The sequence below is a fragment of the Scleropages formosus genome, chromosome 1 (assembly GCF_900964775.1).
Source record: "Scleropages formosus chromosome 1, fSclFor1.1, whole genome shotgun sequence".
Classification (NCBI taxonomy): domain Eukaryota; kingdom Metazoa; phylum Chordata; class Actinopteri; order Osteoglossiformes; family Osteoglossidae; genus Scleropages; species Scleropages formosus.
The window spans coordinates 40,194,171-40,266,259 of NC_041806.1; the positions used below are offsets into that span (position 1 = coordinate 40,194,171).

General features: G+C 44.3%; 1 protein-coding gene and 1 long non-coding RNA gene across 3 annotated transcripts in view; both read left to right on the plus strand.

Annotated features, from left to right (window-relative positions):
- LOC108929280 (uncharacterized) overlaps positions 1–7,950 on the plus strand; it is an 8,658-nt gene extending 708 nt beyond the window's left edge. The window contains exons 2-3 of the long non-coding RNA XR_001965732.2: positions 2,144–2,193; positions 7,886–7,950. This is a non-coding gene — a long non-coding RNA (uncharacterized LOC108929280). The remainder of the gene's footprint in view (positions 1–2,143; positions 2,194–7,885) is intronic.
- A 7,140-nt stretch (positions 7,951–15,090) lies between these two features.
- rnf144ab (ring finger protein 144ab) lies at positions 15,091–38,615 on the plus strand. 2 transcript variants are annotated; one of them, XM_018743457.2, is made up of 8 exons: positions 15,091–15,273; positions 31,641–31,796; positions 32,088–32,192; positions 32,514–32,574; positions 33,475–33,703; positions 35,040–35,187; positions 35,460–35,549; positions 36,614–38,615. In XM_018743457.2, the coding sequence occupies exons 2-8, from the start codon at positions 31,662–31,664 to the stop codon at positions 36,743–36,745; spliced, it is 900 nt and encodes a 299-aa protein (XP_018598973.1). In that variant the 5' UTR covers positions 15,091–15,273; positions 31,641–31,661; the 3' UTR covers positions 36,746–38,615. The 2 variants fall into 2 exon arrangements, with proteins under 2 accessions (XP_018598973.1, XP_018598974.1); XM_018743458.2 differs by lacking the exon at positions 15,091–15,273 and adding an exon at positions 15,343–15,548.
- The last annotated feature ends 33,474 nt before the right edge of the window (positions 38,616–72,089 follow it).

The window sequence follows — 72,089 nt, forward strand, 5'->3', positions numbered from 1 at the left end:
GAGGATAAATAGGTTTAGGACAATGGAGACATTTACACCCTCTCCTCATTGCCCATGATGTCAGCACAGTGCCTGGGCTGACTTGTAGGTCAATACTCAGTATCTTCGCTAGGCTGAACTGCAGGTCATTGTGTTTTTAAAGCACACGTAGCCACCCAAAGACACACTTAAATGTCCCATTAAAAAAAATTTAGTGAATTAAAAAACTCACTTCTTTGACAGCTGGAAATCTAAACCAGCTCTGGCTGAATTTTTTTTTTTTTAAGCAACACACCCAAAGAAAAATATCAGTTTGAAAAGTAGCAGCTGCACAGCTTTGATGTTGGGAGTATTTTTTGTTTTTATTTTTTATTTATTTTTACATTTTATGACCCTTCCTCAATGTATCATCGGCATGCTGTCAACATAGATTCATGCTGTAACATTAAATTTCATTATTAGGCCATTTAAAATGAAACTAATTTGAAGCCTGTGCTGTGAAGGGTGAACCATATTTCACTAAATTCGCTGCAGGCAAAAAAGACATCACCTCCAAAACAGCCTTCATTTACTCATTTGCATAGTTGCATTGTTTTTTTAGTTTTTTACCAAAGAACTGAGAATACATCAATGTCTATATTTCACTTTGATTACATTTAAGAGTCAAAGCAATGATATAGCTTAATGCATATTTTATTTGACTTCAGATCTTCTACTCTAATTTCCTCTTCTCAAACAGACGTAAATGAATGTCATCAGTACATTTAGTGGCAGTGCCAGGTTGCATTTTGTAACTCACAAATGGCATATAAAATGTGCTGAATCAACAGCCTATCTACTTGGCATTGAAATGTAGAGTGGTGAGTATTTAATTAAATTGGCTAAAGGTCATGTATATAATATCTACGGATGGGAAATAATGCAAACTCAGTCCTACCAATACTGGAAATATAGTGACTGGACAAAAGTATATCAAATACACATTGATCAGTGATTGCACCAAGTGTTACACTCTGCATCTGAAGAAAAGTACCATCGTGACGTTACATGAAGACATATCTTTGATTGGACAGTTGATAATTGTGATCTCCGCTGTATCGTACTGAATAAGTAGTAGGAAGGCCTTTTCCCAGCCGACTGAGATCTGGTACGTGGATTGATTGCTCAATTTAAATTCAAATTTATGAATGCGTTGTCACAGTTCCCAGGTATCCTAATAGTTGGGCGAAACACATGGTATGCTGAACTCTATACTTGAACCTTAGGGTCTGTGCCCATCCTACCTGGTGTATACCCTGATATGTTTATTTTGTGTCTTCCATTCCACACATTTGGTCAGCTACATGATGCTTTCATGGCTGCACCGACGTGCACACAAAGTTCACTTCCATTTCCAGTTAATCACCACAGAGTGGCCTGTTTGGCACCCAGAACCCCCTTGTCTTAGAACAGCCAACATGAGTTTCATCCAGGAAGCAGCTGCCGTCCCTGTGCTGAGCAGGAGCTGTCTGATCTGAGGGTCCCGTGGCTGCATTTCAGAGGCCCAGGACTCCTGTAGATGCCCATCTGATTCAGTCATTTCATTTGCTTGTGAATGTCTTTCTTGACACACAGAAGCAGCTTTCAGTCTTGCACTGCAACACCCTGGATCCAGTTGCTGTTTCAGGCCATTCGTAACACCCAGCTGACAGTGTTTGAACACAGCTGCTCTGCTACTTATTTCAGTAACACTGTTTAGTTAAAGTACTACATAAACAGTTTTCTTTCCATGATCATATCAGATTTTTTGTGTATCCAGCAGTGACATTGTCTGCTATGAAACATCTGTTAAGCTGTATATTTCTTATTCAAGAGTTGCTTGCATGCTTTTCCCCAGTCCTCAGTGTGGATTTCACATTTAATCTGATGTTATTGCAGAACTTTGTGTTTAGTTCGGCATGTTGGGGATTTCAGAGTTGTCTCATCATGGGGTTATCATGGGGCTTTGCTTCCAAAGTGCGAAAGACCACATTCTGGCATTAGTTCCTCTCTGTGTATTCCTCTCCACATATGTGTCATGACCCCTTCCAAAAAAGATCTCACCTTTCCATCTTTGTTTATGTGAGAGATTTTCCTGTTGACTAATTCTACCACACAAAATGTAACTTTTGCATTTTTCCTACAGTATTGTCATCACATCACTAAGTATGGAAGCATTTGGACACGAGTTCTCATGTAAGTAATACGGTCTCAGAAATGCTCTGGTGTTCTCTGACTTTCCCAGATCGGTCAAGTTATCCAAGTCTTGACCCACCTTTTTGATTCATTCCTCTAAACTTGAAGCCAGCAGTGGACGGGAAACTTGGAGTCCCCTTGAGTTGGGTGGGTTTCTGTCTTTACCAGTGGTGCGTAGGTTTTAAAGCCAGGTGTTCACCTGCATATGGGGGTGCGGTGGCGCAGTGGGTTGGACCACAGTCCTGCTCTCCAGTGGGTCTGGGGTTTGAGTCCCGCTGGGGGTGCCTTGCGATGGACTGGTGTCCCATCCTGGGTGTGTCCCCCCCCCCCGGCCTTACGCCCTGTGTTACCGGGTAGGCTCCGGTTCCCTGCGACCCTGTGTGGGGGAGTGTGGTGGCGCAGTGGGTTGGACCATAGGCCTGCTCTCTGGTGGGTCTGGGGTTTGAGTCCTGCTTGGGGTGCCTTGTGATGGACTGGCATCCTGTCCTGGGTGTGTCCCCTCCCCTCTGGCCTTACGCCCTGTGTTACCGGGTAGGCTCCTGTGACCCTGTATGGGACAAGTGGTTCTAAAAGTGTGTGTGTTCACCTGCAATTCAGAGTTTACACTGAAAGTGCACTTCTTACTAAAGCACAGTAAGGCATTACTCTGAGTTGGCTGCAGATCAACCCACACCAGCCTGCCACTCAGCAGACAACCCTGACACAGCTCAAAGTGAGGGGTAAACATTGATTGGGACTTGTCAATAAAAGCATTAGTATTTCTTGTTATGTACATCCTGTTATTCGTGTTGGACTTTGTGGTCATTCATTTTGTTTTCTTTAGGTATTGAGGCGCAACGGAGCATTGAATCTCAATGAGTAAGGGTAGAGATGCCAAGCGTCTGTCATGAAAGCCACATCTCTGTGATGGATAGACAATGAATGCAGAGACAATCAAACACAGTCTATACGGAGCCCAGTGGTGTGTGTCATTCAATCAAAGTGCTGGGACTTTGCCCATGTTGGTTCTACGGGCTCTGTCCCTCTCTCTCTCTCACTCACTCCCCATGTTATAATAACAATGACATTCAGGAGGAGGACAAGCATCCAACAAGCAGAGTATTTGCTGATAACTGACCTAGCCTTGAAGTCTGCATACTCATCAGACTCTAGAAAAACATTATTCAGATGATGATGAAAGTGAATGATAGCAGAGTCAACAAATATCACAATAAGACATCATGCCTTTTTTCAGTGCCTCGGTACTGGCTGAGCACAAAGTAAATACTTCCGTTTTCACACACACACACTTTCTGAACCTCTTGTCCCACACGGGGTCGCGGGGAACCGGAGCCTACAAGGCAACACAGGGCATAAGGCCGGAAGGGACGCCAGTCCATCGCAAGGCACCCCAAGCGGGACTCAAACCCCAGACCCAATGGAGAGCAGGACCTGGTCCAACCCACTGCACCACCGCACCCCCCCCCCCCCTTCACTTCCGTTTTGCTCATAACTAAATGGTTACAGACTGGCGTTGAATGGAAAAATGAGAGAATTTTAGTACTTATTTGTTAAGCCTCTCTGCTAATAGATTTCGTGAATGCATAGCATTATTGTCTGATGCAAATTCTGTGACTAAATTAAATTTTCATTTTTAATCACAAGTGGAGTTTATTAATAGGTTTCAGCATATGGTTTGCTCAAAATTGAACACAACTTATCAACACATTAAGAATTTACCACATTAATTTGAAATTTTGTCCTCTTTAGGGTGGGGTTTTACAGCATTAATGATTTGGTGTTCTTGATTAATAGTGAATTAGACAAATATACTACGGTACTGGCTTGGAGATTAAGGAAGAGCATGTTTCATAAGTGTCAGGGACTTGGCTAAAGTGTGTTGTACATAATTCTAGAGTGCTGAAAGGTTTGCACTCTTAGGTTCCTGGGAGGATTTGGGAGAGAGGCTTAGCTTCCGAGGTAAAGCTGGCAGTCTATCCAGACTCATACTAGCTTGAGGGAAAGCAGAGTGTGTCGAGAAAACTGTGCTATCCCAGAAACGATGTGGAAAGATTTCACGAACCCCTAACTTTTCTGAAATCAGTGCCTTTAGTTCAAGCACTGCTCCCATTTTAAGTAATTTAAGTATTTCTTTCTCTGGATAAAGCAGGAAACAATTGGTGGTAATGGACTGGCCATCTGCCCAGCTTCAACTAGTAGTGATGACAACAAAAACACACACTGAAGGCAATTTCAAACACAAGAAATGCATATTGCCTTCGGTGTTGTGCTCGCTACAGCTCGTCTATCCCTTTAATTAGTACAAAAATGCATTCAGCATCAAAATAAATTCAAACCAAGAAACATCTGCCGTTATGCTAAGATTTCCTTTTCACTACAGAATATAAAAGCTTATATGATAATTTTGGGACATTGAGTCGCAATCATTTTTTTTTTTTTTTTAAATCTCTCGCTCCACCTAATGCTACTGTAGGAGTTGCCATAGTGAATTGGCTCCAGGCAACTTTCCCGCATGAAAAGCATTGAACCACAGGACATTTTCTGGCCCAAAGAATCCCCCTGCATTTTTAATGAGAGCCCCTGCTTGCTTCTCCCCTCTGCTCTCCGCGTTCAGACCGGGTTTGCTTAATCACACGGTTTATCCCTCACCTTCCTCTGACAGGTCGGGGAGAACGGGGAGGATCAGGTAGCTCTTCAGGGAGAGAGGAGGCATGGCAGGGAAACGACATTCAATACCAGAACTTTAAACGTCTTTTTTTCTTTCGTGTCTTTTGGGTTTAAAGGAGGGAGATTAAATCAAAGGAGATGAATGCGAGACAACTGTCACATTTGCCGTTTGCCACAGACAGATTTACTGTACCTATTTTGCTCATCGCTACAGCAGGTCTGCCCTTTTATTCTGGGCGACTCAAAGAGCCAATGTGATACCTGGTCTTTATGACTCAGCCCTTTCTAGATGACCTTTGCTCTTTTCATCCGATCAAGCTGGCATATTTAAATTATGATTTATATCCTACTCTCCGCATATGGAAACGTAATGCTGTTAGATGGCTGCCTGATGATTCATAAATGAGCTTGCTTCATTAAATGATGAAGCAAGTCATCAAGGAAAAGTGACAAGGACAGCACAGAATCCTTCCAGGCTGGCCGCTCTGTGCCTGTGTCAGCGTCTGCTACGAAACCCGGGATTTTATATCCACCCTGACCACAGATTTGGAATTACTTGACATTACGAACAAATATTAATTTGCATACACAAGGCACAACGACATGATGATGATGACAATCAACACACATTCTGTTGATGATAAAGGACTGCGCTTGAAAAGGCTTACATTTCATTTTATTCGGTATGCCCAACATACTGCAGTTCTTTTTTAATAATCAGCAACTTTGAAATAATTTCTGTGCTGCACACTGACTGATTTGCCACCATGAGAGTTTGTTTAGTCAAGAAGTGCTTTGTAAACATAACTTGAGTGACTTGGTGTTAACATGGTGGAAACCACATGATTCTTTCATCTTTCCACATCATGTTACAAACAAATGAGATTAATGCCATACTGGCCAATCATACTTGATAAACAGCAATATATTAGTCAAAAGGAGACAAATTAGAACATTAAGACAGCTAGGAAGTTATATTTTAGATCCTTGTCGAGAACAAATAAAAACGACAGTATGTGGTCATGGTTACAAACCAGTTTGCTTACTGAAGACAGAAGCAGGGAGAAATTAGAAACTGATATTCAAGAGCTTTCAGAAAAAAGAAGTATAATGCTATTGTATTCTTTGCAGTCTGGAAGCTGAAGGGTTTTGATACATGATGCTGATCTCCTTCATTGCTCTCTTCGGTGACCTTAGTGCTGAGTGACAGATGTAAGCAGGACCTTTGACCTCATGACTGGTCTCACCACAGGAAGCGATATCTGGCCCGAGGGTGACAAGAGGTTCTCAGGCACTCCTTCTTCTGAACAGGTTCACCCAACTAATTGCAAAATGCACTAGAGGTTTAGCATTTCAGATTGCAATTAAATGACAGCTTCTGTTACAGGAATTATATTGATGCATTTTCAGCTCTTGTAACCATAGTTGGAGTCTTTGTTGCCCACTGCCTTGAAGGAATCCTAAAGGTCAACTTTTAACTTGTTGGGTGGATGATGTGCTTTGAAACCCACCAGTTCTGTAATTTGACCTTCTTGAAGCCCAGGAAAATTCTTATGTCCTGCATGCCTTCTAACTCTCTGCCTACGGTACATGTGTCCACTTTTCATGTGTGTCCATTATTACTTGTGCTACTGACATTCGCTGTCTCCTGAGGTCAGTGTTTCTCCTAGGCTTCAGCTGTGCTTCTTTTCTACAAGTAGTGTGTAAATTCACGAAATCCCGCACTTCATGACATCAATTTATTTATTTTTTTTCTGTGGGGAACTTTATCTATCCTGTCTTTAGAGGAAATCACAAGTGTGTGCAGAATTTTTTTTACGGTGGTGGCAGTAAACAGCAATGCAAAACAGCTTGAAATAGAAACAGATTAAAGGCAGAACGAAAAACCCACAAATACATATTTTTGGAAGATATTTGCATGCTTTTTGTTTTTGTTTTTTGGGGGGCTTTTCTGAAGCTTTTTTTAAAGAGCTGTAACAGGCTTGGGCCTGCAGGGTACAGTGCTGTAGATACTACCTCTTAGATGAGGCACAGGGGGGTGTATTTTAATACCGCTCTCTCAAGGAAGACAATTCAGCGTAGTGGGTGGTTCAATTATTTATAGGAGAGACTATAATATAAAAATTCATTGGTTTCACCTTTCTTTATCAATCAGGTGCCCTTGCTGGAAAGACCAACGGAAACCTGGAATAATTTGCACGTGTATGTCTTGCAGTCACAATTCATTTACAGCAACTTGACTCGAGAAACAGGGAAATCAAAGTTGCAGGTGACAGGCTGGACATTGTCTTGAACCCTGCGGAAAGCTTGGATTTACAATACGTCCAAGACATTGAGCCCTTAGCTTGACGACTACCGTCTGAATGTCCGTGAGCACAAGGGGAGTGGTGGGAGTCAAAGCCCTGCTGGTTAGTGTCAGCAGGGGGGAGCCAGACAGCTGGGCATATGGCAGACTGGGAGGCTGAGCTGTCAGAAAGCCGATGTTTTCCAAGGGACCTGTGAGATGAATATCAAGCAAGCAGATGTCTGTCTCTGCTAAGGCAAAGGCACATGGGGAGAGAACCAAATGGGTGCTGGAATCAGAACTGGAATGTGCACTGGGCCCCGCACTGCGATCTTCATAGGGATTTAGGGTGTATGCATTGTCCATGCAGGCGTCTGTGATCTATGCAGCGTAATATTACAGATGCAGCCTCTCTTCTCCCTTCCATACACCATGTCATGAGTAATGAGTAGGGAGCCATCACCACCCCATGCTGAATTTTTATAATCATATATATATATATATGATTGTAATATATATAGGTTACAGTGGTAATAGAAATGTATACTTATCAAATTTATGATCTGCCACATATGCCACTGTTTGTGAAAACATCCCACTGTTTGTGTGTGCAGCTATAGGCCTGCTCTGTTGCTACCAGCACAAAGAGTAATGTTCTTGGTTTTTGATGAGATAACCCCAATAAGCTTGCTTTATTTATTTCTAATTGAAGGATGCAGCTATTTTTCATTCTTGTTTTAGGTGTCTTGCAGCCTGAACTGGGCTGTGTTTGGAAACGAACCGAGACAAGAAAAAAGAAGAGAAAAGAACTTCCCTCTCTTCATCTGAAAAAAGCAAAATCTGCATATTTGTAACAACTCCAACCTTTTCTCTGAGTAGAGGTCAGTACTAACCAGTGACGCCGGTGAAGTAAAGTATCCATGCGTAACAGTGATATGATTGTTAAATAAATAAAGAGTACAATGAACCACTGAACATGTAACAAAGCACAAAAAAAAGCTGCAGATGGGAACTCCATGGTTTCATCTTGTTTATTGAGAGATTGAGTCAAAACACACCTTGTATGGTAGGAAAAAAACGAACTCTGCACAGGGGACTGCTATGCCATTACGTGGCAGGTTCCTGAAGTTTAGACCTCACGCTCAGCTGTAACAGAATTATTCTTACATTATTACTAACATTATAATGAATTAATCATTTATAATTACATTATTACATTTATGAACAAAACCGAAAGCACAAAAACATGTTCATTATTGTCAGTATTTGGACTGCAAACAATCACCACATAATTTGAGGAACCTCTTCACTGTTAGTTATGATCTAACGCACGTAATTACTACTATTGCCACTGCTTGGCCGCTATTTTTGCTACAGCACACACATTCAAACCTGTTTTTTTTTTCCTGCATTTGGACTGTTTCCAGCAGCAGGGCCCTTTTTAGGACTTGAAATGGAAAAAAAAATCATGGTTACAAGATAACGTCTTTAACAACCTATACCCCTCCTGTATTGAATGCATCTTAAGGTAATTAAAAGGTATATAAAAAAACATATTTATAAGTATAGGCTTCATTGGAACCTTAAAAAGTGTTGTTATTTTGCAGTGGAAAGTGAAACAGGGTTCGTATACAGTTTCTTCATATTGCCTGTCCTTTCCTTGTGAAGTGTGCTTGTTAGGATGCTGTGAACAAATTATTAGTTATATCTGAGCAGTGTTCAGTGGCTGACCCTACCACCGCTAGACAGTAGCTATTTATTACTTTTATATTGTTTTTTGGGAAATGAATGATGTCTTTTCTGGGTCATGGCAGTCTCAGAAGGCTCGATTGCCTTGCTATGGAAGGAGATTCGTGTGTGTGTGTGTGTGTGTGTGTGTGTGTGTTTCAAGTGTCCTGCATGAGCCCATCACCAAGTGGTCCTGATCTGCACTGACACATCTCCTCCGAAGTACCTGTCCAGTGGGCGTTCAAAGCATCAGGCAAAGGGTGCATTATGCGTCATTTAAACATGTAGAAAAGTGAGAAATGATGCTATTTGTCCATGCTTGTATCTCATTGCTGGATGTAGCAAAATTATCCTGAATAGATTTACCAAAGTAATTCCGAAGAGGGTAAGAGGCCCCACCACTGTAACAGCAATGGTAGATTTTCTGAATTGCTGTATTGATTACAACACTGTGTTCGCATAACATCTGTTTAGACTTTGTATTTTGGGGCTCTAAATAAAACTGCGCTCTGAGCGCACAAGGCAGGCGCTGATTGAGTCGGCCAGGCGAATCGGAAGTGATTATGGCGCCTGTGGCTGTTTACAGGAACTAAGTCATGCGGAGACTTAAGAAAGGTGTCTTGGTGGTGCAGCATGCGACACCTCCCACGCGGCACCCAGTCACACAGGTAGCGCATGCAATGCCACCACTACAGCCGTGCAGGAACGACATCAGCGACGGCGTGAATGTTGTGACCTGTCACTTATAGCAGACTCCACCGTGTCTCTCATTCCTGCTTACTGCCAGCTGTTTCTGGGAGGGCTTCCTTATGGTTTTGCTCTGGTTATTCTTGCTGTTTTTATGAATGATTCATTGGCGGCTGTGTAATGCATCCCAGCAATGACTTGGAAAGGACGTTCCCCAACAAACGATCCTCCGTTTTTCCCCTTTTTACCTTTTTTTTTCCCTGTTACCTGTGGCATGTTGAGAACCGCATGTAAGAAAAATGCAGCAGCTGTTTTAACATCAGCAAAGATGGGACCACCGCGGGAAACATTTCGGTGGCCCAGTCAGTCCACCAAGCTCCAGGCATGAGTGCATCAGGATACTAGTGCTTCAGTGGTGCTTTGTGGTTCATTTAAGGGCCATTTTTGTGAGGCATGCAGGGCAACGCTTTAACGAACGAGTGTCCACGTGGTCAAGTGGTGACCATCTATTCCTGGAAATTGTGTGAATATTGCTGTTGGATTATTTTTCATTAGAGTCAAAGGTGACCCACGTACTGAAGTACAGCTACTAAAGCCCAATCCGTGCATCCTCTATAATAATTTGACAAGGCCAGAATATGTGTCATTCGTTTGCTTCTCTGACAGTGCACCAGTGTGTGTTGGAGTGGTGCTGAGAGCATTAATTAATTACATTATCCTTAATGCTTAGGGCCACAGTCAGCTTTAAATTCCCGGAGGAGTCCAATGCTGCTCGAAATTAAACACCGATAGCTGTTAGAAGCACCATCTTTCAGAACTGTGCTTCAAAAGGAAATTTCCAAAAAAGAATCTGCAGCATTTCTTCCCAGTGTTATTCAAATTGTTTGGCCTGGCCCACAGTTTTAAAAAATGATTTTTCCTATGCAACATCCCTACATGGTAATATAATTAATTTGCGGTCATTCGCTTATTTCCTTCCCTTCATTTCCTGTCTCTGGGGTCTGCTGTAGCGGACATATTGTTTACATCTGTCGTTGGCTTATCTGTGACCTTAGCAGAGGCCATGGGATATGGGTGGAGAGCCTGCGTGGTGTCAGTGGACATGCAGGAGTTACTGTACATAACCTAGAATAACCACCTGTCCTCCACACCACACCCTAGTTTCCTTCTGGAGCTTCCCAACATGCCGCAACAAGTCAGAACACGCATCCCCGTCCGTCTGCTCTTGGGCCGGTGGCTGGGGGGGGGGGGTCCAGCCAGATTCTGCTCCGCTCTGCGAATGGGTTGTTTTTTCCCCTTCATTTCCAGTCGCTCTCCGTTGTCGAGGTCGGCCAAGTGCGGCCATTCTCGGCGCGACTCTGCCACCTCGTGGAGCAGCGGCACGCCGGCCTACGAGGGAGAGCGCCGTAAAGGGCGCCTGTAGTAATGGCAGGGGCGGAGGGGGATCGGGGGGGGTGGGAGGGGGATGGGAGGGGGGATGGGAGGGGGTTGCGGGGGCTGGTAGCAGTAGCAGTGCTCAGGCTGCATCGCTTTCCCTCCTCCAGGGCTGTTGTCTATAACTGGACACTGACACTGACCAGACACTTCTAAATTCAGTTTGATACCACATGGCTCTAAGTAGTGAATAAATATACATTTCATACACGTGAAAAGGGGGGGGGTGCGGTGGCGCAGCGGGTTTGGAGAGGGCCTGCTCTCTGGCGGGTCTGGGGTTTGAGTCCCGCTTGGGTGCCTTGCGACGGACTGGCATCCCGTCCTGGGTGTGTCCCCCTCGTCCTCCAGGCCTTGTGCCCTGTGTTGCCGGGTTAGGCTCCGGCTCCCCGCGACCCCGTATGGGACAAGCGGTTTCAGGCAGACTATAGACCTTATTCAATATTATAGTAATAACTGCATGTATGCACCGCTTATTACTTTACCTGTTTCATGAGCTGCCTTAAAGCTCAGCAGTTGTTTTTAAGCACCGTTTCTTCCCCAGCTGCCTCTTCTTTTGTGGCATTTATCCCCCAGTGGGTAATGTTTAAGAAGGACGTGCGAGCGAAACAGCAAAGGGAAACAGACGAGGACTCTCTGAGAATCCCTTGAAGACCGCTGAGAGGAGCTAAAAGTGGACGACATCGGGTACCTTCTGAAAGGACGTCGGTGTCGCATTCCATCAGGACTGAATTCTCACAGAGACGAGCGGTGAGCTTTAGGGTAACACTTTAAACGCCAGCGAGCACGGATGGTCCTGGACAGAGTCGATCAGAAGCGTCCGGCCCAAGGAGCACTAATCCCTTTCCAGAGTCTTTGTGCAGTTCGCTATACGGCATCGGTGGCCCTCAGGGGTCTCTGATGTTCTGCCGTAGGGAACAGCAATACTGAACCTTGGGTAGAAGTTTCCTCACTTTCGCTCACAGTTCACAACACTTCAGAGCATAATTTTATTCAGTCACACTGTGCCGGTGCTCAGCAGTCATATATCCACAATTTTGTTTGACATGTGCTGAACTGACGTTCATTAATTTTGCTCATGCTTTTCTCCAAAGACACTTGTAATGTTAAGCTACTTACAGTGATTTACCCATTTATACATTTTTTTATTTTATTACCAGAGCAAATTGGGGTTAGTAGCTTGCTGAAGGATGCTACAGTCGGAGGTGGGATTCAAACCTGTGACCTGCAAGTCCAGAAGCAGCAGCTGTAACTGCAATGCCACCTACTGCCTAATTTGATATCATTAAAGCACAAATATAGAGTAGAAATCACAAATGAATAGAACAGAAGAGAATTCAAATTTCATTTAAATAAAAGCTTAATTCGATGAGGGAATAGGTATAAATGAATAAATTAAATTTCAGAACAAACGTAATTCTATAGCAAATACTGACTGCAGGTGGCAGTATTGTGCGTACGCGCGCGCGCGCGCGTGTGTGTGTGTGTGTGTGTGTGTGTGTGTGTGTGTGTGTGTGTGTGTGTGTGTGTGTGACTTTTCCATTTGCAAATAGTACTTTTGCATTAGCAAACAGGATTAACTGTTTTGTCATCCTGGACTTTTTTAATCTTTTTCTATCTTACATAAGCAGAACTAGAGCTTGCTTTATAATATGTTATTTATCTGATGTGTCTGTTGGCACTTGGCACTTCATGAATACTGAAATATTGAAGAGCGCTGTGTATGGGAAGGCACCTTGCTCTACAGAGCACTTTGGATTGGAACGATAGGCATTTCCTCACTCCCTTGAGGAGGGTTCACATTAATGACAGGATCCCGAATCTCCGCTCCAAACCCTTGTCCACTTCCTGACACACCTCTCTTTTGGAATACAAGTGTATATTAAAGTGTGTTTAGGGCGCATCAAGCTAAAATTGCTGGGTGTAAAACAGGCCCACAATTATCTACAAGTTAAATAATGTTAAAAACAAATAACTATTTAATAATTATTAGATAAAAGTGGTGATGTTGCTGAACCACATATTGTATGTAGGTGACATTTTCAATACGATGACCTTTACTGCTCCGTTGATGATATAAAATGAGCCGCTCCCATTTATGACTACCAAAAATAGAAGAGAGGCAAACTTAATAAAGTACTTTCTTTTTTACATCAAGAAATGCATAGTAAAAAAAGGCATACCTGCCTGGCATTTTGGACCGATTGCCCCACGCATTAAAGATGAGGAAATACATTGTACTATATGTATACACAAACATATTTCTGACTCATTCATATGCACTATGGAAGTCCATCCCTTTGCATATAAATCACAGCAGTTTTTAATGTAACAAAAAAGCAATTCAATTCCAGGGTTTTTTTCAGAGCCCGAGGTAGGAGTGTCCGGTAAGGTAGAGGTGATGTTCTCCACCCCAGACAGCGAGGAGCTTTCAGACTTCAGCCCTGAGAATGGGAACCTGCTGATAACTGACTTTGCTTTGGGCACCCTGAGTCTGTATGTACAGGTCCTACACGGGGCTGTGTTTCCATATGTCCTCATGTCCACGGGTCTACCCCTACATTTGTGCCGCCTGCGACTCACGGAACTGCTTCGCATCAAGCCAAAATCAATTTTACATTCATATTTACTTGAAGTTATATGATGGTGGGAATTGTGGTAGGCGTAAGTCCTGGAGTGGTTCATTGCACTAAGGAAGGTATTGTAGGTGTGTGTCCTCACTTTGATCAAAATGTGCAGACGACCTGCAGATTGCTGCTCTTGAGACACAAATGTTTTTGTAACTACTGTCATTCTCTGAGATAAGCAATTAACCTGTGCTTAATGGATGCTAAGATTCTCAGAAAAAAACGTTTCTCCCCCCCACCCCCAGCAGTGCACATTACAAGCATACCTTAAACGGTCTGAAGGTCCGCACTGTGTTGCACTGCGATGATTCCATTGAGGTGTCTGCTTGTTCTCAAGCCAGGGTGACTGTTGTTCACAGCAAAATTCAGTTCTAACTCTCATAAAAAGCATTGCTTATTCATGTAGCTCATTTAGCAGTGGCTTTATAGTCAATCTAACTGACAATCAGTGTCAATGAAAAGGTTCAGAACTTCCTGGCCTTTTATCTGCACTGCTCATTAGTATCAAATTGTGCTTTACTTGACACTTTATGCAAAACTGCTTATAGAATGTGACCTATTTACAGAGCACGGTATTTCACTGGAGTAGTTCAGTGTAAGTACCTTGATCAAGGATGCTACAGCAGTGGCAGGGAGTGAGGTTTGAACCTGTAACCTGACAATTACGCTTAGCAGAAGTTTTTCCGAAAAAGCGATGTACAAGTCAAAGCAAGCAAAAGTGCCTTTCACACGACACCATGAGTTACACGGGCAGACACGCACCGACGAGGAGCCTAGAGAATTGATAAGAAATGAAAAGGTGATGTGACAGATGATGTGGCGGATGTTTATGGAACTGTTACGAGATCAGCACAGAGAAGTGGGTCCAAAAGAGATGTGTACAGACCCTTGTTGAATGTAGAAAGGGACTCAGCAGTTGTGAGGGCCAGAGTTGCAAACACATGTCTAGTTACTGCACCGACTGCCTCTACCTGTCAGCTACTAAAATTTATGGCTCGGACAAACTTGGACGATCAAAATAAGCAACGTGGACAACTATGGTTTATCACCACGTTACCCAAAGGAATTGTGTTTTCTCGTTTATTACATTTTACTGCTCATTTATGTTTTCTACTGTAAGACAAAGTGGGCAGGAAAGAGCAGAGCTGTGGGACACATGGACTGCTGACACACTGACTCACTAATAATGAAAGATTTATTTTGCAGGAGGCCGTAAACTGAATGAAAGTGGGAGCGCGGTTCCGACCTCCACCGAGACCCGCCGCCCCGTCGGACCGCCGTCTACCTGAATAAGGCGGCCGCTGCCACGACGCCTCTCCACCAACAGGGGGCGCCCCAACCACCAAACCGCGCGGTTCCCCAGAAAAGCCCGTAAGCTCGAAAGACGCAGGACAAATGGCGTCCCTCCAGCGGGTCGCTCGAACAGCTGATGAGCCGCGGTGCGGTTAGACACCGCACGGCACCCCAGCGCAGCGCAGCGCAGCGCATCGCGCGATTCTGCGATCGTCGTCGCCGGGCTGCGCGCGCCTTCCCATTGCAGAGTCGCAGGCGTCGCGCGCCCGTGAGGAGGACGTCGTCCGGCCCCTTCGAGTGGAACCCGGGACTTGCTTGTCTCCCGCAGCGGAGCGTCGCGCTCGTACCTGCGCGCAAAAAAAGGTGAACGTGTGTGCGATTGCGTACGTGGTCATCGCGTGCTTCCGCGTCTGTTTCCGCGCCACCAGGAGCCTAAGGTCCGACCGGCGCGAGGCAGTCTCGCTCGTCCTGCAGCAGATTTCGCATGACATGGATCATCGCGCGCGTTCTCCCCCATCGTGATGTTGTTGGGCCGTTACGTTATGTGTGTGTGTGTGGCATGATCATGAGCCGAAATTTACAGAGCTAGCGCTGAAACGCGCACGGCACGGACCTCCTCCTGGCTCCGAGAGTAAGCGGTAATACACTGCACTATCTTTACTGTTTTTATTATCATTTATTGTAACCCCGCAGTGCTGCATTTCAGCTATTCTGCAGCACATGATCGAGGGAGATGCATCTTCTTCGAAGTACAGTGTGTGTATATATAGTCTTGTGTGTTTGTGTGTGTGTGCGCGCGCGCTCTGCACCGCAGCCACAGCGACAGTGCGTTGGACACGAGCCGCTAGTTTAGTGATTCGCTGAAGTCTTTCTTCCCTCAGTCGCGGCAGTGCCGTTCGCCCACGTCTTCCCCGACACAAGTTCTTTTAAAGACAACAACTGACAGCTGAACTGTCAAATGGCGCTCATTTATGCGAGCTCAGAGTGCGCGAGCGAGCCCAGGTACACGTGACGGAGCACTGCTCCGAGCTCGCGCTCCTCGTCAGGTCTGCGCTCCCTCGGTCCCTCCCTGTGTGTGTAATAATATATAATGATTCCCGTGTACTTTCATCGTTGCTCTGCGCTTAAGTTTCTCTCCTCCTTTCTTTTTATCATTTTTATTTATTTCTTTTTTATTATCACGCCCTCTTTCACACTGTTGCACCGTGTCCTGGAGTGGACTAGTTGTGGAGCAGCCAACAAGAGCACAAATCCAACCTCTGGCTGGTACCAGTAGATACTGCTGTACTGCCTTTCACAAGGCTTTAGGCGTGTTAAGGTCGCATTCCAGGGCTGAGGATCTCAACAGGGTAAATGTGCCAGAGTTCCAGTGGGGAAAAGAAGTGCAAAAGTTGGCAACACAAATCACTTCATCAGTTGTTTCTGTTCGGTTCAACTGGTAGTGGTCACTGGTTGGGATTCAAAGGCCTCAGTGTGTTTGGTCAAGGGAGTCGCGATGTCTAAAGTTGAAATGATTTTTGCTTTGTGTGTGTGTGAAACAAAAACAACGTGGGGACTGTTTGGCTGCGGACCAGTTTGTTGAAGGGGGAATGGGAGGAAAATGAAAGGCGTCTTCAGCAGTGGATCCCTTGAGATTCGCAGCCCTCTTCTCCACAGCAGCGGTAACTCGCGCTTCCTTGTTTACCAGCATTTGATGTGCTCGCTAACTGCTTTCCGCAACCTTCCCGAGTAAACGCTGGAAAAAACGTCAGCGCTCAATTCTAACACGTGAAGCAAAGTCTTGTAGGTTCTTTTGTATGCTGTTTTAGAGATGTGTTGTCGCTGGAATTGTGCGTCAAAGCCATGCTTGCGTTAGATATGGCAGCTCTTCTGAGAGCCGCAGTGTTTCTTTGTGCTCAAGGAAAGTCTGCTGGGTACCGTTTTATATATTTATTAGCCATATGTTCTTCTCCAAACAAAGCAACTTAGAAGTGTTACGCGGAAGTGAAAACTGCACTAATTTCTCAAACTCCCCTGGCCTTGGCAGCCATAGGTAGTTGCACTTATAACGCCCACTGGTTATCATTAGTTAGCTATACACACATTGTATTGTGTACACTGGCTAATCATTATATAGCCAAAATCTTACTTGAGCCATCAAGGCAAAGGGCATTGTAGATGCAGGACACTAATTAGCGCTTTTAATAACAACGGGATATGATATTAGAAAAACGCACAGATGCTGGCAACGCCGGGTGTGTTTCGGGTTTAGGGGTGTTTTAAGTTTAGAATTCCTAACGACTCAGTTTTAAAAGCGTAATGTGAAACAAAACGTGTTGTGAGTGGAGTCAGCCTTGAATAGGGACAGTGCTTCAGAGATACTGTGATAGTGTAATAAAAATTCTCATTCGGATATTTTCTCCTGTGACAGTGCTGGCACCGTTGTGCTGCGGTGCACAAAATGTGACACAAGTTTTTGATCCTGCAAAAGCACGATATTTTTCAGCCTACAGATAGAGTGAGATTTTGACTTCAGATTCAGAGCATGATTTAGTGTGTTATGTTGCACTTCCTGAGGGATCACCCACAGCACCTAATGGCTGTAAACCAAAGCGGGCCTCAAATACTCTGTCCTTGCTTGTAAGGCTGCGTTTTTCCTCCAAATAAAAATTTCCACTTAGTCATTCCAGTATGAATTTTTGTGAAATATTTCTCGCTTGTTTCTTTGCATTTTGAGCAGTACAGCAGGAAATGCGGTAATCTGTTGTTCTTCCCCGAAGCATAAAGAATCTGGCCCCTTTGTCAGTGCTGTTTTGCATTTCCAGGACATTATGTAGTTTGTGTGTTGAAGTCTAAAGCTTGACTTTCAGGGGGTGTAAATGTGCTGTGTTTTGTTAGACCAAACAGAGTCTCTAGCTTAATTGTTTTTTTTCTTCTTACAATTTTCTTCAGACCTTTTGTATAATTTGCGATTGTATTATTTGTACTGTGTTATGAATGTGATGGGTTTATTCAGCTTCTAAAGAAAACGTAATATGGAGAAGGTTTCATATACAATCACATGAACGGAGCATCATAAGCAGCTGTACCAACATTCAGACCTGTGATCAGACATCTTTAACCAACATGATACTGCAGGCATCCGCATCCTAGCACAGGGCTCCTTAGCACAACTAAAACCGCAAGCAGAGGTTGTATTTCCTTAGTGTTTTGCTTTAACGATGTAATTGATCCACCATGAGCGAAACTTGGAGACATCCCCAAGATCAATTGTCTTTACCCCAACTTCTCAGCCAATGCTACATCGGGTATTTTCATTACGCGGTCTGGGAGACTTGCTTGGGTTATTGATGAAACTGAAGAGAAGATTAATCGTCGCATGTTGAATTTGTACACTATCGAATTTATACAGCGTGTGAGGTTTTCACACGCATTTGCTGTGTCTGTGATTTACCCTGACATGCGTCTGACCCCGCCTTTGTCTCCGTCTGTGTTGCTCTGGTGTACTATGCCCTTTGAAATGCCTGGTACTCAAAATAGAAAATAACCTTTAGCTCAGCCCTAAAAGCATGCGTGACACCCATTTTTGCCCCCTTCTGCTTTTTTGGGTGTAGGGAGGTGTCGCACACACGAGGGCCTTTGGCTGACATTCTGTGCTTTATTTCCCACCGTGTCTCCTTGTACTGGATGTTCAGATGAAGAGAACATGTCGGGCTGCGAGTACTGCGTTGCACCCTTTGACAGCCGCGCATTACTTTCCATGGCCACCTTGTAGGCTCCCTTTGCTCTTCTTGCTGTATGTTCATATGGACTAGCCTTCTTTTCAGCTTCTTTGCCCCTGGCCTGTTTGTGTCCAAAAGCAGTATCTTACTTATTTATTACTCAACAGGGATATTTTATGGTTCTTAGTGCTGTACCTGACCTATGAACCCTACATCATATAATTGCCCAGTCCCTTGGAACACGGAGCCATACAGCTTTGCTTCTTCTACTGGGGCTCCTGCTGGGGCGATGTGCTCTGATGTTTCTGTGGGTTCTTGCAGTCCACAAAACATTTCTGTATCTGCACAATTAAATAATTTAATAACTGTCCGGCATGCTGCTACGTAAAACGTAAGCAGATTAGTTTCGGTGCTAATATGGAATTAAAGAGATCACAAGTTTGGGTTAATGGTGCCTGTGAAATACTGCATTTCACCTAAACAGGCCACTTAGTGCTTTCCCTCGCGGGGCTCGGTGTTGGGTGCGAGTCGATAGTTCCGTTCACACTCCAGGCTGAGCCACGAGAGCTGTAAGCCTAATCTGAAGTCCGACTCCTGTACTTGGGTTCAGAGTTGACGTTCTTTGTATATTCTTGTTTCAAAATCTATATTTTGTAATTTTCTTCAACTGTTGCAAATTGTGCAGGCTTTATTAAACTGAAAAAAGTGAGATGATATTAGACTTTTGACACAAGTTGTGTTACTGTCTTTGTAGGAATGAAAATTATGGGTAAACTGTTGGGTAGCCATTAACATTGACTAGTTTTATAAATGGACTAATACAGAAAGAAATGTCATGCATTCTTAAATATCCCAGTGGGCTCGCATAGGCTATTAAAAAGCTTTAACTTGATGAATATGCACTTTCTACTGAACAAAGCCTTTATAATTAACAGAAAAATGTGTCAAGACTGTGCGATTTATATAACACAGAGACAGGAAAGAGACCAAGTAGCCTAATTGGTTCATATGGTAAATGTAAACACATTTATAGTCCAATACATTACCAGAAATAAGCCTGTTTTGCAATTTATATAGCAGCTTGTTGTAGGCAAAGGTTGGGTGAGTAGCCCGTTCAGTCAAGTTGTGATCAGAAAAACATCCTCCTCTTTGGCGTAGATTGGGCACAGAGACACTGCTGGCCTTAGCTAAACATAGTGTGTCCTTGTGTGTCGTTTTGCTGCGTTTCCAGTATCCCTCATTGAGAGCAGGGCATTAATATTTTGCACCTTGTCAGTTGCATCATTAAAACAGCACAAAGAATAAGAATGTAGTTTTGGATGTTTTCAAGTATTTGTTCATGTGCTCCCTTACTGATGATAATGGATTCATTGATGAATTGTTTATTTATTCATAGTGAGCAGCTGAGAAGACCAGCAGGCATTGGTATTACACACACACACACACACACACACACACACACACACAGTATTGCTAGTATAGCTAGTCTGGCATAACAGGAGCCATTGATTCTTGTCCAGTACATCTGAACCTAAGTCCTGTTGTTGTGCTTTCGAATGTTCAGTGTGCTATTTTTGTACATTTTCGGTGTGAAAAATACAAATAAACAGCATATACACAAGCTGGTTAGTATACTTGGAAAACTTAATAATTAGTTCCTTTTTTATTGGCTGATAGGTTCACTGGTAATGGGGCAGCTGCATACAGTCTGTCTTTGGCTCTGAAGGCTGTAGGTTAGAAATCCACCTCCGTCTGTAGTGCCCTTGAGCAAGGTACTTACCCTGAATTGCTCAGTAAAATTACCCAGCTGTATAACGGGTACAGTATTGTAAGTAGCTTAACATTCTAAGTCACTTTAAAGAAAGGCAGCAGCTGAATGAATAGTGTAAATGCTGATATTCCTACCTTGATGTGTGAATGAGATTTGATGTGTAGGAACAAAGGCTTGGTAAGAAATAGTAGTTTTTGCAACACAGATGGTTCAAATTGGGCGCTGCAGCACCACCTGTGCTGACCAGTCCTGACCCAGCAGCACGCGTGGTGCCACATCTACAGGACTTCTACTTGTTTGTTCTGCTGCAACCTACAGTACTAGCCTGTGGTTGTATGCCTTCACAAAGGTATGTTTTTTTTGGGACAAATGGGAGAAAATAAATTATAGCGGATAAAAAGATTATAAAGGATAAAATAAAAACCCTTTGATCAGAGCTTTTGTCTGGTCCAGGGAATGCTCAGGAGCAGTTAGCAGATTGCTGTGCTTTGGCTCCCAATGCTTTATGAATAATTTAGAAGGAATGTGCCCTGAAGTTTTGTTTGCGACCCTTAATGTAGCTCCCTTTATGGTTGAAGTAATTAACAGCAGGCGGTAAGACTTCCTCCTACACAAAATATACTGTTCTTTTCCTGACCCCTGGGATAGTCCTACAACCAAGGATCATATACCTCACTTATTATAAACAATTCCTATTTACTGTGACAAAGTGTGCTCTTTCACATCTCTTTCAACATGTATGGCAAAAGAAATGTGCAAAGAACAGCACACATCTGCAAAGACACTTCAGCAGATCTTGCTTTTAACTGCTGGAGGGGTGAAAAATGGACATTGTTTATAGCAGGAAAAGGGGATTTGAGTGTGAGCTGTAAGGATTTTTCACACGGTGATATGGAATTGCAGTGATTTAGTGGTCCCTTTTCTTATCCCTAGTTAAGACCACTTCCTTCAAGTGGGCTTCCTACCCGTGGTGCACTGCATGTCTCAGGTGGGAGTGGTCTGCAAGTATGCTAGCAGATGGTAAGGCAGTGATGGCATTACCTCGGGCATCTGGGCCAGCTATTCCTGAATGCAGGGTTCCAACTTTCACAAGGCTTTCTCAAGAGGCCAGAGAGCCAGCTAGGTCTGAAGATTGGTGAGAGTCAAACTGCTGAGTTAAGATGTTTGCCCAAAAACAGAATCTTGTTCCACAAGGTGTTGGTGGAAGGGCTGAGAGTAGATTGAGTCAACTGTTCACTCATCTCAGCTGTACATTTACAGTATGACCAGTTTTGACTTTACCCTTTGCTTTTGAAGCTGCTTTTAGCATGTCAGCAGAGGACCGCTATAGTGAGAGAAGTCTTTTTGGCACTTTTAATTGTCTGATTAATTAGGGCCTGTTATATAGCACATTCCCCTCTAGGTTCCCCGATGGCACTGCTGTAAAATATTCCAGAACACTGAGTTTACAGTTGTAAACTGTGATTACTAGTTTGCAGAAGTTTATATGTAGGCTCCACTGTGTGTGGGAAAAGGGTGGAAGCAGGAAGAGGCCTCCAGAGTTGGCATGAAACCGACGCTAATTCTGCAGCCTGTGGCGCTGATGTGTTTCTGGGCCATGAGCAGCCAAAGAGGTTCTGTTCATGTGAATGTAGCCCTGTTTTTTTTTTTTTCTTTCTTTCTCCTTTTTCCTTCCCTTTAGACAACGTCAGTAATTGTAGTTTCTCCCAGAATTCTTGCTAAGAGCTAAATGAACCCCAGAGAAGGCGCTCAGCGAGAACTGCTCCACCCTTCCCCCACATTTACTCTTGAGTTTTTAGGCTGTCCTCAGAGGGCCTTGCAGTGAATTCTTTCTTTGTCAGAGCGCATGACAAAGCGCAGGTTTTAGGTTCAAATGCTTTGTTTCTGCTGGTTAAAAGGCAAACCTCTTTGCAGTTCTTTCTTTGGCTTTCTGTTTGTTTTATTTTAAGTTTTCGGTTATTACCGCTGGACATCCCCCGAGATACACCCGTTTGGGCTACAAGAATTTGACTTCACAAGGAGCTTAATGCCCTGCTTCGGCACACGAGGCGTTTCTTCACTGTTATGAAGACCGAGCTGGGATTTTGCACGCCTTCCGACAGCTGAGAGGCGAGAGATCCATCTTTGTTTAGCTTGTGCTGCTTCAGATTCTCAGCCTCCATTTCCCCAGTTCCATTTTACTAATGTACTAATTTACTAGTTCCACCAGTTGTTGGTTCATTGAGTGTCTCTTCATTTGCATTGTACTCAATTCCTTTGTCTTTTGTACATTAGATTGAAGCGATATGTTAACACTTAATAGCATTTTGTAGCACTGCCCTTTGCAGCACATTGGGTCCTGACATCTTTGGTTATTCTTAACAACACACTTTGTGTCAGAAACTCTGTTTTTTTGCACTATTCCTGAAAATGCTGTAATACCAGGATGTTGTGTGTAATGAATGATTAAGCTCCTTTTCTGCTTCACTGTGTGAAATTTTTTTAAATTTTTTTTTTCTCCATTTCTGAATGTACTGCAGTATCTGAGCGAAACGCAGACAAGACTTGTTTCAGGCTCAACAAAAAAGGGCGACACACACACACTAATAGATCCTAACTGTCTAAAGTGCATTTTGAAGCAGGATGAAAGAAACGGCATGTAACCTGTGCAAAACAGGGCTGAACTCCTGTCCACGGTTGTCCACCCCAAGAAGAAATTCCACAGAGCACTTGGAATAAACACTAGTGAGAACCTACCAGAATGTTATGCGACTGATAAAAATTACTCAAGTAGAGAAAACCAGTCTTTCGCACATGACACCACGTGGGAACTCATTTACAGTTTCCCCCCATAGCACTGTTATAATTTGTGTGCATGTTTCGTTTGAGCCTTTTTTTAAGTGTACAGTACGGAATAGCTGTGAAAGCCATGCTACACACTACGCAACTACCTTATGTTGTGTTCTGTTAATGTGGTTATTGAAGTAGTTGAGTCCATTTTATTTTGATTTGGTGGTTTTTTTGCCTTTAAGGGAGGACTGTTTCTGGTAACAATGCAAGTCTAATGTTCTCATAGCATCCCATGCTTTTTTTTTTTTTTTTTTAAAATCTGCATGTGTCAACACAACAATTTGCACATCTCTTCCTGCTAGGAAGTGTTTATTAGATACTTGTCGAAGAAAGCTGAAAGCAGTATGTGTACAGGAAAAGCTCATGTTTGATTTGTGCTCGGTTGGTTTAGAATCTGAATATTATATGGAGACTTGATATTTAAAAAGTTGTGTAATGTGCCTAAATATTTTATCCGTGACCTTGCTGAATGTATACTCAACTTCAAATTGCAAGTCTCCCGCCTCTTTTTTTTTTTTTTTTTTTAACTGAAAGTGTCCGAGTTGGAAAGAAGCCACGTGGAGTATTTTGTGCAACGCTGACAGCTAAAGATGTGATCTGTAGCTGTAAATAGTGTGTACAGTGCAGTGTTTTGTATACAGCTTGGTTGCTATGCAGCCTTTTGACTTTCCAGCCACTAGCCAGCTGGAGAGTATGAGTGTTTGAAACATGTCTTCAGTGAGAAGTATTTAGTTTTGCTAAAAATAGTTAAAAATGCTGAGAATATCATTAAAATATACAGTATATATAGAGAATGTATGGAGGAAGTGTATTGTGTTTACATTTACATTTATTCACTTACATGCTTTTTCCAAAGCAACATCTAATTCAGAAAACAAAAGTGCATTTCACCAATAAATGGAGAGATTCAAATGCAGACATTCTCAAAGTACAGTGAGTTTTTCCTAATACCACTGTTAAGTTAAAAGTACACGCAGATAATATAGTGCAAATTTATGGAGCAGATCAGGAGAGAAGTGGGTCTCAAAACATATCCCTTTCAGACCCATCCTGAATGTTGAGAGGGACTCAGCAACTCTGAATGATGGAAGGAGGTGATCATTCCACCACATTGGACTTTTACTGTAGTTAGTGTAAATCAGACTGACATTTATGTCTTGCTTATTATGTGTTATTCTAAGAAGCCCTTGAGTGGTGCCATGACCCGGGCAGGTGGTGAGTCTTTTAGTGGCTCAATTTCCCAGCACATCAGGCTTGACCTTCACAAACAAGGGCAGAACCAGCCAGTACTGGTCAGGTCTCCAAGGACCCTGAGAGGGCTAGAAGGCAGCTGGTGTGCCCACATCACCTGTAACCTCTCAGGTCTCCAGACAAAAAGCCTGAAATAACCTTTTCTAAATCCTGTTGAGCTTTTCATTTGGGTTGGTGTATGTGGATTCATTACAAATGTAGCTTCTTGAAAATTTGTTTGTGTCTGAAGCATTTCACATAATTCTCTCTGTCCTCATAGGGACAATGTAAACTCTACACAGACTGAGCTGCATTGAAACCTACACCCAAACACACGGAGGCAGCAGTACTACCTGTTATGCCACCATGCCGCCGCCACCCCTGCCAGATGACCCTAACCCCAGAGGTGTCACTGACTGACTGATCTTTTCAGGGGTTCCTCCTTAGTTTATGTAAATTTCTCAAAGCAGGATCTTGCCAAGAGACTGAGGACGTGCCTCACATTGCATCCAAAAACTGAAGTTGAACAGTCACTTTTGCCTAATGTGCGGTGATGTTCCCCATTGTCCTGAGCTGATTACAAGAGCTGTTGCGCTAATTTGTACCCACTGTCTTACCTGCCTGAAACCCATCTTTTCTCTCGTTTCCATGGCGATCTGCCCGTTTCAGGGACCACGTGTAAGGATACCTCATTCCACACCTCCTTTCTGTACCGGATCCAGTTTTTCTCTGCTGCCGTCGTATGACGGGAGCTGGACTCCCTTCGCAGCCCAACACCTGTGATCACATTTGCTCTGCAGAGATCAGAATCACGTCAGTGTGCACAATGCTTCTTTTCATGCAGTAAGCGAAGGACTAAGACAGAATGCAAACACTTCCTGTCTCTGCACCCACACTTTGGAAGAGAAGGCCAGGTAGCTCATGAATTGCTATCTTAAAAATGGAGCACATAGAAACACATTAATTTTTCTGAACTTAGTGGTGAGTGTGCTGTCTGGCTGTGAAATGCATAATTTTGTTTTCTGCCATTTCCAGTAAACAACCTGAACCATAACCCAGTGGCTGGTTGTAGCATATATTATTGTAGAATTATGATGATAGGACTCTAGGAAACAAACTAGGCTCTGAAGGCTCTGAAGATGATAGCGGGGAAAAACTAGATCAGGTGACGTGTTCAAAAAGTGATGTGTTTTTTAACCTTTAGTCATTTAGCTGACATGCCAAAGGGACTTAAGCTGTTTGCAATGATTTACCTATTTATGCTGATTCCCCCCCCCCCTTGGGCGATTCCAGGCAATTGCATTACTCAATTATGTATTATAGCAGGAGGTGGAATTCAAACCTGCAACCCCAGAGGTGTTGGCTCTAACCATTGCACTACTTGCTGCTGTGCCTGTTTTTTGGTGGGAGTTTGTGCTCTACACAGCGGGTCATATGTACACCCTTGATCGGCCAAATCCTGTTTGTGTTACGTTTGCTGGATTCTACTGCAGGTCATCGGTCTTCAGCGTTCATTTGAAGTTTTTCCTTTCTCTTCCACTGATATTTGATATGGTGTTTTCTCAAAAATCTAAAGGATTTTCTAAGCTTTTGTGTTTCGAAGCCAGATTTGCTCCCTTGAGATAGAGCATTTGACTGCAGAGCACTCTTGTCACTTTGCCTTTTTTATTCTTTAGATGTATTGCTCATTTTAGTTCAGATTCAAAGCATTCATTCCTCATGCACTAAAAAAGTCAAAACTGGAGGTATTACATCTGCGTAAACGTACATATAGACTTGGATAAAACACTGTCGCATAGTATCTTTTTACAGTTTTTCCAGGCTGTTCTGAAATCTGAATTGGGATGATATGAGATTTAGGGTGATCGTATCGCCCTTTTGTTTATATGCTTTTCAGGCGATGGTTTTGGTGAAGACTCGTGCGAAAACAAGGGAGGCACCTGCAGTACTCTGTCTGTGGGGGGCCACAGAGGGACACCACCTCTACTGTCCACTGTCCGTATCGTCCTCTATGTCGGCTCATGCTCAAAAAATGTCCAGTGTTGAAATCGTCGATGGTAACCAAAGCGTTATCACCACCGTCACAAACTAAAATGTTTCTGTTGTGAAAGTGACCTAGTGTATCCTCCTCTCTCAACTCCTCCACCCTGTTTCCATTTCTCCATGGGCCTCTGGAACTGTCAGTGTGCTGTGAGGAAGGCTGACTTCATCCTGGCCTACGCCTCCTACTAGACCTCCGGTAGCTCCGTGAAGTTGGCCCCCCCTACAAACAGCACAAATGAAGATGATTCGTTAGTGCTACGTTTGTGCCGTAAGAATTCGAATTTGCGCCGTCGCTGCTTTTGAGATATTAACATTTTTATTTTTTTCCCGGAAGTGATGTCACTCAAATCCCCTCCCCCCCAATGACGGAGACACTCGAATTCTGGCTCTTTTGTCTGTGCTTCGTTTGTGCCGTTTAAACCATCTAATTTTGTTCTGGAGATATTAAAGGTTGTTTACGTGGCACGTGACGTCACTCCAGCCCTCTACAAGCCGCAGAAACTTGAATTTGGGCTCGTTCGTTTGTGCTACGTTTGTGCCGATTTGTGTCGTTCAAACCGCGGTTCCATCTCTGTTACTTCTGGAGATAATGGACGTTGTTTACAGCCTCCATACGTTGCATATTGCCTCTGGGAAAAGATGAGTAGGCCTGCTCATCTCTTCCCAGAGGCAGTATTCAGTTGTCTCTCTCTGCATCTTCCTTCCTGAGCCTTCCTCCTTCGATTTCCATTCTCTCAATTCCTGGCCCAACAGCTGTCTTAGTGCTTCTTCTCTATAACCCTCCTGGTTCCTTCCTCGGTGACTACAATATCTTGTTGATTTCCCTCCCAGGGGGCAACACTACACTGATTCTCCCCGGTGACTTCAATTTGCACATTGAGGTCCATAGATGATGTCACCAATGCCTTCCTTTCAACGCCATCCTCTTCTCTCTCACCTCATCCTACTCAGTCTTTCCACCTGCAGTGCTTCCCTTGATTCTTTCGTTGCCTCTCCTAGGTTCTCCCAGCTCTCTTTTGCATTTACAGGCATAACTTCACAAACCGCAGCTTGCCTTTCGATTATCTCTGCTTGGATGACTGATCACACAAGCAACTCAATCTCCCTAAAAACAGAGATCCGTCGCCTCCCTATTGCCCATCCACCTGTTTGATGCTCTATTAAACTGGGCAACTTACTCATTTCATCTGCTTCCTCAGTTGAGTATGAGCTCCCTCTTTTACTCAGATCCAAACTGAATCCCTCTCAACGTTTGAGAAGAGGCTGAAAATACATCTCCTTTGGACACACTTCCTGGTTTCCTATCTGCTCCAAAAACTTTCGCTGCAGTAGGTTTTAAAAAAAATAAATTCTCCCTATGAGTTCTTTGTACAGCTGTTTGTGTAATGTATGCTGGCAAGAACAGTGCTATTGGACTAATTGACTGTTGTGATTCGTGCGTCTACATCACTCTCTCTCCCCTTGTTGCCATTTCTTATATAAAGAGCAAAGGCACACTGCTGAATTAGATGAGAGAAAAAGGAGGGTGAGTAAGCTAAGCATTGAACCTAAAACTGGTTCTTCCAGAGAGCTGCTGGATGCCTGGCCTGTTTTCAGCCCTGTGGGACGGGTGCCTTCTAAGAGGCAGACATGACTGATCGCTTTAATTTGCAGTTAACCTACTTGGCTACTATGTGGAGCTCATGACTTTATGTGGTGGGGCAGCACTGTTAGTATAACAGTTGTTACATTCTCAGGCAGAACTGGTGCGATTTCAGGGTCCTTGTTGGAATCCCACTTCGGCTCTAGTACCGCAGATCTAGATGTTTACCCTGAATTGATAATGTAAGAACACTCTGCTGTATAAGTGACTAAATAATTGTAAAAGTCACTTGGGTAACATTGTAAGTTGGCTTGGATGAAGATGCCAGCTAATAATAATAATAATAATAGTACCTGCTTGTCACGAATACCAGTGATAAATAGAAATGTTACAATGATGCTCGCCACAGTTACAAAGCATGATCAGCAAGACGTGCATCACCATGTTTAAATTCGATGTCACAGGCTGGAATTGAAAGGGTTCTGACCAATTTTTTTAGATTATATATTTTTTCTTATTAGTTTATTTGCATGCGGTCTACTCCAGGGTAATATGAACAGAATATAGTGTTTTAACTTTACCTATTTCAGAAAGCCAGATGTTTACTGAAGCCACAGGGATTAACTGCTGTACCTCATTGTTCCTTCTGGAGTATGAATTTGCAGCCTTCAGGACAGAAGCCAATGTTTTGAAGAGCACGTTACGGGTTGCTGTTAGTAAGCTGCAGTAGGGGTTCAGGATGCACACACACGCACACACACCGCCCCCCCCCCCCCCCCCCCCCCCCCCCCCCCCCCCCCCCCCCCCCCCCCCCCCCCCCCCCCCCCCCCCCCCCCCCCCCCCCCCCCCCCCCCCCCCCCCCCCCCCCCCCCCCCCCCCCCCCCCCCCCGGGTGTCAGGGTCACCTTAATGACCTCTATTTTGCTTTCCATCCAGGATGTAAAATTGTGTTCCCTTTTCAATGGACTGATTTCCTCCCCCCCGCCTTTATTTTCAGATGCATTCATCAATTTGTGCAGTAGTCCCACACACTATTCTGGATGTAGATCTGGAAACATTTGCATAAAGAACATATTTGTTTATGGCTGTGTCAGAAGAATACCAGTAAAAGAGCCCTGTAATGTTAGTGTTATTTCCTGTCCCATAGGCTGTGTCTATCAGTGAGGAACTGAACCGTCCCTTCTACAAAGGATCCATGGATGTTATTTATGTCGAGCTTTCTTCCGGGCGTACTCGTTTCCGATTTTTCTGTAGAAAATTGTAAATTTGAATACAAATGTGCACATTGTTCATTGTTCAGTACATGTCCCACTCCACAGTGGCAAATCTGATTCTTTTGAGATGTCTCAATCAATTTGTGTCCGATTTTATTTTGCCTTTGTGACTGAGGCAATACCAGCTAGGGTGTCTGACTGACCTGTGTATTGATCGAAAGTGACGTTCTGAAATTACATGCCATTCACACTTAGTTCAGTCAAATCCAGTTCTCCTCTTCTTCAACTGTGATCGACTGGAAAGGACCTTCCAGATTGACTTGTCTGATTTGTGCGGTACTGTAAAGATGTGATGCATAAATACTTTTTCCAGTTTTTCTTCACGTTTAGTGTTCTAGTGGCAGGCAAAACTAAGTGGCAAGTGTGTAAGTGAAAATATGGGTCTCTTGCCGAAGGAGTCCGGCTCAAATTATACGCTGGGCCCTTGAGTTATGTATTGTCAGAGATACAAACATTTTCCCGTTTTATTTGTTTTTAGTAGCATTTTATTCGCTTATTTTGTTAAATCTCTGTTGTGGAGCAAGCACAGCTCGTGTGTAACGTGGCCATCCGGTATATGTCAGAACGCACCCAAACAGAATAGAAATATGAGATTGCATAAATTCAGCTAATTTTCATAGTGTTTATAGCTTATAGCTGGCATTTTGAGTGTTGATGATCCATAGGAAGAAGATAAAAGGTGTACACGTTTATGGGATAGGTCAACAGTCAGCAATAGGTAGACAGCTGCCATCATTTCAGTCATCACACACACACACACACACACACACACACACACACAGAGTAGCTCAAAAAATATTCTAAGGCAATAAAAATATGTGTTTAAAATGCAAATTCATTATTTTTTTAACGTATTGCAGCTTTTTGCAAGACTTTTTCAGTACTCAACCCATGAACAAGTCATGGTACATGACTTTATAGAAGTGAACAAACTGAGTTAGCAACAGACCTCTAGTGCCAGTTCATTAGGTTAGGCAACGCTGTAATGCACAAAACTGTGGAACGTGCCACCTTCTTACTTGGTGCCTGAGCTCAGAGTAATTGCTGTAAATCCTGTCGCCCCCGAGGTGTTTGTCGGTCACTGACTGCGGTTTGAAATGTGCTCTCGGGTCATGTTTAGGTGTCACGCTCGGGGACGCTCAACACGCCTGCCGTGCTCAACGGCAGATGGATTCCTGCTCGCTGAGTGAATGACAAAGATGATTCTAAATTGAGAAGCTCGGTTGCAGGTCTCTTCACTAATCGATGGTTTTTATTGCTCTCGCTATGTGCCAGCTATGGAGAAACGAATGTAAAAAATGAGAGGGGTTAGGGTGACGCTCTTCTCAGAAGCTGTTGGCCCAGACTTTTGTATCACTGACTCAATCGCTCTGTAACCAGAGATATTAATAAGGTTTGCCTCTCGGCCCTACATTAATAGTTCATCAGTTTCTCGAAATCCAGCGGCGTCTCTGGTTCTCCTCGTCATTGAGAATTACACCCTTCAGAAACGCAGTTCGATACTCTAGCAGCCTGTTCACCACAGAGCCTTTTTTCATGCAGCCTGTAATTATCGTACGTACAGCGGAGCGCCGAGAAGGATACAGGCTACACCACCCACTCAGTACGATGGAAACTTCATCAAAGAGCAGCAGGTGGTGCAGCGCTTACAGTGCTTACCTTGCAAATGAAGGACCTGGGTTCGAGCCCCCTCCCACCCAAATGCGGTACCCTTGATACAATACAATGCCATGTATTTTTCTATAGCATGGTATCCTGCAGAAAGATTCAGAGTGCATTCGCAAGGTTGTAGATAAAGCAAATAAAAAAACATGTAACACAGATTTGCATCTGAGATATATAAAAGTAAAATGTAGCAGTAATTAATAGTCAAAAGTTAAATGTAAATAGATAGAATAATGAAGTATCATGGAATAATGAATAATAGAAAAAAATAAACTACATAGCTTATGATTCTATTATTATGCTGAAGCTGGCAGTGGAGGAGAAGACAACAAAAACTACAGATTAAAGTCAAAATGGAGAAACTAAACCTCTGGGGTCCCGTGCTCATCTGGCATGCAAGTTGGTGTGACCCAGTTCATCTGGCCGGGGATCAGTCTGCTTAGAACGGTTTAGAGCACCTGATTTTCCAGCGCTTACCCAGAATTACACCAGAAGTTACCCAGCTCTATAAATTGGTAAAAAATGAAAATCTTAGCACGGAAACTCAACAGTGTAAAGCACCTATGACAAAGGTGTGTCAGTTAAGTAACGGTTACTACTATTAACTTTTCACTGAGCGGTGTTTGACGTTCACAGGACCCCCGTCTCCAAGGAACCATGACCGCCGCCCGGTATCGGCCCACCTGGGACCTGGCCCTGGACCCGCTGGTGTCCTGCAAGCTGTGCCTCGGAGAGTTCCCCATGGAGCGGATGACCACCATCAGCCAGTGCCAGTGTGTGTTCTGCACTCTGGTGAGGACTGTGCCTACGGGTGTCATGTACAGTCCCTTCAGAAAGGCCACTTTAGCATAACGGGCTGAGGTCTTTTGGCTCACAGGCACAGGGAGAGCTGTCGGATGACGTCCGTCACCATCCCGCTTCGCAAAGGAACTTATCTTATACTCAGTCATGCAGCTAATGTAGTCTGGGAGTTATCTTCACCGGTGCCATGGGAGACGCACTATAAGACTGTGTGTGTGTGTGTGTGTGTGTGTGAGTAATATATATACTGTATATATAATTTTTTTTCTTTCATCTTTTCAGTGCCTGAAACAGTACGTGGAACTTTTGATCAAAGAGGGCCTTGAAACTGCGATCAGCTGTCCGGACTCTGCTTGTCCAAAACGTGGACACCTGCTGGAAACGGAGGTCTCTCCCACTTTCCCGACTCTCCTTCAGCAGTCGTTTCGTTTTGAGAAAAGGGTTTTTGTCCGCTGCTTCTCCAAAGCGGTCAGCGTAGTTTAGCTGGCTGGATCAGCTTCGTTAAGCATCATTTTCATTCAGCTTCTCGTGTTTTCTCGCTTCTTTATTTTTTCCCCGCAATTATTGTTTAGGAAATTAAGGATATTTGCAAATGGTACAGAGTGGAATTAGTTTTGACTCGCAGCTCGGAGCAGCCATCACCCATTTCTGTTCCCTGTTCGCGCTCCGCTAACTCGTATGCTCTGTGCCCTGGTTTCCCCGCCGCAGATCGAATGCATGGTTCCCGCTGAAACGATGCAGAGGTACAGGAAGTTGCAGTTCGAGAGAGGTGAGCACCGTGCCAGTGGCCTACCGCAGTTTCCATGACAACAGTCATCAGTGTCACGGGGTGACGCGACCCAAAATTGTAGGTTCCGCGTGGGCGTACACACGCTCGCGGATGTGACCGAGGCGCTCTTCTGTGAGCGGCAGCAAGGCGGGTGACCAAACGCGCGGTGGTGCCAAGCGTCCGCTGCGGTGTCCCCACTTAGTCTGCCTCTGTGCCATCTCACCTTCTCACCGCCAAGGGGTGGGATTCGCACCCGCCCTCCCTACCTTTTAGCGTAATCCGATTCAGATTTCCTTCCACTCATCCCTCTATTAACCGCATCTGTGCATGTGGGTTAAACAGATCAATTTTACAGAGATGCAGAACTCGCACTGGTAGTAAAGCTCCATACAAGATATGCAGTGTAGCCAGCATTATTATGGTTATTATAATCGTTTTATTATGACATTTTTTAATCTGCCTAGCTAGATAGATTACACTAGCGAGTAGAAAGCCAAATGATGATGTTTCCCCAGGGGAGAGACTGTGCATCTGTGTGTTAGAGGGATAGTCTGCAGGATGATACGGTCCAGCGTGCCACAGGCACTAAAGACAGGTCTGAGTGAAGTCTGTTTTTATATGGATGGGGTGGGTCTGTCGTCCGCGCGCTCAGGACTGGCTACAGGTTCCAGGCTCGTCTCGGGTGGCGCTGCAGGATGCTCTTAGCACCATCAGGGAAGCATTTCTCCATTTGGCTCCATGACAGTAAATTGCATTATGTTGCTGGTCTGTAGGCAAAAACCGTTCAGCGTGGATGATGCCTTTGGAGGGGGCAGGGAGTTTGAGTCTGCGTGTAGGGCAGTGGACAGAATGCGTGCGCCGCCACCGGTGACAGCGGTGCCTCCTATTCCCATGTCGCAGAGGTGCTGCTGGACCCGTGCCGGACCTGGTGCCCTTCCTCGTCCTGTCAGGCCGTGTGCCAGCTGGCTGAGGCGGACCCAGGGTCGGAGTCTGGGGAGCCAAAGGCACGCCCCGTGCTGTGCCACGCCTGCAGCTTGGAGTTCTGCTCCGCCTGCCGTGTCGGCTGGCACCCGGGCCAGGCCTGCCGTGAGAGCCTGCCCACCGCCACATTCCTGCCTGGGGAGAGCAGGTGTGGCCCACATCCTCATCTCCGCTCTTGTAAAATATCCAGCTGTGTCAATAAGTAAAAACTGAAGTGGACAAAAGTGTCAGCTGAGCTGAGATGGCTGGAGAGTTCCTGTGGTGTGAGGAAGGCTCTGTGGAGTCCTGCGCTGTGGGGCGCTCGAGGAAAACGGGGTTTCGCTTGGACAAAGCTGCGGTGAAATGTCCACACCCAGGCTCCATAAGGCCCCTTTAACCTCTTTCTATTTGGACATGTCACAACACTGTGATTAGCACCAGAAATGTAGGGATTGCTAACATTTCCTCTCTTTACGGTTACGTGTATTTTAGGCAGAGTTTAGGAAGCATTTGCGAACAATGGGTGTGTTTTTGTCAAATTAGAGAGTTCTGAAAACGTTTGTTCCTGATGTAATGCACAGATAGTTTTTTTGCTGAGATGTACAGAAGGAGTGCGTTCCACTCATGTATGGATGAGTGACCCAGTGTAAGTAGTGTATCTAGCAGTGTAAGTCACCGCGGTGAATAAGGTGTGTGGGCTGGAAACAATACATAGTATCCATTTTAATTCGCTTTGGAGAAAAGCGTCTGCTAAATGAATAAATGTAAATGTTTCGTAACGTGCTTATTTTATTAAATTTAGCATAGCTGAATATCTCCACAATGGCTCCACTGATCAGGAACAGTAAAGTCGGGCATTTTGTGAAGGCAGTGAAATTTGCTCGTCCTTAAGCGTCGCCTTCGTTCGTTCGTTTCCCGAGGTGTTCGCGGTGGTTTAAACGCAACTTGTATTTACACATCCAGCCCATAGATGGCAGTAAAGTGCAACAAGACAAAATAGAGCGTAGAACCACCTCGTTCAGGCGGCGTCCGCCGTGTCGTCAGCCCCTGTTGGTGATGGGAGACGAAATGACAAACACCACAGATGTTTAAGGGACTCCGTCCACAGTCGGGATTGCGGAGGAGTTTATGGAGATAGTGTCTGTCGTTTCAGTTATGTCATGTTTTTATTCACGTATCTCAGATATAATAGATCCATTAATATAACCCTCCTACAAAGCATTGCGTATTTGTTATAACCGTATCCAAGGTTTTTACACGATTTCTCCTGTGGATAAATCAAGGAACATCCCTTTTATTACCATTAGACTTTTTCATGGGGACTTAGTGGTAAAGGAGAATATGGATCTGCGCAACTTTGGCGCTGCTTGTGAGCCAAGGAGCCAGCATACACGTCACTTAGTGTAATGGTTCTCTCTTGATAGCCGCAGCATTGCCCGGCGATAATGGCAGGGTGTGTCCGCATGGCTGTAATAGGGAATGACTGTCTTGTGGCCTCCCGCCAGCCCCTTCTACAAGAGCGAGGAGGAGGACGCCCCTATCAAGCGCTGCCCCAGATGCAAAGTGTACATCGAGCGGGACGAGGGCTGCGCCCAGATGATGTGCAAGAGCTGCAAGCACGCCTTCTGCTGGTACTGCCTGGAGTCGCTGGACGTGAGTGGACACCCCGTCCCGCCGTCGTGCCGTTGATGATACTACACGTTTATCGTATCTTGCGTATCAGCTCGTGGAGATGGAGCTTTTATGTCGTAGCATGTTGGTACCATCTGAATAGACGGGTTCTTCTCAAACTGTACCAGGTGTTTTGTGAGTTTTGATGGAGCATCTTGACGGGTTTCTCGGTGGCGGAATCGGGTAACGTGAGGTATGCGTTGTCGGTGCTTTCTGTCCCCGCACAGCCTGTGATTCGCTGTCCTTTTCCTTAGGACGACTTCCTCTTGATACACTACGACAAAGGGCCCTGCCGCAACAAACTGGGCCACTCCAGGGCCTCAGTCATCTGGCACCGGACACAGGTGGGTCTCGGGGGGGGGGGGGGGGACTTCTGATCAGAGCTGTTGTCCTTTGTCTCAACAAGGGCAGAGGCTCTCTCCACCGTCTCAGCAGATGTCCTGTCTTCATTGTGCCGCTGTGTGTAATACTCCGTAAGCACACCGGCGATTCGCTCTCAGGGCGGGTTTTGGAGAGGCATCACAATCCCAGGTATCGAGGCAACCCCCAGCACACTGACGCAAAGTAGTGTGTGTCTTCACATGTCCACAGTCCCATGTCATGTCGCTCTCTCTTCTTGCTTCTCCATTAGCAGCATTACAAAAACCTGCAGCAGAAAAGACAATCGGACAGTAGAGCAGAAAAACCACAGTAGCTTGTCTCCTGCTTGGCGCCATACGGTGATGTTCCCAGAGGAGATCTGATGGGGCAGCAGGTATCTTGGTGGAACAGGCTGAGCCAAGCACTCCACGTACAGCCATGCAGGGCTGATCTGGGTGTTTGCTGCCCCCTTCTGGCGATTCCTCATCGCTCTGATGTTATACAGAGGAACTGACATTATTCTGGCAATAATTTTTGCTGCCTTGATATGCGTGTTAAAGCTGTGTGTGTATGTGTGTTTGTAAGGGCAAGATAGTGTCACCCATATACTCAAATTACATTTGAGGGTTTGAGTCATGCTGCTGCACCCAGCTGGCACTGCTGTCCACTTGTCGTCACTTTTTAGTCATGGGACATGATGTAATTGGTTCAGGCTTCACTGGGCAGTGTTAGGGATCAGATAGCCCCTTGGGTTTTCACTTATCCTCACATGTCAAGTGTGTGGAATGATGAAATGGGACGCTTTGGAAGCACAGCCTTGTTTGTTCTTTTGCTGTGGGGTCTGTGGTTGGGTTACATGGGGACAGATCTCACTGTGGATGGTGGGGCTGAGTGACCTCAGTGACCTTTGCAGGGAATACATGGTATGTGGGTTTTGCCTCTGGCTCATTGCTAAGGCACTGTCCTTCCATGATGTATTGCACCTCCTTCTGTTTCCTCCTGTCGGTGCATGTCACTGATTCCCATCCACTCTGTTCCTCCCATCTAGGTGGTGGGCATCTTCGCAGGGTTCGGCCTCCTGCTGTTAGTGGCGTCACCCTTCCTGCTGCTCGCCACACCCTTCATCCTGTGCTGCAAGTGCAAGTGCTGCAAGAGGGATGACGACCCTCTGCCCACCTAAGGGCCAGGAAGGCGGGGGCCTCTGAAGAGGCCGCAAGCCTGCTCTGTCACCCTCACTTCTCCCTCCCTCCAGCCCAGTGCATTTTGTTTTTGTGGAGGGCTGGTGCTGTTTGGAGCGTCTCGCCCCAGGGTTGCGCAGACGCGGCCTTCTGTCTGAGGGGACGGTGGCTAATGGGGAATGCTCTGTGTGTGTGTGTGTGTGTGTGTGTGTGTGTGTGTGTGTGTGTGAGAGATGAAGTCACCATCACCATGGATGGGGTTTGGCATGAGAAGCCAGCAGGAGAGGGGACACAGAGTTTGCTCTGAGACATCTTCTCTGAGCTCCTTTCTCTGGAACGGGTTTCTTCATCCCTTGACGGGATCGGCCCTTGTCTTTTACCACATTCCCAGGTGAAGTAGCTTTCTTCTTTTCTCCCTCCCCTCGTGTAGCTGTGCTCTTTGCACAAGGGGACGCAATCGCCATCACCAAGGGCGTTTCGTGGCACGGAGGCCTGCGTAAAGGGGACCTCGACGGGACGTGTCGCACTTCAGCGCGTCTTCACTTGCTCTCATCTTCACTGCTTTTATTTCTCTCCACCATCAAGGTGGAAGCAAGGCTGAAGAATGTTTACTGTACCGGGATCAGCAAATTTCTCTTTCGTTGAGCCAAACCTTTGGAATCACAGACTTTTTTGTTATTGTAAAAAAAAAAAATAAGGAAAAAAAAAGTGTTCACTTTTGTAACACTTTATAAATGACAAGATCTTGAAACTTGAAATAAATGCAAAAAGAGTCCCGTTTGCCTTTGTCACAAGCACTTTTTGTCAGTTCACATAGTTTCCTCTCATGAGAAGCTGCTCTCAGAAGGTTATGAAGTACAGGACCTTCCAGAAACATCTTTTAAAACGCACAACAAATAATGTTTTTGCTTGTCTGTCTCCCAACTGGTGTCATTTTCCAGCTGTTGAGGCCCAGTGTGAATGTGGTATAAATTGGCTGTTCTGTAATGTATCTCTATGAAACATCGCTGTAGTTATTGTTTATTTCAGGCCATGTGAATATGCCAGCTGACGGCACATACGGGGTTTATCAGGAAGCGCTGAGCCGCTTTTGGTTAAATACATCTGATCGGGTGATGCTTGTAACCTCCTCAGTGTACCGCAGTGAGGCGACAGCAGGTTTTCGGAGAGTGCGCGCACAGTTTTGTATGTTCACGTAGCATCGCACTTTATTGTATCTTCGGTCTGTGGGCGATCTCGCATGCAACGTGTCTGGGCACCGTGGCGGCCTGCGCTTGACGGATCGGCCCGTCGTAGCACTCGGAGTTTTTTCTCCCACACGTCAGTCATGTTGTAGCACTTCGAACCGCTGCTTCGTTCTCAGCGTGACAGTAGCCGTAAATAAATACTAACGTGATCTGTTAAAGAGCTACAAACCGAGCCTAGAATTAACCTTCAACTACCCGTAATCCGACCAAGGTGCTTCTAGTCAGTCCTCAATATTTGGTGTTTTCTAGGTACCGAGTAAAACACGTTCACATCGCATCTTAACGGTCCTTTCTTTTAGTGCTCGAGTTCTTTTTTGGAAATTCTTTTCGAATGCAGTTTTCCTGCATTTGTGTTGCATCGCACATCTTGTGCGTGAGAGCAGCTCTGTGCACACATCTCATTGTGTTCATTTAGACAAGTAACGCTTGTGGCATTGTTTCCATCCTGGATTTCAGTAATATTAAACGTACATCAGACACCGGTCGCTCTTTTCTTGGCTTTTCCTTGTCAACCGCAAAATGTGTCAGCTTTAGTGCGGTTCCTCTTTGTCTCCTCGGACAGTTATATTACATTAAATTACATTTATTCATTTAGCAGACGCTTTTGTCCAAAGCGACGTACATCTCGGCAAAAGTACAATTTATGGATTACATTAAGAGAAAGAGACATGGCTGCAGACATGTGACTCAAGTAAACCTAGTTTGTTACCTACCACTTGCTGCATCGAGATTCATTGTTCAAGTAGGTGCATAAAACACAGAATAAGACAAATCCTGATACCCTCCTACCAATTTTTTTTTTTTTTTTTTTCCTTATAAGTTACACAAACAATCACATACAATGCCGGAGTAGTGGCTGTATAAAGTTACCTCTACACTTTGTAAAGCCTGTGGGTATTTTTCCGTAGAACAAATGCTGGTGTACTTTGAGTGGTTCCATTCGGGCCCCGTGTCCACAGTTTAGTTTACAGCTGATGGGGAAAACAGGGTGTCGAGGGTGCCGTGTGATGACCTGACAGCGCCCTCGACAGGCCTCCAAACTGAATACTGAAACTGGATTTCCTTCAGAATTTGCCAGAATGTGGACTCATCATATCTGAACCGTTTAAGCCGTGTCAGAGCTCTTCTGTACATGTTTGCACGTCTGGTATACCTTTTTTTTATTACTATTATTTATTTTTTTCTTCCCATCTGATCAATTTCAGTCAGTATATTACCAGCCTTTCTTGCACACATTAATTAATGCTGCCTGACTGTTTTCCCCACTACGGATGTTTTTGGGAACAAAATGTATCTCCCTTCTGCCTATGAATAGTGGAACATATGCAAAAGGAGCGAACCTACAAAGCAGCTGTTTAACCACCATTATTGGGAATTTTTGCTGTACACTTCATATCAAAAGTAGTTACTCACCTTTTCACAATGTCCAATCTGTCATCATTAAGAACATTTGTATTTCTGTGTAAACGGACTCTAGTAATAGCTGTTTTAAAAGGGAAAAGAAAGGGAATCTTCTTACTGTGCTCCTCTATTTTATTACAAATAAGTAATTACATGGGCTACTGTTCCATTTGACTACATTCGCTTATACCTGTTCACTCCTTACAATCACACATAATTATATGTTTAGTTTAACTGCACAAGGCTGTACTATTTTTAATCTGTTGCATTTGTTGGACTATGGTTCTGATATTTGCCTTAAACTCTTACCCTTTCTTTTTCTCTGTTTATGTATTGTTAAGAGAAGTCCAGATTTATATATTTGTATGTTTACCTGTGAAAGCAACATTCCACGTAAGCATGTGTACATGAAGATGAACCCCGAGAAGTGCAAGTATTGCGTACATTCACAGACTTCAGCTGTAAGAACCTCCCTCAGAAGACATGTATTCACATCCATGTTTGGCCCTGCACTCAATAAAAGAAAGTGCACGTGTCCCAGGTTGTGGTGATTGCTCTCTGCCGCACTCATGAGTCACATAAGAAGAGGTTGTTAAAAATGGATTTTTCTGTTTTTATGGTACCAGCTGCAGAAGAAGCTTGTGAAAATATTTTTTGTGGTTAATTCTGCTGGCTGGTGTTCAGGTAGGTGCAGCAGCAAAAGATATCTGCGAATTTGATATAAATATATTTGTGTGGCTCTTCCGCGGTTTTGCTGCACAACATGATCTTACATGATATCTAAGTGTAATCACATGGACAAAATAGCCCTTTGCCCATTCTGTACACATTGCTGGGACTAACCACTGTTTGTCAAACACACCTTTTTGCCAGAACAAGAGGACGGTCCCAAAACGGCTGTATCAATACACAAGAAGTGGATCATTTATAGCTGGGGCAGAATAAGGGCTGTGTGGAAAATGCACTTACACTTATTTGACCCTTTTCTCCATGCAGCTTACGGTGTTGAATCTACTTACAGTTACTTTACCCATTTATACAGCTGATTAATTTTACAAGAGCAATTTTAGGGTAAGTACCTTGCACAAGACTCCTACCCCTAGGGGTGGGATTTAAACCTGCAACCGTTGGAGTCAAAGGCAGCAGCTCTAAGTGCTATGCTACCAGCTGTCCTGTTGGAAACACTAATAGTTTTTTTTTTTTTTTTTTTTTTTTTTTTTTTTTTTTGTCTCCACCATTAAAGCCCACCACCCTGGTTAAAGAGGTCAAACCAGCCTTTGGGAGACACTGTGCTTGTGGAACATGGTGTAAGGAGTCCATTGTAGGCAGCCATGTGTCCCCCAACTCTCCAGTGTTGGCACTGGTGGAATGACTGTCTAACTTCATGATCAGAAGATCATGGTATGGTCTGGTCTGGTCTGGTCAAAACAGGTCTGAAATCATTCACATGTAGCCATTATTGGTTGCAGTTTTTTTTTCTATTGCAGTACAAATGTGTTCATGTGATGTGCAAACCAAAGATGAGTTCAAGATTATTAAACAGCCGTTAATGATTAGCCTTCCTTAGCCTGTTATTACCGATTTACTGATTTCTAAGAAGTGTATGGACGTTTTGTGAACGTCACCATGAGGTTTTTGCTTTCTTAGGTCTGCAGGACTTTTATTCATTTCTTGTCCCCCCCATCATGAAACCTAGATGTTCAGGTCCAGATACATGATGTCATCACCTCTGGCCGTTTGTTTACTGCTCTCTTAACTGGACAACTAAGGTCCTGCTTTGTGGAAACACGCTCCCTTCCCATCTCTCAGCAGCGCTTATCCATATCATCCACCTTGTGCCAGTTTTCCGAGCTGCGAATGTCTTACGAGCTGCCGGTGCTAAGTTCACCGCTCCCTTTAAATATGGAAATTGCCTGTGAAAGGACACAGATGGTGGCAACCTAGGTGGTGTGTGTCAACCAACTCATTAAAAAACATGTCACCATGTCCCACCCTTAGAATGGCCTGCTGGCCAAATGTCACATGTGAACTTCACATTATATCCCTTCCGTAAAAGAGACCGGGGCTGCAAGTGTGTGTTTGCCATCACTGTTATGTGGGAAGGTGGTGACGTTCCTTTCATATAAAATAAATGAATTGAGCTAAATCAGTTCTGTTCACTGTAAATGAAGCGTAATCAGATAATTATTGATGCAAATGAATAGCAGCTAATGCCATCTGAGCTTACTGGCTTTTGCTTAAGCCTGTGAAGTATGGTTAGTGGATTCCTTTCGTTTGCGATAAACCTCGCCGTGAGGCCTTTGAGGCCAAGGTGCCATGAACAGAGGGGTGCGTCTGAAACTGTTGCTTTCATGTTTGGCCGTTGGACTTGAATCTCTTGTTGAGGGAGTTCCACAAGAGCACAAAGACTGTTTGTATGGGTGAGAGAACACAAAGGGCGTAAACAGTTACATGCAGGCAAGTCGTGCTCGGCAACGGCAGGCCTCCTTTATTACTGGTGCTCGGAACGAGGGAAACCGGATTCTCCCCCATTGCATTGTGGGTAATTGCATTGTGTGTTGGTTGCGCACAGATGCGTTGCTGTGTGTGAGTCAGGAGATCAGCCCAAGTGGCAGTGAAGCGTGCGCCCAGGGCCATTCATAATGAATGAGAGGTCTGGCAGCCCTTGTGGCCATCGCCCCCGCCCAAACCCTAACCGCCAACAGTCACCAAGCCCTGGACCCCATGTTTTTGCCTGTACAGACTCCTGTGCACCCATCGTCTGCTCCGTGCTTCAGAAAGCAATGACTTTTTTAAAATTATTATGTACAGTTAATTAGTCTGTCAAACAACAGATTTTGTTCAAATGTCTAAAATTAATTCCCTGCTTTAAAAGGTCATTTGTTCCACACAAACCGTTCATCTTGTGAATTGTCATAAATCTAATATGTAATTATCATTAGTTTTAGTGGTACAAATTTTTACATTTTCCTGAGCCAAAAACCCGACACCCATTTATACTAAAATCTCATGTTCAGAATGAAACTGAAGGTTTCTTCAATAGTTAATGTTAGTTATTGTAACAGCACAAGGCAGTTCTGCTTCATTAATTACCCTGTTAATGAATTATTCACACATCATCTGATGCCGCTTGTCCCATACAGGGTCACGGGGAGCCGGAGTCTAACCCAGCAACACAGGGCATAAGGCTGAAGGGGGAGGGGACACACCCAGGACGGGACGCCAGTCCATCACAAGGCACCCCAGGCAGGACTCGAACCCCAGACCCACCGGAGAGCAAGATCTGGTCCAACTCACTGCACCCCCCTTAATGAATTACTATTAATTCCAATACTGTGTATGTCACCCAGCTCTTTCACATCTATTACAAACCGTACACTTCAACGTTGAGAATGAAAACATACATAAAATGCAGCGTTAATGTATTAATTCCACGTTCAGTGCAAAGAAAACAAAAGGAATGAATAAAAACACTGCAAAGGACTTCACAATCACCAAATAAGATGTCATCTGGATGGTCCGAACACTGGCCATCATTACTGAGATTATAGCAAGTGAGAGGAGCACACAAGGGCTAAAGCTGCTGGAGAAGTTTCTGCAGAAAGCCTAACTGTAAGTGCGAAGGACACCACATGGTGGCGCTGCTCTCTGGTCTGGGCTGCCCAGTGGGCAGTGGGACTCCAATTGGGTTCAATCCCAGCTTGGTGTGTGCAGTTTGCATCTTCTCCCCATGTTTGCATGTGTTTTTCTCCAGGAACTCTGGTTTCCTCCCACAGTCCAAAGATGTGTTTTTCAGGTGGATTGATGACTCTATGGCCCACAGCATGTGAACGTGTGTATATGTGTATTGCATTGCTGTGTGGTATAGATCGGTGAGTCACTATAGTGCAGTGTATCGAGCACTGTGAGTCACCTTCCATAAAAGCGAGTTAAATACCACATAATCTTTGGAAGCCGCAACAGGGGTATTAAATGAACCTCTTGATAAAGAAGGAATCTCTTAAATTGAATGAGTAAAACTTGGAATGGGTAAAATGTGACTGTACTGCTATTGTAAATGTTAAATATTTCATGTTTCAACACAAAAGGTGCTGAAATTGTTGCCTTGACATATTTTAGTCATCCTTTCATTATCACTGAGTGCTTAGTCATAAAAGCAGGGTCACAGTGGTCTGGAGCCTATTGCAGAAGCACATGACCTAAGGCAAGTCACACCCTGGAAGGGGATGCTGATGCACTGCAGAGCAATCACACACACACACACACACACACACACACACACACAATGGGCAACTTAGAGTGACCGATTGAAGCGAAGCACGCATATTTGTGCTGTGAGAAGAAACCCACAGGGGAGAACATGCAAACTCCACACAGAGTGAGTCAAATCTAACTGCACATTCAAGACCACCACCCAGGAGCTGCGAGACACCAGGGCTACCCCCAGTGCCGCCAGGCTGCCCTCCCCTTAAACCATATCATTGATTCCTGAAAAGGGCCCGTCGCCACGTCGCCACTCCACCGGTCACTTTGTGCTGCCCAGGGCACCGCGGCGATGGGAGCCGTGCATCAGAGGGCAGCACGAAAAACGCCCTCCTCCGGATGGTCACGGAATCACACGGGTGAAAGCTTTTCCCCAAGCGTCAGCATCGCTAATGGAGACGCTGGAAGTCGGAGCAACACGTACGGCGGGTGTTTGCACGGGAAGTGGAGGAGGAAGATAATGGGCAGGCCAGGTGTTCGCGGCTCCACACTGCGCCTTTCACAGCACACTGCTGCCTGCAGAGATCCACCTCTCCTCCTGTCTCCCCCTTCCCAAGGCGCACCTCGCCTCATACCAGTGTACCCAGGGAAACTTCCGGATGGAGCCTTACTGCTGGTGTTCTGCTGCTGAAAGCAGGAGGAGAGACGGAAAGACGCCCATCAGAACTGGCTTTGGAGAGGCCAGGTGGTGGGTTGCGTGAACAATGACGGCTCTCCCTCCTCTCGCTCGGGGTATTCATCCCTTTGCTTCCTGACGTTCACTTCAGCAGCGTAACTGGGAGCACGTTTCATTTGCATCTGCAAGCAGGATGGGGGGAAAGGACTTGGGGAACGCGGACTGTTCACAAAAAAAAGTGCCAAAAGAGCTCTCTCTTCACACGCACCTCAGGGTGGGGTCCAAAATCGCCGATGACAATTGTCAGCCACTGCCTGAAGGGGGCGCTGCGACATTGTTGATGACTCGTCAACGAGCACAAGCGTCTTCAATGAGGCTCGGCTCTGCTCTGCACGCTCACACTGGCCCGTGTGTCTCTTTACTGGGCGTCACGGAGAAGGAGCGAAACGAGTGCGAGCTTCAGCGGCGTCTCTCACGGCGGTGCCTCTCTTCCTCTTCCTCCTCCTCCTCCTCCTCTTCCGGCCTCGAGTCGGTCCTTCCGCCTGCATTTGTTGCCGTGACTGTGAATACGATCGTCTGCGAACGAGAAGTGCCCCGTTCGCGCCGCCGTAGGTGTTCGCGCCGCCGTAGGTGTTCGCGCGCGCGCCAGTACGAAGAAAACGCCCACGTGCGCTCGGCACGCTCGAGACTCACAGCCGCCTCAGCTCTTATCTCCAGGTTTTCTTTTTCTGTAAATAAATAAATAAATAAAAAATCACTGGCTCAGTAGTCGTTGTGTGTATTCTCTGCCACTTTGTTCGTTGTGTTTCTTTCCTCGTTTATTGTAATGTGCGTAGGTAGGGTATTCTTTAAGTTACTCTTGACCCAAGTGATCGGGTAAAATCAGAGTGTAGACTAGAGTGCAGTACACGTACAGCACGTGCAGTGTGTGCCTTACACATGTTAACAGTTATCAGTTTCACTCACAACACAAAGTTATGAGGCCGCTTATAAATTATATTTATGATGAATGATGTTTTCCTATACTAGTATAGGCTCTGGATTTTTTATTTTATATAACTATCGTTTAGCTGATTTCTTGAGGTTTGTAGCCTAAACCATATTACTTACAATTTTTGGCCCATTACTCATACAACTGAGGAACTTTTACTGCAGTACATTAGCCTAGCTAAGTACCTTGTTCAAGAGCCTAGATCCTTGGAGTGAAGCAGCTGCTCTGACCATGATGCTTTCTGTTACCTGGCTTTGGGATGTACGACGTCTAGGCGATTCCTAGAATATTTATCAAAGCAATGGATTTAATTTAAAAAAAAAAAAAAAAAAAAAAGACATTTCTACAGCAAAAATGACAGGAGGAAAACGAAAATTAAGATTGAAGTTGATACAGCTGTTGACTACTACATTCTGTTGTTTGGTTCCAGTTCGTCTCTTGGTTTCCTGCCCAGTACGGTGTATCCTCAAACTAAGTCAACTTTATTGTCATTCTGCCTATATGTGAGTTACGCAAAAAGGAGAATGAAACTCCTGTTCTCTTTGGACCTCCGTGCCACATAAAACAAAGAGTGCAGTTTGTTAAAAAAAATAAGAAAAAAGATAAATGCAACATATAAACACAAAAAAACGCTATATTGAACATGTAATTTACACCGTAAAGTAGAACAATTAAACATTAGTCGCAGGAGACTAGACTGAAAACACTAGATACTAGCTAGAGGAGTGGTAATAAATTAAATAACTATAGTTATTTGCTAAAAGTGACATGTGCTTTGTTCAAGTAACTAGTGTAGACTTTATCCTGGGGATGCGATCGATGTGTGGACCTCTGGTTAGTCTCTGCTTCAAGACCTGCTGGGACCTGTGGCGCCTCAGAGCAGCATATTCCCAGCATCCCCAAGCATCCTCCCGGGACTCCTTACTGACTGACCTCGGTTTTCATGTGAGAAGCAGGACGAGCTCTTCCGGAGCTCAGCAGGGACAGAGATGAAGGACAATGTTGACACATGTGAGCCGCCCTCATCTATTCATTCATTCTTCAGTTGTCCAAATCTATATAGATTGCTTTCCGAAGGTGTCCTTGTTCAGATGTGGGGATCAAATATTTTATGTCAGCAAATAAAATATTCATTCGAAGGCAGAAATAGGGGGATGGTGCTTGAACAGTGATTTGAGAGTCGACGATTTGACCTTCACAAAATGTCCACGTGACCAAGTAGAAAAGTTGCTGAACCGGCACATGATATCAAAGAAGGAGCAGATGTCTGCTTGATAGAAATAAGTCAATACAAGTAAGTGAATAAATAAAGAATGTAATGAATATCAGTAAATAAATAACTAGATAAAGAATCTAATAAGTTCTAAGTACTTATGACCAGGAAATGAAAGCTGGCTTTTATTTACTGTCACGTTGAAACCGTTGCACTTAGATGGTAAATGAAAGATCCTTGCTTGTTCGCAGGGTACCGGATGCTGTTTGTATTTGTGAAACTGCTGACGGGCCGTCCCGCCTCATGCGGTTCTCACCACTGGACGGGGGAACCACCGCCACCATCCCCCGGCCCCATTGTCATCAACTGCATGTGTGCACCACTGCCAGGACACCTGTAGAAAACAGTCCAGTGGTCCAGTGTGTCCGCTCTGCGTTGTTTACTGCTTGAACCGGTGTGTCCTGGTTGGCCTGCCTACCAACAATTATTGCTGGTCATTATTTGTTGGCCAGTGGGCTGTCATTCATAATTTTGAGCATCAAACCCATTTTAGTCCTATGGACTCTGATCTGGTTTATTGTTATTGTGTTACCCTGGGCTCAAAGAAGGAATGAAACCACTGAAAAATATGTATATTCTTATTTACCTTAGGAAAGCCAATGGCGTCATTTTGTGTAAGGAGTTTCCACCTCTGGTTCTGATGTACTTTGCAAACACCTGCCTTGCAGCAAGAGGCGCACGGTTTGCGGTTGTCTTTTGTATGAGCTCAGCCGGAAGATGATTGCTCGTGTGACTTCTCGAGGGAAGCACGTGGGCGTCCCCGCCACCGGATTTCACGACACGCTAGGCCTCCGTTACCATGGGACAGATCGTTGTGCATTACTGCTGCGTTGCTGTAATGATCCTGTGGGCCTTGTAGCATCAGAATCTGGCAGAGCTCCCCTCCCCCCCGCTGATCCCGGCACTGCCGCCTTCACGTTTCTGCCTGGGAAATGACTGATAGTGCAGCGGAACAACACAACTGTCATCAGAGCGTTTCAGCACTTGATGATGTGGCGTCCACCATGTCTGATCGTGCTCAAGTGGAACACCAGGCAATGTCTTTCTAATGATACAGCTGGCAACATGATGTACTTAGATTTTACCATCTACTCAAAACCCTAAGTGGCGGCATGACTCTTAATTACTATTGAAGCGATCACGTGTACCTTTCAGTTTTCAGATTGTTTTTTGTGGAGATGATGAGGTGCATTTTGGCGGAAGGGTTGTTCACAAACTTTTTGACAGCAGCAAAGTGGTCCGGCACCAAAACAGGTTTGGGAAGTTCTGAGCGAGAGACCCTGACACCAGAGCGTAGTGGAATCTCTGCAGAATTTCCATTGAGCTGCAGATTCCCACTCCTCGTGGCTGCCTTCTGTCCTGTCAGCGCGTCGTGTCTTAAAGGGCTGCTCCACTGCAGACAGCCATCTGGCACGTGTTCCAGCGTGACCCAAGAAAAAGGAACTAGGTCTCAGCGGGGTCTTCTGCACCTCCACAGCATTGCAAACCTCACGCCACAAACCAGCTTTGACCATGGATCCCCTCAGGGCACACCGGGACACAACAAGTTAAGTAAAGACAAAAAAACAGCATAAATCATGTGAAAGTCACCTACTTTCTACATCTGCTACATCTGGCTGAACTCAAGATACCTGGTGAGGCCATGTCAGTGCACTGCTGAGCGGCTTCAGAGAACGGAGGAAAATTCAACTGGTCCAACATGTCTAATGAAACTCAGTCTCAGTCGTTGAAAGTTAATCGTTTCAAATGCCATGTATATGGGATTTTCTTCTTGTTGATACCTTTTTATTCATGTTTATAGACCTCCTAGATTCAACTGTAAATGGATTATTTTTTTTTTAAATTAATATTTTATATATTTTGATATATTCTTTGAAGAGCTGCATTAAGAGAATAAAAAAAAGAATTTGGTTATTTAGATTTTTATTTATTTATTTATTTAATTATTTAGATTTCTTTCACTCAGTTTGGCTATGAAAAGCTTTGTTTGTTCCATGTACATTCATGTCTCTTTCTTGGGGATGAAGGTCACATCAGTGTGTCTTTCTGATCAGGATGAAGGTCACATTGCTAGGTTATTCAGCTGTCAACTGTGCTTCAAAGCTGATTCAGTGGAAGATTTGAGAGAGTTCTGAAAAGCTTTCCCATAGATTGAATTTGAAAAGGGGTATTATCCCCGTGCAATAAATTGTGGAAACGTTTTTATCAAGTGTATAAAGGGTAGTATTACACACGTCATCCCAGGCTTTGTACAGGCAGCCGTATACTGAAGAAAAGCCTTAAAATAATTCCGTTTCACACGTAAAAATTTAGTCCGTCAAAAGAAAAAAAGATGAAAATAGTTTAAGGTATTTAAAAAAGGAATCATTTCAGAATGCTCCCGTCAATCTTCGATGACGGGAAAAAGTGTAGAGTACAGTCAACTGCGGGGTTTCCACTCTTATGAGAAAATGTTTCGTACGCTACAGGAAATAGAGAAGCAGAGCTGAATCCCCTAAGCAGGAGCGTGTTCAACAGACAACTCAGAGGTGGAAAATTTGCCAGAAAACAGGGGGGCAACAGATTTTTTTTTCTTAATTAGTGTGTCTTCTCATTTATAAACAGAAAATACAGACTCTCGATGCAAATGAAACATGTTTTCCCCTGCAGGGTGGATTGTGAACGTGGGTGCGGAGAGGCTGTCATTACTGAAATGTCGCTGGAAACCCGTTCCACCTTCTCGCAGGCTTTCGCAGTTGCACACGTTCAGCCCGCAGTAAACATCACCGCTGGTCACCTGGTGGATGCGTGCAAAGCTCTGGGGTTTAACTGGGCTCCTGTCAGAGGCTCCAGAGCAGCAAAACCATTAGCTTCACCCTACAGTTAAAAGTAGGAAATGGTCTTTTGACAGAGCTTTACATTGCGGAGCGCTGCCGGGACCAGGCTAAGGGTTTTGGCACCAGATTCCGACAGATTCCGAAGCGAACCAAGGACTTGAGGATGTCTGCAGAATTTTTCATATGCACAAACTTGTCGTTTTTATTCATGGTCATTGCACCTACGCTAATTTCACATTTGCATGAAAAAGAGGAAAACGTTTCCTCACTGAGATCCGCCAAGATACCTTCAGCATCAGCTCTCACACAAACCGAGAAGTTACACGTTATGAGTCACACCAAAAGGTCCTACGGCACAGCAAAGTTATGACGAGGAAACAGAAAAGGTAAAAGAGAATTACAAACTGACAGGATCCGCCATAAGAAGGATCATAGCATTCGAAAGAAAGGTATCCATTCTCAACCCAAATGAACCCAGTGGCCACAAATACACATTTTCATTTGTATATACTGAATTATGTTATTTTTTTAATGCCTGGGACAAGTTCTGCATGCTTAGTTCAGGCTTAAAAAATGTGTTTGTTTTATAAGTACATATATGATTTTTCGTTTTGTATTGCCTGTGATTTTAAAAAGAATGTGCAAACAGCGGGAAGAGAGAGACTGCAATAGGCTGCCGTGTGGGAAAGCATAAAAGTGTACCGGTTTGTTTCAACAGCATGCAAAGGCTTCAGGTGTGGATTTTCCAACTTAACAAAATTTCATTAATCGAAAAAGATGTTTCAAAAGAGATGAACTTTTGTACGGCAAAACAGTGCAAAGTAAAAACCATTTCTGACAAAAATAAGGCTTAAATGTAAAAGGAAGTGGCTTTAAGGAGAAAAAAAAGTTTTGATAACCGTGGTGAGAGCAGGAACCTATTCTCCCACGCTCGTTCTGTCTCTCTTTTGTGCCACTGTAATGCTTTTTTTGTGATTTTTTCTTCTTCAAGACGCGGTTTTACGCAAGCAGAGAAGATCAGAAACAACAAGACTGTGCTGTAGCATGTCTAGAAACACATGGCCTAGACCTTCTTAAAGTAAACATGGTAATGCTGATTAGTTGCTGGCTTTTGAGGTTTGTCATGAGGAAGTGTCGAGAGTACCAAGCGGAAGGCCGCTCATCTCTGATGGGAGCACAGTTAATCTCGGTGGTTTAGAAATTTTTGCCCAGAGACCAGAACACAGGAGAGCGTAAAGGATGAACATGACCGTGACCTGGGAAACGTGTCTGAGTACTAAATCTGTCCTATCCCCATGACCAGTTTAATTTATATAACCAGAATTAATCCTCACTGACTCCACACAGTTATGTGGTGGAAATTAAATTACCAAGAATCCCCCAGATGTGTCGCACTGAATTCTGCATTACTTAAAATTGCTTTTGTTTCTTGCTATCAGGTACCTTTGTGAAGTACCTAGAATGCCTTTAGTATGTGTGCTGAGTTCTGTATCAGTCAAACTGCTTTCTTGAGTCCGATTCCGTGCTACATATAATTCTCTCAACACGCTGTCGTGTCTCTGACCTTCCTCAAAATGTGCCTCGTGAATATTTCTGAAGCCTCAAAGGCACACGTGTCTACACAGTGCACTGTGTGTACGCATGTGTTCATTTATGGCTTTAAAACAATAACCTACTTTCCTTGCTCAGTCCAACCTCATATTGTTGAGCAAACCAAATAAAAGAACCAGAAAGTTAAGGCAGGAGATCCCGTTTGATGCTGACCTTAAAATGAGCAACAACATGGAGAGCAACATCTGGTTCATCGGCTGGATGCCACGCATGGGCGAACAAGGGGACGCGAAGAGACAGGTTGGCAGCTGCGTTTGACAGCAACAGTTAATTTTCCAACATAATCAATTTATGTGCAACTCCACAATAACCATCTGTGTTTGTGTGTGTGTGTGTGTGTGTGTGTGTGTGTGTGAGTCTGTTTGAGCGCATGAGATGTTCTCCAGGAAAGATTTCAGGCCTGCCTGAACTGTGTAGCAACATGGGAAATGGACTTCCGAGGTCCCGAAGCAAGACGTCATGGAACTTTGTGACCACAGTCACAGCTGTGACCGATGACATCATCTCTGCTTGGATGAAATAGTGCAACCAAGGCAGGCCTTCATAAATGTTGGCTTCATCAACATATGCCATTCTTGTCAGTCTCAGAGTGGTGCGTACAGTTGATGATATCAAATTACAGCTCTTCTACTATATACTACATATATATGGTGCACTTGAAGGGGTTGACAAAGTGGATATGATTGGGGGCTCATTTGAACAAGGCAGGATTCAACAAACTCTCAGGGTTGGTTTACTTGTGCAGGGTCTCGTACCGGGATGATCAGGCTACATTTATTTACATTTACATTTATTCGCTTAGCAGACGCTTTTCTCCAAAGCGACTTACAACGAACACTATGTAGTGTTACTAGTCCGCACACCTTATTCACCAAGGTGACTTACACTGCTAGATACACTACTTATAATGGGTCACTCATCCATATACTCGCTCTGCGCTACTGACACAACTCTGTGCACTTCTGGACGCTGTGTCCAACTGTGTGACACTCCAAGACTCCCCAGCTCACTCTTGGGATCCTCTCCAGCACCACCTCCACTTCCAACATGGGATACAGTGTCACTCATATAAATGTAAATCACTTTGCACTACAGTATATGCTGGGTGCATTTACACATAGCGATGCTGAAAAATCATGATATTTCTGGTTGAATATTATCAATAATGATCAGTCAACACTGAAACTGTTCCTACTCTGCAACTACAGTCTACCTAACTATGTGGCACGAGTGTCCGCAAGGGTAATATCAGATTCACAGAGAAACTGCATGTATAATTCCTCATATCACTGCAGTGAAATTTCTGTGTGCACACCTTTTTCTTCACTTCCGTCAACACTTGTTCCACTGAACATGAAAATCCTTTGATATTGTTCTGCATATAAATTCTCCAAAGGTGTGTTTCACGTTGGAGTTGGGGGTAAGCTCCAAGGTTAGCTGAGATAGAGACTCTCAGGAGCTATCTCCTCGACCATCTCAATCTTTTCCCCAAAAAGAGGCCTTAAATGCGTGTCTCTCGACTGCAGCGGAAACACTTGTTACTGGAACTGGTGGAAATGCTGTGCACCGGGGTCCAAGACTCTGAAGAACGAAAATGCACATTGACATGTTTCGTTACCAAAAGATCAATATGATGCACCTGAGCAAGAGGAGAAAATATTTTTGATATCTGTGTTGTTTGGACATAAATATGAAAAGTGGGTCTGGCTGCTGGAAAGTGCTCCATTAAATTGTGATGGAGTTTCTTTGATTTTTGCATTTGGGAAGAGAAGAAAGCAACCAGGACATCAGCCGTGTTGGTTTCCAGGAGCCCAGGTGAATCTGTGAAGAGCACAGGACTGCCAAAATAGACATTTCACCATGGGGTGGTGACCCAGTAGCCATGGAAACATGGTAACACCTGGGGTGCGTCTCTTCCATGGTGAGCCAAGGCTCGAGCCATGGAATAGCTGCGAAGGCAGATGACCGGCCAAAATACCTTCAGGGCCACTCGGTCAGTGAAGACCACTGCAAGTTTTAAACATAACCAAGTGGACTAGCAAGACGATTTTTCAGCACTTTTGTATTTAAAAAAACAAATAATTAAGGTAAACATGCTAACGGGGGCCCGTGGGTAGCAGAGTGGATGGAGCTATCACCTTGCACTTGAAGGGTCTGCATTGAAATCCCTGTTCCTGCAAAAATACCCTTAAGTGCCCTACTTAGCCTCAACTGATACAGTAAAAATTACACAGGTATATAAACAGCTTAGTCATGGTAAATAGATTAGTGTAAAAACTTGACAATATAAGCTGCGTTTAAGAAAAGTTTTAAACAATTGATCTTCCTTTTGGAAATAGAATTCCGCCGTTTTTGGGCGGTCTAACTTTTCATATTTTTGTTGGTGATGGGATAGGAATCATTAATTTAATTAATGTCCACATTTGTAGGTCTGCATCGAGGCACAGACGGCACATTCATCTCAGCAAAACGTAAGCTGACATGGCATCTATCACATTTGAACGGAAGCTTCTGGCCTCTCTGGAGCCTGCTCTAAGGCTTTGCCCCACCTCGTCCACACACCAGTGTCTCAGTGTCTGAAGAGACACTCCAAAGAGACCAGGAGGAAGTACTGAGCAATGCCACCTCGTCTACCTTCATGTCAGAAAAGACATGAGCATCGCCATGTTATGTTCTCCCAGACACATCACACCAGAAACTTTTTGCCTATCCTGACAAATGTATTTGACGTGCATCGCTTCCGAGTCAGAGGCAAGTGTACGTATTTAAAACGTGATCTGCAAAAGAAAGCAGCCGAAATGACGGAGCATTGAAAGTGGAGTTGTTTCATGTGTAAATGGTGTTGTATAACTTGATAACCCACAGTCTTTGCCTGTTATTCCTCATAATGGTAACTAAAGAAAGCACATGTGGTAACACACGGTCATCAAAGCTCTCATTAACTAGGCGGGATCTTGTCCTACCATTTTGTTCTTCCACTCCGATGCAGTCACTTCTCTTGTACTGGGCTTCCCACATGGCTTCCCCGCACATCCCACAAGCCGTGGAGAGTAGAGAACAGGCGCTCATTTGAGCCTTGCTGCTGTCAGCCGCAGCTGCCTTGGCGGTTCTGTTTCCGCAGCTCCCGGAGGAGGCAGGTGGGCCTCGGCACTGGCCAACACCGCTCTCCCCTGCAGGCACCGAAGATGGCCAGGAGTGCCGCACCTGGCAGGTGCAGCGGGATCTCCATGGTAACGGCCCAGGTGGCTACAGGCGCCCCCGAAGCCCCTGCTGAGACGTGGCTTCCAGGTGGATGTCCGCTCTGCGCGCGGTGCACCTGAAATTGAACCGGGCTCGTTTCTCTTGATCATTATCGTCATTATTATTGTTTTCGTCCTCAGAACACCTGGAGAAGAGTTTTTGTCTCTGTTTCCGGCCGTTAGCCGAGTCAGCACTTGGCCTAATGAAATTAAATGAAAGCAAAGCAAGACAAAAGGTAAACATCCAAACAAGAAGCCTGCCTGAAAACAGCTGATGCTATATGTGCGTGCGTGCGTGTGTGTATGCGTGTGAGACTGTTATTTTTCTTTTCTTGAAGTGACGGAGCAGCGTCAGCCGTGGGGCCAGAGGTACAGATTGCTATTTCGTGGTGCCAGCTTGCACTCATCTCTCCAGCCAGGTCTGGCTGAGGCTGAGCTGGTGGTTCGAATGGCTCGGTGGCAGCTGCAGGCTGGTGCAGAAGCCCCCCTTCCAGGTCCCACTGCTCCTTTCCTCTGCCGAATCCATCTCTGGCAGATGGCATGGTGCTGCAGGCACTCCCCCCTCCCCCCATAATCGGCCCTGGCTGTCGATGGCAACGTCTGGCGGCCTCCCTGGTCATGGCCTCCGAAGTCCTCTTCCAATACAGCAGCAAGAGCGTTTCCTCCTTGCCCCTCTCTTTGTCTCCTCCAAAGATGGACAGCAAGGAAAGCCATCCTTTTAATTCAGCCGAAATATTTAAACTTTAATTGAAGTTATGCTGTAAGTCAGAAGTGATTTGAAAAATTATGCAGGAAATAGATGGCATAGACATGTTTCCCCAATGTTCAAGCAAGCCTAACATATATAAATAACTTATCTAACCTCATCTGGTGCCACTGATAATATCTTTCTGCTCCTTCGACACTTCTCGCGTTATGTCCCAGTTTCTGTCCAATACTGCTTACATTCCAAATAATTTCTTTATGAATAAAGCACCTTAAGTAGCATGGCCATGGTCAAGAGTTTAAGATTTGATAAATCCATTGCCGGGTCTGTTTCTTTAATCAGTATTGAATGTGATGCTCAAAGATACTGTGTACCATCGTATTTTCCATTACATATTCTGATTCAGAAAGGCACTGTGTTTGGGTAATTCTGCGGCAATTTCTGTTAGTTGCAAGGACATAAATGAGCTTATTTATGCTTTTCAGCACTGGTGTCTTTCTGCCGCCCTACACATACTAACGGTTCTCAGCTGATGTTCTTCCTCGGGACATAGGGATAGGGCAAGGAGCTCCAAATACACACGAGAGGCATTTTTAAAAACTGCAAAAAGAACAAATTAGCAGCAAAGAGTCCATCTGCCACACATGCAAGAAGATATACCCTCCCATTCAATTGTTTTAATTGGCTTTTTGCAGCAGCACATACAGCGACCAGTGGAAGCCGCAAGCACAAGAAGAACATCCGCACAAAAAAAACTCGCAATGTCCGCCGGCAACAGCAGTACAGCAGCAGGTCCTCCAGGAACAGCGCAGCATATGCAGGTGGCGGAGCCCGCGAGCCTCTCATTCTGCAGGTTGCAAATGCACAGAAGTTTCCCGACCACAGATTTCACCATGCAAATAGTGCACCTGCGGTCACCCAGGGCGCAGAACCTCGCCCAACAACGCGGCGTTGATGCTGAAGCTGTAATTACTGAACCAAAAGATGCCCTCGTAGGAATATGCACTCAAGACGGACTTTGTTTTTTGTTTTAGTTTTTTTTTTTTAAATGCTTTGTTAACTGAGGGGTTCATTTTAAGTGTTTTTTCACTGTATTTTCTCTCACTTGTGAATGTAGTTAAGGCAGAATTTGAAAACAGTTTCAATACAACAACAACACACCGTCAATTTTCTGGTATAATTTGATTATTGTAGCTGAAAATGCTCTGCATCCAACATCTGCAATGTCTCTTTTCTCTGCCAGATTTTTTAGATCATTATAATGTCACTGTATGTTTTTTTGTGATGGTGATGGATATTTTTTCACTTTGATGATAGGATGCTGTATTTATTAGATAAATAGCCAATTTTCCTTTTGTGTTCAGTAAAAAAAATCCTTTAAAATACAATGTCCTGCTTTCAGGGCATTCAGGATACCACAGTGAAACTGAACTGGGCCTGCACATTTGGATCCGAACCAGTGGCATTTAATTTGTCTATATGAATATGTAATTAGCCCTGCTGCTGCACATGGCCTTTGTGGCATTTGACAGCAGTGTGGAGACTCCTGACAGATTGTCCCGGTCCAGGTCCCAAGTCTGTACAAAACGCTTTCAAATGTTTCACAGCGTTCCAATAATATTGACGCAAATTTCTGTAAACTACAAATGTACCTCAAACTTCTCCTCAACGTTGTTGATGCAAAATATCTCAGAAGTAAGCTCGGTTCAAATACTGCGGCTGCTAACATGTTTTGCGTTAGGTCTGTTTTTCAAACAGTTTTAGAAGCGCACAAAAAATTTTTTATTTTTTTTTCCAAATAATGTTTTCGGAACTTTTCCACAAACTTTTGGATGTCTAATTTGATTATATTATATGAGCTGGCAGCCACTTCTCAGAGAAGCTCCTCTGTGTTCTCCAGTCCTGTGCCTGTGCCCCCCGGCGAGGCAGGCGTGGGCGACTGAGGTGACCTTGTTGCCGGCTCGATGTGGCGGGGGTAGGCTGGTGGGAGGTCGGTGTCCGCGGGGAAGGGGCAGTGGGCTGTGAACAGATGCTGCCTCTCTACCTCTTGCCCCCATCCGAGCAGGACATTCCCCAGGCTTAGCGCAGGCAGCTGGAAATGTGGCATCTGGGACCCTGACAATCACTGGTGGCAGCTCAACCCGGCCTGAACTGCTGTACCGTGTTTTGTCCCATCCTCCCTGCCCAGTCGCGCTGGTCCCTCGCTGGTCCCTCGCTGGTCCCTCAGTGAGCTGCACAGGCAAAAGGCCAGTTAAGGCAAGCAGAAGACTAAGTTCCTGAACGCCACTGTTGCCGTCACCCTGGAATGAGACCAGGGGTCACAAAGAGCATACCCGCCCGGGTGTCTCCAGGTTGCGCACGGGTCCAGCCCCATGTCCTGCTGGTGAGCAGTGTGCAGCAGAGTAAATTGCCACTGCTGTGTGCAGCCTTTGTTAATGAGTGGTGAGCAGTGAGTACCTTCTTACGCTGGCTCACTGTGTCATTTCAGCGTTAATTTTCACATGTTGCATGTCTTATTTAAGACTGTCCATTAACTTAGCTAATGCCTTTGTCTTCTTCTTCTTCTTCTTCTTCTTCTTCTTCTTCTTCTTCTTCTTCTTATGTCTTCCACCCCTCCTGGGACATAGGCCACCAACAAGGGCTCTCCAGGTGTTCCTAAGAGCTGAGATGTCATGAAGTTTCCTCGTTGGTGTTTCTGTAACTGACAAGGTTTTTACGGTGTGGGGTAGCTAGCCCCACGCTCAACCCTCCTCTTTTCTCAGCCGGGCTTGGGACCGTCCATGGCGGAGTTAACGCCTTTGTTTAATGAGACTAGATCCATTTGTTCATTTGGTTGGTTATTTTTTTATGAGAGCGGTTCAGGTTAAGTATCTAGTTCAAGAGTACTGCAGCAGGAGGCGGGATTCAAACCCACGTCCTTCACTGGAAGGAATTGGCTCAAAGCACCACATCAGCAACTGCCCTGAACCTGAAACAAAAAGGGCAAAAGAAAAACTCCAAATGTAAAATATATGTGAAGGATGCTGACAGATTATGTCAGAACAATGACGCATGATTTAGCCGGTTGTTAGCATTGTCCAGTCCACTTTTTTAAAAAGAATCGTAAATTCACGGAGGCCGCAGGTCGTGTCGATTTGGATTTGAGCAGTTCTCACATAAGGGGGCGCTAGTTAGCTTTCTGCAGACCTTCCTCTGGTGTTTTTGTTGACAGAAAGGCCCGCTGAGGCCAAAGTCGTCCCCCCGCAGCGCAGACTCGACCCCCATGGCGAGGACTGGCTACTGCTGGCGCACATCTCACAAGGGGCAGGGTGGCGAGGCGGACGTTTCACAGCCGCTGCGACCGCGGCTTCCTCGCACTTCTGGGGGACGAAATTGCAGCTGAGGTGACAAGGCCTTCATTTCACTGGGTGACTGCTTGTTTATTAGTTTTGTGTATATTTATTTATAAATCGATTCCTAAATGTGCCTGCGATGGCTTCTGAAAGCGATTTCATACGAATGTCTGACACGCATTCGCTCACAGGTCCCCCCGCAAAGAGCACCCGAGATACCTGTCTGCTGGACGGCCTCCGGGGCCGCGGGAGGGCTGGGGAGACGTGGTCGTGGTTGCGGCCTTGGCAAGGTGCGTTTCACGCTCCAGTGCTGTTGCACGCTAGTCCCAAAGTACTTGACTTTAGCAGTTTTCCACAGAAATCAGGACCAATAGGTGTAGGCATAGCATAATGCTTACAGCTATTGCAGTGAACTCAGAGAAAAGGTTTGAATCCCCCTCCTGCAGTAGTATCCTTGAGCAAGGAACTTACCCTGAATTGCTAGAATAAAAGTTACCCTGCTATACAAATGGGTAAATCAGTGTAACTAGCTGAACGTTTTGAGTCCCTTCCACTGAAAAGCATCAGTTAAATAGAAAAAACAAACACATAGTTCAACTTAATGTCATCCAGCAACACCGTTTTCGTACTAATTAGCAGCATTGCCGATGCCCTTAATAAGGACAACTTTCTTGTGTTCTAATTTACGTTTGACCTATTTCAGTGGCTACGTAATTCACAAAAGCTAAATTGCATTGTGAATTTAACACAGAGTTAGCTGAGTTTTGTTTTCTCACTTAAAATGCCTTTAAAATTAATTTTCCTGCCTGCAGGACATTCAAGAATTGGAAGAATATTGGGGTGAAACTGAACTGGGCCTGCACAGTCTCATCTAAAGAAATGGTATTGAAAATGCTGCATGTCTTGCTGGTGCATATGGTTTTAGTGGTGCTATAATTTACGTATTACCTTTTACATTTCAGTGGCTGGGAAATTCACAAAAGCTAAATCACATGTACTTAAACTATGACCTGAGCCCAAGACATTGTGGGATTGTGGGATTGTGGGATTGTGGGATTGAGAGATTGCAGTACTGTGGGTCTTTGGGACAGTGGGACTGTGGGACTGTGAGACTGTGGGCCAGCCTGGTGTGAGGAATCGCTGGCCATGGGTTCCAGCCTGACGTTCCACAAACTCCACATTAGAGCCCACAGCGCGGGTAGAAAGCCAGCAGAGACCTTTTCCTACCACTTATGGCCACCATGTTGGCCTTTACTTCTCCTTTTCAAATCAAAAACTTTTTCAACTAGATCACGTTCTGCACAGGGTGCTGGAAATAGGTTTGAGGACAAAGGTCTTCATTATGTCTTTAATTGTAGGCCTATAGCTTTTTTCACCCCACCAAACACAGATCTGTCCTTGCTTTGTGGTTCGATAACGAAACAACGTACAAGCAATACTAATGTAACTGTTCTCCTCCACCGAAACAGTCGGCAGCAATTTAAATAATTTAGCTCATTTATTAGAATATAAATCTTTGCCACGGTATGGTTCAAGTAAATCTTAAATGAGTAAATATATCTGTATATGCTTTATATATATGTGCAATATATGTGCACGCACACGTAGACACACATTTTACACATGCCTTTTGCACGTGTGATGATTTGTGGATTATTGGCTCTGTATTCAGTTAGCACAGTACTGAACTGTTGGAAATTTGTGAGAGTACACCACAGCACCCCTCTTCAGGAGCAAACACAATGTGTGAATTAAAATGATTTTTTTTTTTTTTAAATTTCTTCCCTAGTTTCTGCAGTCCACATATCCACAATGTCTCATAGACCTTTGAGGGACCCTAATAAGTTACCTGCCACCAGAACAGGACATGTAGACGTTTCAGACATTCTTGTCAACATTATCCATGCATGACCCTGCGCAACTGGTTCTTTTACTTTCTCTTTTCAAGTCTGCAGGACCAATGCTGAAAGTATCTTCTCTCTTTGAAAATTTGAAACCAAAATTTGGCAGGGGAATTCTCACACAAGCCCTATGCAATTAACCCAGGCGCAGAGCTGCGCTTCATCTGTTCTACTAGTACAAGAAACCCACGTAGCCTTTCCTCCGGGTCTCAGCTCCGCACTGCGAGCCTCCTCCGCCCCATCTCCACTTCCGCTCCCTGGTTGTGATGTCCAAACGGTGGGTAAACAACCTCAACCAGATGGCCACGCAGTCCCTCCAGTGGTCTCCTGGCCAAAGATAAACATAATATCATCCTCACTGGCACCAAGCTGCCGTCCGGTTGGTCTCCCAGTAAACACACAAGTTGTCTGGAAACTAATATCTTATTTATATACTCTATGTACTCATCGATTTATGAGTTGTTCTTGCTTGCAAGTTGGGAAATATACAAAGAAAGTGTTAATTCCGCACAAGTGCATAAAAGAGTACTTTAGAAATTACCAATAAAATAAAGGTTAGGTCTAAAGTTCTTATTTTAGGTGAATTTTGTAGTAGTTCTAAGTTTCACTGAAGTGATGCGATATAGATATAGATGAGTTAGAATGACACAATAACAGCTTCATAAGAGGATCGAATGCTTTCGCAAGTTAGTAAATTTGCAAATGTACTCCATTTTAGTCATGTAATGTGACCAAAAAACCTGTTCGAACCTTGGTAAGAATGAGTAGCCAAATTTTTTTATAGAAATGGAGAGCAGCTGATCCAGCCGTTGCGTAGGCCCCGTACAATGGAAAACGAAGCGGACCCTCTCTTCCGATGCCGGGTCCATTATGGTGAGCAGCCCGGGGTCTAATTGAACAGTGATGGGCTCACATTAATTTCCTGCTCACACCTGCTTCCGTTATTTGGTTTCTCGCCTGCCCAGGGAAGCCATGTGCTTCCAGGCTTCTGCATCTGACGACGGGGGACTGTGGACAGCGGGGCCGCGCGAGACGGACGCCAATCGGCTGCAGACAGGAAGCGCTGATAACTGGCCCACGGGGCAATCTGAAAAGATACCTTTCAGGTGGCAGGAAATTGGTTTTGGTGTCCCTCTGCACACATAAAATTTCTGAAAATCACGTGAACTCTGCATCTGGATCTGTGAATAGGCTGTTACATGTATTGAAAGTCCTATTTGCTTGTAGGCTTTGTTTTTGTTAGTGGATATGTGTGTGTTCAGCATCAGTTCAGGCCAAGATTTCTCATAGATAGCAGTAATGGGTGGAGAAGCAATGTGCAGGGCAAAAGGAGTGAACCTACTTTATAGGATTATGGCTATGTTCAGCAGAGCTGGTTCAGCTGCTGTATGTTGAGTGAAGACTGTTCTGTCAGGACGCTCATGCTGCTACTGACTGTAATCAGACTTTGTCTGACACTTAGTCCCCCCTGAACACACACACACAGCTTGTGGCGAGCCGGAGCATAACCCGGCAACACAGGACGCAAGGCTGGGGGACGCACCCAGGACGGGACACCAGTCCAAGCAGGACTTGAACCCCAAACCCACTGCGCCACCGCGTCCCCTTCTTCCCCCTGAACTTGATCCTTAACTCTTCCATCTAGGCCTCTTGTCCAGTATTGACTCTCGTTGATTGCCATTAAGAGCACGGGTTTGCGTGTTTCAATAAGATGAATAAGATCCCAAGACAAGAACTGCAGAGAGGTGATTCTTTTCAAGGTGCAAATGTGGTGGGGACTAATTGCTGAAGGAGGATCCTCTGATCCATTTCCAAACCTCCCTGGATAAGGACTCATTTAAGCTCTGCCTTGCAGATATCTTCTTTCTCTGTGGGAACCGTGCCACTCGTGGCTGTGTGTGTGTGTGTGTGTGTGTGTGTGGGTGTGTGTGCGCGTGTTTTTACAGAGCCTTCACCTCTGAAGTGAGTAGCTGTTTAAACAGTGTCTGTATAGTCATTCTATATACCTAGCACCACTTGCGTGGAACACAGTGTTCTTCTCCATTCCTCACACCACAGGATACGGAAAGAGGAGCCACGGCCTGTGGTAGTATTTGCATAGGCACCTGTTTGTTGACCTACACCCACCACATCCCAGGTACAGCCGTTATACATTACCGACTGGTGCGTATTTATTCAGCTGGGCTTGTGTCGGAACTCATCGGGTAACGTATGGAGCTTACACACACATAACAGTGGTCTGCTGCTCCTGCAAGCTGCTGTACCACAATAGTGCACGTAGAGAACAATCTGCTGTTGTCAGTATATATGTTTGTTTTGTCTTAATGAAGAAAAACGGATCACTAGGTTCAATATGCTATTTCATTTACATATACATTTACATTTATTTATTTAGCAGACACTTTTGTCCAAAGTGACATACATCTCAGCAAAAGTACAATTTATGCATTACATTAAGAGAAAGAGCCATGGCTGCAGACATGTGATTCTCAAGTAAACCTAGTTTGTTACCTACCACTTGCTGCACCGAGGTTCGTCGTTCAAGTAGCTGCATAAAACACAGGATAGAGAAATTTCACACTCAAAAAATATCGTATTTCAACTCCACTGACCTGTACTTCACGGCTTGGTACTAGTGCTGTGACCTTAAGGCTGTCTTATCACCATTTTTGACCGCTCCCAATGTTTTGCATACCAAGAAGGCATCTCCACGGTCCATCATTTTTCCCTTTACACTGAGCAGGTGATATATCAAATGCTGGGACTGGAAGCGATAATTGGATGGTGCTGCAAAACCAGAAGCAGTAATTGGATGGTACTGCAGGACAAGAGGTGGTAATTGAATGGTGCTGTTGGACCAGAAGTTCTATCTGGATGATGCTGCAGGGCCAGAAGCAGTAATTGTATGATGCTGCAGGACCAGCAGTAACAGGACGGAGATGCAGGACCAGAGGCAGTATTTGGTCTGCAGTGCAGGTCCGGAAGTTGTAATTGGTCTGTTCGGCTGAATCGGCTGTTCGGCTGAATCAGAGGTGGTAATTGTCTGTTGTCTGTACTGTCGTACAATAGGTGGGAACTAGACACTGCTGCAATATCTTGCAAGGCGAGGTGACAGGTCAGAGCTCCATTAACCCTGCCCGTTTCCCCTGCTGTGGTCTCACTTTGCAGGGGTTGTGGTTCAGCCTGTAGGAGCTGTCTGGGCTTCTTAAAGGGGGGTAATGAGTGTGACAAAAACATAACAGTGTAGTCACAGTTCATTTTAACCACTACATAAATAACAAAGCAGCAGCAGAAGAGCAGTGCTGGTACTTAGAGGCACTTTTCCAATTTGATGATTTCCACTAGAAGGGCAAGAAAATTGATTATCCCCCACCGCAGTTGTGGCTTGGTCAAATCGATTGCATCTCATATCAGGCAGATTTGCCCTATTTAGACTTCCAGCAGGGCTCAGAGATGAAGAAGCTACTTGTTTGTCAGTCATCAAATGCTTTCTATCTCAGCTATGTGTGTGACTGCAGTGACAATGGAAGATACACTAGACTGAGGTTCTCAGCTGCCCAGCACCACAACATGGGTTCGGGCATGTACACGTCATCCTTCGCCCTGTGTTCCTGCCTAGTTACCCTAGTTCCTTCCATCTCCTCGCTCCAAGTTCTGACGTCCCGACCTCGACCACGGCTCCGTCCTTCGGCCACAACTTCAGATCATCCCTTAGTACGACGTTCACACGTCGATTCATTGACACGCCCTTCCCCGACCACAAATATTGCCTCGCCCTTTGGAAAAGTAATAAAACAATCCCTTGCTTGGGTCCTGCCTCTGGTCTCCTGCACTCATGTCCCTGACAGATCTAATTTTAAAAAGATAAAAAGCAAATTAGGAACAACATGTATGCTTGATTTCCTTTCAATTCGAATAGCAAAAGGGCAGGTGAAGTTAGTCTTCCTCCTTCACATAGTTCCTTGGATATTTGCAGTCTGATGGCACACTCTAATGACAGCGATCAGAAATCACCATCATGGCCTTTGCAATCAGAAAGATCTCCTGGCTCAGGAAAAGGGAACGAAGCGTATTGACTCTACTCATTAAGAAGGACAGGCAGACTCCAGCTGCTGCTGGTTGTTGCTACTGACTTTTTCCATCAAATCACTGTACGGTTCTTCTAGGTATGATTGAAAAGGGGGAGTTCGTCCTGTAAAAGAGGCTGGATGTTATTTACCGTGCTTCAGTTAAGGATCTGGTTTTGAATAGGATATTTTCATGCAAATCAAAGAGGACTTCCTAACAGCCAAGTGACTTTACAGTTATGACCTTCTGAATACAGTCAGTTTGTGAACACAAGTGCATCTAAGGGTTGATACGTAAATCATCACCAGGCATCTGCACTTACTGTGTGAAGTCCCTTCACTGAGGCTACTGAACTGTACTGCAAAAAAATGTGGATAATGTATTTGGTTCTTACATAATAATGCAGATGTCATTTCAGTAATTCCCCATTGCTCACCTTTGGTTTGAATGGTACCACTTTGGATGTTTTCACACAGCAAGAGTTAGCGTATAATAGTTCCCTGCAGTAAACTGGTGTCTTATTCAGGGTTTGTCCACCCTCATACCCTGTGCTTCCTGGGACAAGGATCACCATGACCCTGAAATGAGTAAGCAGTTTTTGGAAGATGGATGGATGGATGGATGGATGGATGGATGGAGAATACACTGCATAATAGGTTACAGGAAGACACCGTTAAAAGCCCGTAATGTACGCATCTAAGGTGGAGTTCATCCATGTGTCTCAGGTCCAGTATCAGCGAGCCTCTTTGTCAGTAACTACTTCAATAGTAGCTCTGGAGCATCACTGTTAGTTTTTTGCTATTGTTTTTAGAATGTTTAGCATTTTAACTGCAGTCAAAGTATCAATAACCAGCCAGCTCAGCTTTGCTGCAAAACAGATACGAGAGTTTTGATATATTCTCCAAGGGGTGTTAGCTGATCTAGGTGGTGGAGAAAAAAATTTTGAATTATTTCAATTTATTTTAATTATCAGCTTTTCCCTCAGACTGTTTTTTATCGCTCAAAACAGGAACTTTGCTCAGGGTGAGGGGCTTTGCTTTTAATGAAAACCAACCAAGCAGCAGGAAATAACATTTAAAATAATTCTTCCATCTGGTTTCACTGTTGTCATTTTCTGTTATTGTTCTGCGTTCTTCAGTGTTCCCTGCTCCAGCAATGACCTACAATCCACCGAAGGTGAGCTAAGGCTGTGTCAGCTATGCTTTATAAGCACCTTTGCCAAAGATCGTGTTACAGAAATATCAACTGGACCGTTACGGTCAACATCACCCCTCTGTTGTTGAAGAGCGCAAAGAAAGTCACATTCAAGGCACAGGACCAGTTCTGGGGAGAGAGAGGCAAGGAGCATTGGCACTGCCACTGCAAGAGTGTCTACAAACAATTGACAGAGTAACAGAAAACTGGATTTCTGTGGTTCTAGAGCAGCTGTACCGAACACAAACTAATCATGTTAATTGTAATCAGAACTGAATTAATTTCCATACTTAATAGTGACCCAAAGAAGAGCTGCCCATTGTTCCAGTTAGCGAGGCCCACTGTGGCAGTCTTTGTCTGTACAGACTATAATGACAAGAGAACATAGAGGAACAGATGTGTTAAGGCTTTCAGTGCACCCAACTTCCAGGGGTGGGTCACATGTAGGGGTCCAAAGTTGAAAGAGGCAGTGTAATGGTGTTGCACAGTCACGTTTGTCTGGTGTGTGTGTGTGTGTGTGTGTGTGTGTGTGTGTGTGTGTGTGTGTGTGAGGTACTGGACAGCGGCATGAGGCCAGTTAAGCATGAGGCATCACACCTGGAGTACCCGGCAGTGAGGCTGGCTCCATAAAGTCTAGCCAGCATCTGGAATGGATATCAACCCTTGTCAGAGTGCTCCACTCTAACCTTTGCTGTTTCCCAGGGAAAACTGACACAGCTCCACCCACATCCATGATCTGTGTTTATATGTCTGGCTCGGAAAAAAAAAAAAAAAAAAAAATCTTCAGTGTCTTTCCAACGTGCTTCAAACATGCTAAGATTCAGACTTATCGGATGAAAGGAGCAAGGCTTTTCTGATGAAGCTGTACTCCTCGTATCCAAGGTCACTGGAGCTCCCCTACATCCTGACTTGATTTCGCCATGATGAGGCACAAAGACTACTGCAAACCCTCTTTCACAGATATTCCCACTCAGACTCTATATTTCATTTTTGTTTTTCTGTCCTTCTCAATGAGATACCGTCTGTCCTCACAGAAAGCAGCAAAGCGTGAAAGAGTGCTGTTCTTCACAGACTCCTGTCATACATTTAAAAAATTCACATGAGAGAGAAGAGTCCTGTAGGACTTGGCGTAGATTTAATTAGCCGATACCAATAGGCCTTTGCAGAGCCAAATTAATTATAGACAGAAACATGGTTTAGTATGCAAAATAGTTTACTGCGCTTCATGTCGCAGATAATGTCATCTGGGCAAGTTTTGGGATGGCATAGGTTACTGCAAAGAATGCAGAAAATTATTATGGTTCCCTGAATAATCAGCATACTACATAGTACAAGAAATAACATTATCAAAGTATAATTCATTCTTACATATTGTTACAACTGAAATAAAACTGAAGAATGATATAGCAATACATGACCAACAGTATATTTTGATTCCGCAAATATAAATTGTACCTGAATGCATGACGTCTGCCCAGCATTTTCTTCAAAAGTTAACTATTTACCAGTAGACCATGACATTTGGAAGCAAACTTAACATGCGCATCCCTAAGGAATATCACTGATAGACTCTGTTGCTAATGACGTTCTGAGACGTATTTTTTCAAGTTTAAAACCTTTCGGGCATTTTTTTCAGTGTATTGTATCTCCCTGCCTGTCCCTGTACCATTACCATGACAACAAGAAATCAGCAGCCCGTTTACTTCTGCCTGCATTGAACGGTCGCACCGCTGCGCAGACACAGGGAGAGACAGAGGCAGCTAATCAACACAAGTGAACTCGTTTGCCTTGAAGCCACAACTTAATGGACTGTTTACAGGTGGGAGAGGAGCTGCAACAGGCGTCCGTGGAGAGAAAGCTGCAAGCCACTCGCTCACAGAGCCTCGCCGCTGTACAGACGATGTTCGATAATCGGTTGCACCTTTAGAGTCACATTTTGGCATTTTAGTTTAAAAAAAAAAATTTCCGCGGGACCATTCTGCCAGTAATTTCAAAGGCATTCTGAAACAAGTCCAAGTCCAACGTGAGGGAGGAATGACGACTAGTTGATTTCACATGTCTTTAAAAAGGTGAAGTGTACAAAAGAGATATTGAATATTGACTGCAAAAACCTCGCAGCTGTAGATGGAGAGCTTGAAATGTGAGCATACGCAGACCCACAGTCACGTTTCAGGCTTCGTATTCATTTTTCTCTTCTTTAATCTATTCTGCAGATGATCTCCAGAACATCTTACATGGTTTACATGTTATAAAGCTGATGCATTGTCCAAGAAGGTCACTGTTCCCCCCCACCTCATCATTCTCTGAGTTTATTTATATTTGGTGAACCTTCAACATAATAAAATGAAATAATGGAAAGTGTATACCATATATTCACTTACGCTGAAGTAATTAAATGTTTAGGAACAACATATATTCCAGGGTACATGACCCCAGGAGGTTGAGCTGAGGAAACCGCTTTGTGTAAATGCTTTGAGATCTGATGAATAGCAGTATACAAACATGACATTCACAACTGCATTTCATTAGGAGGAATGACACAGAATTGTATTTTAGCCTTGTCCTGAAAGCGTAGGACAGAGGAGCGAAAAAAACGACTCTCAGTGCAGCTAGGCTCATGCTTTCTAAACTGTTATTGTTTCCTTAGATGTCAAGCTTCTTTCCATGTGTTGTACATTTATTACCAAGGACACTCAATGTTTCCTCAACTATTTCTTCAATTAAACATTTAATTAAGAACATTATTCAGTTGGGTTTAATTTTTTTTTTCTCTTGCAGCATTTTTGTTTCAGATATGTCATTATGGTTTGCTGTTATTGCTTGTTGTTTCTTTGTTTCATACAGTTGGTGTCATCTATGCGGGGACAGTCCTCCGTCCCTGTACTGTAACGAAATGTTAAATCGAAGGAGTGGGTGTGACATTCTGGATTTGTGGAGCAGTTTTATTAGGCGGCTATTCAGCAGCCCAGTACAGATCATGCCATGACTGAGGAAACTGGGCAGCAGTCAGAAGCCACAGCCTTGTTTTCATTAGAGCTGTGGACCGAAAGATGGTGTCGTCTGCCGCTAATGGCTAATGAACTAATGGCTAACAAGCTAACAGCTAACAGCTAACAGCTAACAGCTAAAAGCTAGCATTCCAGCCGAAGGCAGCCCTCTTGGGCAGGTATTGAATTCCTGCTGTGCTAACTGTTGCACTAACATTGCCAAACCCGACTCCATCGTAAACCACATTCCGTTACAAGGGTGTGACGCTTCACGTATGCAGTTTAATGACAAGCAGGCTCTCTCGGTTTGCAAAAAGGAACAAAGTAAAATATTTGTTCAGATTTTGACCTTGATCTACGTTTAAACTGAAGCAAATGAGAGCTGCTTTGCTCTGAGCCCAAACTGTCACATTTCACCTGGGGTGTAAAGCTCTTCAGGAATTGTGTCCTGAACTACATCATCAACACATACATTCAAGTCCAACATCCATCTACATTAGACGGACAGTTTAAATACATAGGCGCATCTTCCAGCTTCCCTAACCTCAGCTGCTTTGTTTGTCATTTGTCCAGCAGTCCAAGAATCTAAGGCTTGCAAAAAAAAAATACCACAGAAGTGAATGGGAGGAGAAGTTCATGTAAGACTGTGCTAATGGTGCTAAAGTATGAAAAGTATCTGTGATGCACTTTTGCTGTTCCTGAATTCAAATTACGGCAAAAACTGCTATCTTTGGAATCATATCAGCATAACACAGTACATGACATAGTTGCTGTCTACCATAGACCCTGTACCACATAGGTTTTTAGAGAACATTGAGCAAAAGACATCTGCAAACTATTTGACAGGGGTTCCTGAAAATTTACGCTTCGCTGAGATGACCAAAGCAGCAACAGCACTTCCTTTCAGGGTTGCCAAATGTTGCACTCAACCACAGTCTGGCACCCCGCTTAGTGGTAACACAGTCAAGAAGGACTCTTACAGTGTCCTGATTGTTCCTTGAGGGGACACACAAGACTTGGCTTTGACTTGGTTTTGGAGGGACTTGTCTTGTTGGATGGGGGATGAGGTGTGGCCCTTTTTTGTGATTTTTTCCTGAGATGAATGTGGCACTTTTTGGAAGGGAGGGGAGTCTGTCCCCCGTCCAGGGGTCGTAATTCATGCCAGCCTCTTCTGGCCCCAAAGTGAAACTGGGTTGGATTAGAAGGGGAGTTATTCCATCTCCCTCCAATTTAGGAAAACCACTAGTACAAACAAGTCAAGTTGAAGAAAGGGGAACTTTAACTACATAGTATCTAATCTTAAAAAGTTTTCATTAAATCTTATTCTAAGAAAGTTATTGTCAAATTTTTTGCTTCCTGATGATATATATATACATATATGAATAAATATTACTACAAGCTTGCACAGGGAGTCATACATACACACTCAAACGCCAAATTTCCATCTGCTTTTCACTGTTTTTAATTAAACAAAATGTTAGAATCTAAATGTGTCAAAAGAAGATTTTAATTACTTAAGCATAACCATTTCATCATTATGGTAACAATGATATAGCTTGGAATCTCAAGTGGGAGACCGCTTCTACAATAAAATGCATGTCATTTCCAAACAATAAAAAAAGCTGTACAAATGTTACACCATGAATGCTCTTAATGAAAATAACGCACACAGTTATTATTTGAAACAGCCATGAAGCCATGAAACAAATGATGGGCTGAAGGGGGTTCTAGATTATCACAACTTTTTATTTAAATTTACATGTTATTTCACAAAAATAGGATAACTATTTTCCCTGTTCACTCTCAGCAGTCCGCATACCTGTGTCCATCTGTGTCAGCCATTTATAGCTGACCTGTGCATGTAGTCTTTTTCTTTTTTTTATGTTTTTAACGTTCACACTTTAAAAATGTATTAATGAAGCTGTATGGAAGAGTTATTAATATTGCTCTGAGTGAAAAAAATCTCTGTTTAGATGTGTCCTGCTAGTTTCAGATGAACAATTGTAAGACAATAAATATTCACGCAAGAATTATTAATTGTACAGGAACATCTGTCTTGCCTTTAACTTAAAATCACTTACATTTGAAATACATGCATGCACATCGTAACAGTTAAAGAAATGAGTTAAGCATATTTTGAATTGCACATAAAATGAAAATTTAACTTCCTTCCTCTGTTCCCCCGATATACCATGTTCCTTATAATTTTGGAAATAAATAATACGCAATAATTAAAATTTGCCGAAGTCGGTATCTTAGTAAAGAGGCAGTTTACCCTAGTATACAAGATTAACAAGGGTGGACAGGGAGGCATATTTCCCCAAGCATTCAGTCAAGCCTAAGGTGTCCAATATTTGTATATAACTCCATTGAGTGCTATTGCTAATGTTTTGTTCTCCCTGATGATACTCTGTAAGTTGTCATGCCACTGGTCTCATACACAAAAAGGGCAAACACCTGATCCTTCTGACTAAATTTTAAAGGACCAATCTATTTGATATAGTATGTAAAACTGTGAAAATCAGTGAAATTTTCATCTTACAGTTTTTATTGTTCTCTCACCTGTTTCTACCTGAGAAGCAGCCTGTTGTGACTTCCTCCTTTGAAAGGCGTTAATTGCTCTACACCAGTTGTCACAAGGACATAGTGACAAAAATCAGATCCTTTGTGCTTAATGAGACAAAAGAGGAAAAAGGTAACAGAACCAGAACAAACAACAAAATTAAACAGAAGTCACACATTTCTTGGGCTCATGGTAACTTCAGAGTAGTGAAATGTTAATCCAGTTTAAACTGTGGAATGTATTAAGATGTGTCTCATTTTGCAAAATCTGAAAGTTTTCTTGACTTAAAAAAAATCCACAAGTTGACACTTTTGCTTTGTGAATATTTAACATGATCCCCAAACCCTAGTGAAAGAGACATTCTCTCTAACCCTTTGCCATTTTACCACCTGTGAGCATCCACTGAAAGCAGGGCAGGTCTCTCACCACTGATCTCCATGGTAACATATTGAGGTCGGACAGGTGTAGAGGGGTTGAGAAGGAGCTGCTATACAGATCACTGGCTCACACACAGAGCAAGACGGCGTGGACCCCAGTGTGTTTGGGACAGGGCTGGGGCATGGGGAGCCTTCCAGGTTTCCACGGTGATTTATGAAAAGCTGTCAAGTGACCAACCAAATTTAGTGATTCCTGTGGGGGGCAAGAAATGACCAGAATATGAGAAATATTACGTCAGCCCTATACCTTTGGCATGGCATACAGCATCTTAATATTATGAACTAAATTATTTGAAATGGGTGTAAATATTTGGAGGCATGGCAGCCATCGCTGGTGTCTCACAGTTCCTGCAGTACTGGGTTCAGACATGGATTTCAGCCTAGTCCAGCCAGCATGGAGTTTGTATGTTTTACCCATGCTCAAGCTGGTTTCTTCCCACAGTCCAAAGACATATGTATCGGGTCACCTGATGACTCCGAATTGCCCTTAGTGCATGTATGTGAGAGTAAATGTGTGTGTGTGTGTGGGTATGATTGCTCTTGGATGGTCTGGCAACTCATCCAGTGGTTCTCTGCCTTAAGCCCAGTGATCACAGGACAGGCTCTGGATCACCTCCACCAAGAGATTGTTGATAATGAATGGATGGATGAACATATGTACATATGTATTATTATTGTTGTTGTTGTGGTTGTGGTTGCTG

Coding starts and splice junctions, on each gene's coding strand:
- rnf144ab (XM_018743457.2), top strand. CDS start 31,662: ATGACCGCCGCCCGGTATCGGCCCACCTGGGACCTGGCCCTGGACCCG. Junction 33,704..35,039: donor TTCCTGCCTGGGGAGAGCAG/GTGTGGCCCACA, acceptor GCCTCCCGCCAG/CCCCTTCTACAAGAGCGAGG. Junction 35,550..36,613: donor TCATCTGGCACCGGACACAG/GTGGGTCTCGGG, acceptor CCTCCCATCTAG/GTGGTGGGCATCTTCGCAGG.